The following is a 72089-nucleotide window of genomic DNA, read 5'->3' as shown; positions in this document are numbered from 1 at the left end:
AGTAAGAGCTAGAACGGTGAATCTTCTATACTGTGATATAACATGGGAGTGACACCCCATCCCCTTTGTCATAGTCTAATGGTTAGAAGCAAGTAAGTCACAGCTCCTGCCCATACTCAAAGGGAGAGGATTACACAAGGATATGAACCCCAGAGGGCAGGGCTCACTGGGGGTTAATCTTAGGGTCTGTCTACCACAGCTGCTAAAATCAACTTTTCATATTTCAGGTATCTTTTTATATGTCAAAAGTAGACATAACTTAGTAGGTGAACGTGTAATATGGAGCAATGCTTTTAACAGAACAAAACAGATAAGGTAAAGAGAAAAAACTTCGAAGGTGCTTTTTGTAAACTCAGAACATGGTAATATAATTCAAATTTACATTTTAAAAATTAAATAATAATTAAGTCAACTGAAAAAGTATGTTAGTTAACTGATTTCTTGAAATGTTTACGTGTTTGCAATTTTTCTTTCTTTTTAAGATTTATTTATTTTTAGAGAAGGGGGAAGGGCAGCAGGAGAGGGAGAAAGAATCTTGAGCAGACTCCCCGCTGAGTATGCAGCCTGGTGGGGGTGCGTGAGACAGAGGGAGGGTGCCTCGATCCCCCAACTCTGATGCTGAGATCATGACCTGACCTGAGCTGAAACTAAGAGTCCGCCGTCTAACAGACTGAGCCACCCAGGTGCAGCCTTGCTCGCAATTTTTTCACATGCTCAAACAAGGTTTAGAAATCTACAAAGCTGGGGCGCCTGGGTGGCTCAGTGGGTTAAGCCGCTGCCTTCGGCTCAGGTCATGATCTCAGGGTCCTGGGATTGAGCCCCGCATCGGGTTCTCTGCTCAGCAGGCAGCCTGCTTCCTCCTCTCTCTCTGCTTGCCTCTCTGCCTGCTTGTGATCTCTCTCTCTGTCAAATAAATAAATAAAATCTTAAAAAAATATATTAAAAAAAAGAAATCTACAAAGCTAGGGGCGCCTGGGTGGCTCAGTGGGTTAAAGCCTCTGCCTTCGGCTCAGGTCATGATCCCAGAGTCCTGGGATAGGGCAGGGAGCCTGCTTCCTCCTCTCTCTCTGCCTGCCTCTCTGCATACTTGTGATCTCTGTCAAATAAATAAATAAAATCTTAAAAAAAAAAAGAAATCTACTAAAGCTAAAAAAAAGTAGCATAAATTAAGAGAAAATATTTGCAACATATTTAAGAGAGAGAGAGAATTAATATCCAAATACATGAAAAGTTTCAACAAATCACTGCAGAAAAAGGAGACACTCCAGAAGAAAAATAGACAAAATATGAATATGCAATTCTCGAAGAATGTATATAGTAAATAAAGACGTAAGTCCTCAATTGTTCTTATAATTAAGTAAATAAATGATCAAGATAATAATGAATATAAATGTTCATTCACACAATTGGAAAGATGAAACAAAAGAAGATTTGTAATCTCAAGAGCATCCCAGGATATGAGAAAATAAGCACTCATATATTTAGTGAAAAGATAAGGTTTTTGGAAGGCCATTTACCAAAACCTATAAAACTTTAAAAAGCCTTACTATTTGACCCAGCAATTTCATTTCTGGGAAACTGTCCTAAGTGTTTCTTTAGGAAACACTCCCACTTTTTAAAAAGTAATAGACAGAATATTCATTTTAGAATTTTATAGCAGTAAAATACCAGGAATGACTTCAATGTACTACAATAAAGAACTGACTGTGATAGATTCATGTCATGAAATTCTATGTAGCCAATAAAAAGAAAGAAGTTGATTTGGGAGTACTTACCTTAAAAAAAAAGTTCTATGACATCTGGAGTGAAAAATACCTAAAGGATAATGTATCAATCATGATGTTGTGCATGTGTAAACAAGATATGCAGAGATACGAACATAAGTGTGTGAAACATATGGAAAGGGAACTGCGAGTACACACATTGGATCTCAAACACCCACACCTTTGAGTGGGCTGTAGAAGCAGGAGGGTGACCGGACAGATTCTCATGCTTTGTTTGTGAACATAGGTTGCTCGGCTCATGTGCATTGAGAGCAGAAATAAAGTGGTACCACTTTTCTCTTTACCATTCTAAATGGGGGGGAAAAAAACCCACTTCAATAATGAAAAAATAATAAATATTTAAAAAACCAACCACCTAAACGTATTTTTGTCCTTCCTTGGCAAAGTTTTTGCTGAGTCAGCTAATTTTCTGGGGTATGATAAACATAAGCAAGAAATGTAAAATTAAAAGGAATGTTCTAGTATCTACTTATTGATTGACATGTCTACCTTTCTACTAATTTTCTCTGTTCTCTTCCACTATCCGTACTCTCTGCCTTTCCTAAATTGTTCGGACTGCACTGTTGTCAGTCCCCCAATTTGTGCCTTTTTCCCCTCAGGAGGTTTATTTTTCAAAAGCCATGAGATAACAAGAGTAGGATGGCAGAGTAACAAGAATTCAGTAGCAAAAATAACTAGATCAGTAGAAGAAATATATCAAAGCACAGCTTTAGAATTTTGACACCATCTGAAAAAACTGTCTTGTCTATGTTCAGCTTCCACGTAGAGAAGATTCAGTAGCTCTGTTTTCCTAGCAAAATGATAACAAGCAAGGGGTTTGCCATATAACTCTGATGTATTTTGTCACAGCGAAGAATTTTTTAACGTGGCCTCATGTCACATTTTGCTGATAATGAGTGTTTATTGGCATAGTCGGTGCATTTTATTATGATACAAGGAACATTTTCTAAAAAGCAAACCCAACTTTTTTTTTTTTTACATTAAAAAAAAAACCCGACTAAAAAGCTTAAAAATTAAACCAAAAATTAGAAACACATGGCTTTGGGTCTTTAGATTTGATTGGGCAAATATGTATATAAATTATACTTAGACTTGAAAGTACTCATTGCCCATTTTTGCTTTATGACTACCTTAAGTCAATGTAGTGCCTTGTAAAAACGTACTGATGCTGCAGTCATTCCATAAACTCTATGAAATAAAACACATCTCTCTGGCTCAGTGAAGCTCAGAAAATCTGGGTCTTCGCTCCTATAAATGTATCATATTGCATTTACTGCCTAATAAAGTCTCAAAGAACAAGATTGCCTTTCTTTTCACAACTTGATCCTTTACAAATTTACAAATGTAATGCTTTAACCTACTTGAACTCACCTCTGGCTCCCTGAGGTGAGATGCGAGGCAAGTAAAAGTGTCTGTTCTGGGTTAACCTGGGCCTTGGCTTGCCGCAGTGGGTATCAGGAGGGGCGGGTGCCTGCTGGTGGGGTACAGCTGGCCTCCTGGCCTCCGCTAGAGGTCTGTGTAGCCCGAGTCAGTGAGGTTAAAATAAGACAACGGGAGTGGGCACTGAGAAGAAGAAAACAAGGACCTGGTACCAGAAGGTTAGGTCACAAGGAAGGGCAAGAACCATTATCAAGATGGAAGCCAACTCCCGGAAAACCAAACAGAGATAAAAACAAATAGGTGACATTCTTCAGAACTGAGGTATTCGTTCCTCCCCAGCTGTCAAGGGCTTAGAGCAAAATTTCTCCACAGAGCTTCTGTATTTGGGCTGTCTCGGCCTGAAAAGAAGTTGGGACGTTCAGGTGGCTTTGTGGAGGGTCTTATAATAATAACGAGCTCTCCCTCGAAGCCCACCCAGAACAAGGGATTACAGTTTATCTTTTGTTAAAAGGTTATGGTTTAACATGAGAAGCTCCAGAGGCAGTAAATATGTAAGGAAGGAACTCTAATAGTGCTGCAGGCAGGAACTTGAACGTGACCTTGCATAAAAATGGACATTTCTTTATCAAACAATGAAATGTTTTGTCTACAGGACTCACAATGTGCTGAACTCGGAACAGTAAAGCAGTGAGTTTGTATAAGAAGTAGAGGCAGATGGGGGCGCCTGGGTGGCTCAGTGGGTTAAAGCCTCTGCCTTCCGCTCAGGTCATGATCCCAGGGTTCTGGGATTGAGCCCCACATTGGGCTCTCTGCTCAGCTATGAGCCTGCTTCCCCCTCCCCCTTCACTCTGCCTGCCTCTCTGCCTACTTGTGATCTCTCTCTGTCAAATAAATAAATAAAATATTAAAAAAAAAAAAAAAGTAGAGGCAGATGGAGAAAGTAAAGACCAAGGAAGACAGAAGAAGGAAGAGATAGCCAGACTATACAGGAAAGCATTCCCTCTGGGATAGTGGGGGCGGGAGGTGCATTTTACCTGTCAGATAAGAGGAGCCATGCTCTGCTGCCACCTCAAAGCTTTGAAAATTATCCTCATGTGAGCCTGGATATTTTCTCAACTCCCTGGATGTTTGACATCGAAACCACTCACTTAGGAAAATGGAAATTAAACTTGTTCCCTAAATCATTCAAAGAATCGCTCCAATGTCACCACAAAAATTCAACACATATATCATCTAGACAATTTCAAATCAAAGCATTTGTATCTAAAATAATTACCTAGCTTTCCATTCTCCTCTGCTAGTTGATGCACACTAGAAAAAGTACAAATGGTTTTTTAGAGTGTGAAATGCACATACTCGATTCGTCTTGAAGTTTTAACTGGGCAGATGCGCCCATCCATGGTGGTGACAAGCCATCTCTAACTACTTTTCTACCTCCTCAGAGAAAAAGCAGTGCATGATCACCATCCAAATGCTGACAATAGAATCTGTCTGTTTCACTCAGCTTCAAAACAAACCACCAAAAGCACTCAATGACCACTGGCCACTTTGTGCATGTTTCCTCCATCTTTTAACAATTCAAAACCTTACGGAAAGCACATAATTTTCATCAAAATGGTTGTAGTTCTGGCTGTCTCTGGATGAATGAGGGGCCCTCAGGAAATAACTTTTTCATAAGGTCTCCAATTACTAACATTTTAATCCAGGTGAAAAATCAAGTTACACGAGTCTTTCGGTAACTCTAAAGAATGAAAGGAGGTCAGCCCGAAGGTGGTATGTGGAGGTGATGAGGGGCAGATAAGGAAATATTAAAAGGCCATATTTTCCAAAGAATGTTCTCAGGGAAACACACCCCCCTCCCTTTTCTGTCTCTACTCCATTCCCTGTAATGTAAGAGAAGAATCTCTTTCTTTCTTCCTCCCTCCTTCCCTCCTTCCCTCTTTCTTTCTCTCTCTCTTTCTCCACATATGGAGAACTGTCTCCACCATTCCATGGGTTGGTGTCTTAGTCTCACAGGGCATTGGGCTGAAATAACCATCTTTGATTAGCATATGGAGAACAAAATCCACCCTTGGTTTTGGAGCTAAAATGCCCATTGGTCTTTGTTTTACACAGCTGAGACACCATGTGTGTGGGTGTCTAAGATTTTGAACATAAGAGAAAAACTTTCCAGTGAAAAATCTGTTTGCAATAGTGATGTGCAAAATAACTTGTCTGCTTGATCCAGAAAGCAGTTGTTCTGGAAGGTAAGACTATAAACTCATTCTGGAAGATAAGACTGTAGAACTGCAAATAGCTTACTGATCAAGCCTGGCAACTTGTTCAACAAGATTCCTTTCAAAACCCTAGCCTTGCTTTGCACTTCTCAGAGCCATTCTGGCACAGCCTGCCCCTTCTCCCCTGGCGACCTCTACTCTGACCTTGCAACACTCCCTTCAATATCACCAGCTCAGGGGCTAATCCCTTTCCCAATTTCCCCACTTTGAGGCACCCTTGGGACCGTGTCAAGGTGGTGTTCACTCTTAATAATAGATCTAATAAACTACTCTTAGTCTGATCAGCTGCTTTTTCTGGTGGTTTTTAAAGATGTAATGGCCAGCACATTTTTTAGTTTCTGCATCAGGTTTCATGATGGGCCATTCTGGAACTAAGTCCTGGCTTTTAAACTTCAATTTATATCCTCTTCAAAATCCTTAAACTAAGCCTTACCTTACCCCAGGTGAATGGCTCAACGGACTTGGGATGGGGAGGCAGCTTGGCTTTCACTTTTGGTGGGACTGGGGCAAGAGGGGAGGGGACATGCTGTCTGAGATGACCTTACCCTGTTTGAAGATGTAACAGCTCTGGGAGAGGAAGAATCTTCATGGATGAATGGTCATTAATCAGCAGCATAGAGAGGTTCATTGTCATTCTGCTGCTCTGGCTGGTTCTATGTGTTTCTATGCCCAGTAATATGGTGGCCCCAGTGTAGATAGTGCACGTGGGTGTCTTTGAGCGGAGTCATTGTCACACTGTCCCCTCTATCACTGATGATCCACTGAAAGAGAATCGTTTTTATCAGTCTCCTAGCTCTAAAACATTTTGGTGTATTTTCTCCCTGTCCTTCTCTCTCTTATCAACTTTGTGTTCCTTTGTAAGGAGACACGGGAACCACTGAGAAAATGACAATAAAATGGAAGTGTTCTGAAAATTAAACACACTTTTAAAATATGTGGCCCATAGACAGTAACTGGTAATCTTTCTTTCCTATTTTACACAATGGATTGTGTTGGTAATAATAATAATTTATAATTAAGAATTTATAATTAAGAATTTATATTTATATAATTTATTATTTATAATTAAGAATGAAATGCGATTTCATTAATTTACCAATTTGAAGACTATAAGAAAAGGTTCACAAGCATTTGTACTTCAAAACCAAAAACTAACCGACTTCTGTGTCATCGAAATGCACACTAGTGCAAATTTACAAACAATTGCTTTAAAATTCTAGTTCAGATCAATAAAGAAGAAAATTTTGATGCCAGAGTGATACTTTGTTTTGACTTTTTTGTTGTTGCCCTTTAATAAATGTTCTTCAATTCGGTTTCTTAAAAATAGATATTTCATTGTTGATGTGGTTAGTCTCTATTCAAGGTGTGAAATTAGTATGTGCCAACATGAAAGGGGGATAGTTCTCTTAATAACATTTTCCATGACATGTCTTAAACATTATGGCTATTTGGGGGAGATCCAAAAGAGCAGAGTGAGAAATATTCATAGCATATGAGTGTAATAAAAAATGTAATCATGAACAAACAATACATTAAATTGGTAGGACATAGTTTACATTAGATCACAGGAATGAATATCAAAAATATAGTCAATATTTTTGAAAAAACAACCAGCAGTGAAAAATTTATTTATAATACAAACCAGACACTCCAAAACAATTTGTGGTTTACTTAATTCTTACCGTTCATCCCATATTCTTTTGAATAAGCTGAGGGAAGGCACCCGAGTAACTACCTCAGCTGTTTTTAATTTTGATATTAAATTTTCAGTGAGATGAAAACTCTAGTCTATATAACAAAAAGAGATGGCATGTCATTTTTAGAAATTAGGATTTTTCCCCCTCAATGTAGATTCCTATTAAAAAGAAATGTATTACAATAAATTACTATATTTCCAAATTGTCTCATTATTTCTAGGCAAACAATAATTGCATATAAATTCTGAATAAAGGAATATCACATTGCATCTTATGTGTTCTGCAATATACACTCATAGAAAATCATTACAGTAACAAAACCAGCTGCAAGTAATAGAAAGCAAATGATTTACAATGTTACTATGAGAAACTACTTTATTTCATATTATCATAAAAAGAGCAGAACTGAATATTTGCATGACAAACAGAAGAATCCAGGAAATTCCAAAAGCAACTTGTTTTTTTTTTTTAAATAGGTATTAATGCTGGAAGGTGATTTGAAAGCCTTCTACTCTAGAGAATATTAGCAATTACAATTTGCAGTCATTATTAGGCCAACAATTGAAAGAAAAAAAATCTACAAACATTAATAGAAATAGAAAGAACTACTTGGAGTAATATATGCTTCTATCATACAACATCTATGTTCCAAGAGCTTACACTTAGTGATTTTGAACACTTTTATTTCATTTAAGCTAAGAAGTAGAATGTATTGGTTCCTAAATGAAGCTTGACTCTGAAATTTGAACCACACTGAAAGTCTTCAGTGTCTATGTTTTAGTATGTTTTGTATGTCAACAATTGTATCTGTCTCCCAACAGCCCAGTCCTGGTGACTTGGCCCCGCCCACGTCCCTAATGCAGAGGAAACCCCGTGCAGCCCGCAGGTCCCCAGCTTTCTGCTTCCACCCTCACCACGCACAGATGATGGAGCCTGGGCTGCTGTGATGTGGCCTGCCTCAAGAAAAGTTGCAAGCTGGAAACCCGGCCACTGAGAATCCCAGACATCCCCTGTTCCAGCTCTGATCTCCGGAACACCAAGCCCAGAACTGGTTCCTAGGCTTCAACATCCATATCTCTATTCCCTATCTCCAATTTTCCTCCACATTTATCAATGTAGTAAAGCCATCCTAAGCAAATTAACTGGTAGGAATCTCAGATTTGCACAGCCCAATTATATACATAGTATAAACGATATACATAGTATAAAATGAAGCATACTAATTATATATATCCCATAGATAGCTTATAAATAATATAATAATTGGTGTATATTATGTGATTGCATATTTTATATTTTAATATAGTATAGTGTAATGTTTATAATATATATTTGTATATAGTTATAATAATATATGATATTAAATACATTAGTAATCACATATCTATTACTATATATTACATACATAAAACTGTAGGCTTATATAATAAATATATATATATGCCCAAGACTCAAATATATATGCCAAAGTCCGAGTCCCAAGTTCTTTGTCAGAGCTATCAAATTAGAGTTATCTTTAGTGATCACGGTTTTTAGAGAGTCAGTTGATTCAAGTTATTTAGCAAACTTTGTGGTCAGAGCAGTGAATTAATATAAAATATATTTTAAGCATAATTTAAAAAATACATCAAATTCGTACAGGAAACTGGTTTATGGTTTCATTACTCACCGTCATGTCACAGTGATGTTATGCTACAAAACACCAGATGCTACAACAGGGGAGGCAACCCTCTGAACCTTGGTGTTCTTCTAGGACGTTTTTGCTTTAGAAACTTGAACAGTAATGGTACCCAATGGATGAAAGATATAGGCGATTAACTATACCAGTTGCTGCTAATCAACCAAGGAAGACGACTGAAAATTGACCCAGGCAGTATGTAGGTGTAGAATGGCCAAGACAAAAATCTGATTAGAGCATATTCAAGAGAAAATGGGAGAAAAAGAGAGCAAGTATAGACAAGTCTTTCAGGAAATTCTTCTCTGAAAAGAAACAGAAAAGTGTGGTGGTAGGTGAAGGGGATGCAGGGTCAAATGAATCATTGTTTTAATGGGAGAAGTATTCGTTACTATATATGTAGATGAGATTTGGTCCAGCAGGGAAGAAACCAATTGAGGAAGCAGAGAGAGAAGGGATAACGGCAGATACAAAATCTTAAGAACACAAGAAGGGATGAGTTCAATTCCTGGTGCTCAGGAACCGTCCTCAGATGAAAGCACAGATGGACGATCACTGTTACAGGACAGGAGAGGGAAAAGTGTATGGAGCATCTTCATGGACGATATTTCCATTAATGCACCCCAAATTTACATTAGCTTTGCAAGAAGCTCTGCCGCGCTATCAATTTCAGTGGCTGTTAGGATCAACAGTGGCCTTCCATCTTTTCCCTGTTTGCAGCCGAGAGATTGTCCAGTTCATCCGCAGGTGATTTTTTTAAGACCAAGTTCTTTAGAGATAGCACTTCAGGATAATACATTTGTAATACATTTTATATATATTAATACATCTTAATATTTAGTTCTAATGTACAACCATAGCTGATAGAAAAGGAGATCCAACACTGTCTCATAACATCATGGAGTGGCCCCTCATATCCATGGGCAATTCCCTCGCTTTTCTTCCAATGTATTATACCTTCTAGCAAGTGTAGGATTTCAGGCCACATACTCAGGTGATAGGCAAGATCGGTGACTCCATGTCCTCACTAAACTTAATCTCTATCTGGATTCTCCCATTTCTGCTTCTGTCAAAATTCATCCAGAAAACATCCTGACTGGATATGCTCAGTCATTTCAGGTTTTCCACTCAGCAAGGGAAGAATTTCTGCCTCTCTAGTTTCCTCCCTGGGACAGAACTGAAATTCTTTTTTTTTTTTTTTTAAGATTTTATTTATTTATTTGACAGAGAGACACAGAGAGAGGGAACACAAGCAGGGGGAGTGGGAGAGGGAGAAGCAGGCTTCCTGATGAGCGGGGAGTCCGATGTGGGGCTCCATCCTAGGACCCTGGGATTGTGACCTGAGCTGAAGGCAGCCACTTAATGACTGAGCCACTGAGGCACCCCAGAACTGAAATTCTTAGGGCTGAACAGAAGTGGAGGTCCCAGGGGAAAAGCCAGGGTGTGTCCATAGCTGTAGGCACCTACTCCCACTAGCCTATCTTTGTGTACAGACATACGTGTAGGTCCCATCCTGGTTGGTCCCTGGTCCTTGATCCTGGAGTACACTCCAGATCTTCCAGATCCAGACTTGGAGCATCATTGAGGTCTACCAGTTGTTTCTTAGTAATTTTCACACTTTTCTGGGGAAGATAAAATTCTCAGAGTTTTTCTGGTTCTTCATTTTAAACAGGGGCCTCATAGGGTTGCCTCCAATCTTCTCTGCCTAGAGTCTCACTGCCCTGCTAATCTACTACCACTGTCACTGCTCCAAGTCAGCATGGTGCAAGGCCCTGGGGGCAGTGGGGAGGGTGTGCTCTTGGACCTTGCTCATCTTCAAAGACCCTCCCAGAAAACAAGATACAACTAATGGCTTCTGGTGTGCTCAAATTGGTCTGGAGGCTCAACCAACAATTGTCCAGTTTCCATGCCAACAAGGGGAAAAGGGAAAAGTCTTGGAGATATTCTAAAAAATATGCGACAAACTTGATCTTCTCTCCCAGTCTCCTTCCCCCTCCCCGCTATCAGTGACGCTTTTCGTCAATTGTCTTCCTTCCAAAATTCTTCATTTACTGCATGAACTTTGGTTTTTATACCTCTTCCCCTCCTGGCTACTTTGAAATAGCAAAGTTGAGAATGGATTCTGGAGCAGCAGTGAGTTTGGCTCTGCCTCGTATTGCCTGAAACTGGAAGGAAAGTCACAAGGGGACTGGGTACTACTGGGAATGAAAAACACATCAGTTATTATCAACATATTATCAGCCTTACAGCCACATGAGCTTGTGAAAGTGTGTTTTTCCAAGAAGGCACTAGGCTTTTCATTTCACCATAAATTTGAATTTAATCTGTCAATACAATGTAATCTATCTTTTCTGCAATGGTCAGCCAGTTTTGATCTATCACATATATTTATTCACTCAGCTATCAAGTTCTTATTTATTCATTGCCTTATAAAGTTGATTGGATTTAACATAGTTTGAATGACGGCAAACTACAATTTTCTTGCTTTTAAATCTGTTCAGGTCTTAATCATTTTAAGCAACTGTTGATGCTAGCAGAATGTGTGACTGTTAAGAGACATTTAATAGACATTTAGATATTTATTAGATATATATTAGATATTAGATATATATTATATTATATATTTTATATATATTATATATATATTATATTAGATATATTAGATATATTAGATATATATTAAATATATATATAGAGAATAGATATTTAATAGACATCCACCTAAAATTATGACAAAAATCTTATAAAATTCTCAATTAAAAAATCTTAACTGCATAAAATTCTTATGATAAAATCTTGTATTTATAAAATTCTTATATTTATAAAAAGTTTAATGAAATGCTTTTACATACAGTATTGTGTTTTACTCAGCAGCAAATGTCCAATAAATGTAATTGGTAGGTTGAGGTGGTGTGTGGGTTTTATACTCCTGAATGAGAACCCAGTATTTGTCCACAAGAGACTACATACTAGCATTTTGTATTTTGATTATTAAAGTGCAAGAATTTGGTAATGTAAACAGTGATTTTTTTTCTCAATGTGTTCACTAATACATTTCAATGCCTCTGCATTTGGATGTCCAGCTGCTGCTTGACAGAAGATGATCTGAGTTGCAAGATAGATCAATTGTCTTTTGCTTTTCTGTGATTTCACTAAAGCAGCGCTAGGCTCTGGGATTGTGTCAAGGATATTATGATAATGCTTAAAGCCAACTGAAGTACGAGAGTTGTTCAAAGGATATGAAGGATTTGGTCCCCAAGTTTCTTGCCTCGTCCTGATGAGAGCAATGCCTCAAGAGGAGAGTTCACCATACAGACTCTCTTCATTCTTCGTGATGGGTTAGGAAAACACAGTGGAAATGTTTGTGTGGACTGTAGTGTTACCTCTTGGAAATGAAACAAGTCAAGATGTTAAAGAATTCAGCGTAAGGTGAGCAATCAGTGAATGTTAGCTATTGTTTTTATTAAAAGAGAGAACTTGCTTAAAATAAGAGGAGTACATGAGAGTCAGAAAACACTGATTAGTTGCTGAACGTTTGTTACTAAGTGCAGCAAACGATGGCATACCTTTTTTTAAAAAAAATCATTGTTTTCATAATTCAATGTGGAAATCTGGTATATTAAAATGTTATCTGATCTATGATCTATTCAGTTTCTAATTCAGGTACTTGTAGAGATGGAAGCTGTGCGATTTAGGGAGTCCTTGTTTTTCTGTAACTCAGAAATCAGATTAATTCCTATGAAGATGTTCAAATGATAGTTTAGCAAATCATTATTAAATTTCAAATGAAGGTTTGAATAATATTAAGGTGTTATTTTATTTCTATTTTTGTTTGGAAAAAATATCTAACAACATTGGGTTTGGCTTAAGACAAAAGTAATTCAGGGTCTCCCCTCACTGCTATTGCCTGCTGGGCACCTGCTGCAACCCCAGATCCTTAATTACATGGTGAAGAACAGCCCAGAACAACTGTGCTGTCCAGTCTCTGCCTTCAGAAATGAAGAAAGCAGTTGCACAGAGAAGTGGAGTTGTACCATCAACCAACCCAACAGCAACAAACATCTTTTGAGCCCTTCCTATGTACCAGGCCCTCCCTGAGCTGTACCCAACCCTTCATTTAATCCTCCCAACAATCCATTTTGTAGGCAAACGAACCTAAATTTAGAGAGTTGAGATGATTTGCCCAAAGTTACACAGGTAGTTAGTGCCCAAGGGATGACATCTATCCTGGGCTAGGCACTCAGGGAAAGTTGAGTGATGTCTGTACCCAGGGAACTTTGGAGAAAACCCTTGTCTTAGAAAATGTTGCCAGCCCTTGATTCTTGAAGTGCCTAATGCACAAGACTTCATGAAGTCGATTTGTCTGTTCTTTTCTAATGTCCAAGGGCATATAGAAAAGGAAAACAAAACCCCTCAAAATTACAAAGATGATTTGGCAAAACTTTAACTTAGAAATTCACATGATGCACTTCATACTTGGATGGCAGTGGTCTTTTTTTTTTTTAAACTTCAATTTTTTTAAGACCTCAGGTTATAAGAGCACAGTTATAGGCACAAATTACACAATGTAAATACTTTGTCCTCCTGCATAAGCTTGGTAAGCAACCAACCATAAAACACAGTGGCTCATGGATGTCAGACTATTGGGAAGATGTTCTGGGTAATCTGACGTCCAAGTCTGGTGATAAAAGAAATTTACAGCCACTATTTTATTAAGGAAGAATTTAAGTTGCTCAAGGTCATATAAACCATTAGCTGTTTGAGTCAAGCAACTTCTCTCAGAGTTCAATGTTGCTTCCATTATACTATTTAACTTCCTGGAGGCAGGTGTTTCTTTAGGTCTGCATTGCCAAGCTAAGTCCTATACTTAATTTTGTATCATAAATGATGATTCCGATAATTAGAAAGTGATTATAATACAGTCTTATAACAGGTCTTCTCTATATCCTAACCTGTAAGTGCTCTGAAGGTGACCTAATTTGGGCTGGGTAAAAGATAAGCACCCAGTTCCAAGCCAAAACTATCTTCATTATCAGATATTCAGATGAACTAAAACATTGTTTTGGCTGGTTGAAAACCACTTGGTAGAAATGATATAAAATCTTCTGAACAAGAAGAGTTGGATCTATCCCTCAAAATGCAATCCCCCACGCCACCCAGCCAGGCTTTGTGTAATACACACACATACACCATATATAGATAGATAGATAGATAGATAGATAGATAGATAGATAATATCTTAAATACTTCTAAAGCCCTTTGCTTTGTTTAGCATAGATTAAACAAGTAGAAAAGGAGAGACTACTAGATTATTAGATCTGATGTAGGGGGAAAATAAACATAACCACCAAATGTTTTGCCAACTGCCCACTAGTTAAATGTGCTCCAAATGAACATATATATTAGTTCCAGAAATATTACAATTCTAATCCCTTATTATTTGTTTAAAAATCCTTCATCTTGGATTTTAACTGAAAATGAAAAAATGCTAGCATGTTTACAAAGTATAAAGGTGATAAGTTGATGTAACTGTGGTAAACATTACTTACATATTATATTACTTATATATATATATATATATATATATATATATATTCTGAATAATGGCACATTATTCAGAATTCCCCCATCTCTGTTAACCTCTACATATGTCTGCCTATACAGGTTGCAATGTTCTAGGAGATTTCAGAAAGGCTCATGATGATGAGACAACTGAAACGTGAAATATCTAAGTTGCACAAAATTTTCTTCCATAATGATAATCTTTGCTCTTCAGTACTTTCATATATATGTAAATTTATTTGATTTTATATCTAAATATAACTATATAAATTAATACCTATGAGATATACTTTAAAATATATTGTAAATTATACATATTATATGTTAATAGTGCATATAGTATAAAGAGATAGCAAATAGTATATATGTTGTTATAAGTTAATGGATATTATGTGGCATATATAAAATGCTTAATTTATAATACATATTACATTGTATGTCATATCTATTACATAATACATATTATATGTCATACACATTATATATAAATAGTACATATTTATATATATGCAATAATATACATTATATAATAGACAAATATATATAATACATATAAAGGACTTTGAGAATTCTTTTTTTTTTTTAAAGATTTTATTATTTATTTGACAGAGAGAGAGATCACAAGTAGGCAGAGAGGCAGGCAGAGAGAGAGAGGGGGAAGCAGACTCCCCACCAAGCGGAGAGCCGGATGTGGGGCTCGATCCCAGGACCCTGGGATCATGACCTGAGCTGAAGGCAGAGGATTTAACCCACTGAGCCACCCAGGTGCCCCAGGACTTTGAGAATTCTGAAGATAGAAGAGAACCCAGTGGCACAGAAAGATGATGACTTGTCAGGATTACAACTCCTCAGTTGCAGACCCAGGAATAGAGCATAGATCTGATGCTCAGACCCGTGGGTTTTCCACTACCTACATTCACAGATTCCTAATAATTTCATTGCCAGTTGTAAAAAAAAAAAAAGGCAGGATTATGAAAAAAAATTCCCTGCACATGTGCATAGGAGACACGTACAGGTATCTCTGAAGCATTATGATAGTGAAAAATTGCAAACAATTTAAACATCCTTTGGAAAGTAAAAGAGCAAATAGGGCTTATTCGTCTGGTCCAATACCATGGAACAGTTAAAGTAAATCGATTCATGCTCTGTGCATTAACATAAATTTTGTTGAGGGCACAAAAATTGCACAAATAATAGTATGAGAGCATGAGGAGGAAATTATAAGGCAGCCACACAAAATATTCTGATGTGCAAATACTTATTCTCTTCCATAAATTTCTACCCTCCTCAGTTAGCATGTCTTCATAGCTTGAAAAAGTTACAACTAATATGAATAGCAATTATGTTTATTACAAGTGAAAAGTTTAAGTCTTTCCAAAACCACTTATACTTATGGGCAATTTCTTCCAAATCTTGAGCTGTTAGTGTCAATTTCCTCATGCAAAGTCCATTAATAAAAGTTGTATTTACTGGGGCACCTGGGTGGCTCAGTGGGTTAAGCCTCTGCCTTCAGCTCAGGTCATGATCTCAGGGTCCTGGGATCGAGTCCCACATCGGGCTCTCTGCTCAGCAGGGGGCCTGCCTCCCCCTCTCTCTCTGCCTGCCTCTCTGCCTGCTTGTGATCTCTCTCTCTGTGAAATAAATAAATGAAAAATTAAAAAAAAAAGTTGTATTTACTTCCTTTCTGTGATGATCATTTTCACTTGGGAGAGAGAACTCTCAAGACTTTTGGAAGATTTTTTTCTCTTGAATTAGAAGATCCTTTATTAATAAGTTACATAGAAAGGGAAACTGCTTTAGTATATTGACCAAATTCAATTAAACAAAATGCCATTTTCTTCTTCATGTTGTAGATGTACTACTTAGAATTTTTAAATATTATAGAATGCTTTAGTGGTTCCTATTGTAGTCTCTTATTTTACAGTGAAGAAACAAGGTCCAAGGGAGGAAAATTACTTCCCTAAAGAGATGTAGCTAGTAATAGGCAGACTTGGGATTAAAACCCAGGCTGCTGACTGGAGTTCTTTATATTATACATCACACTGCTTCTCACGTACCACAAACAGTGTCCATACATTGCACGATCCCAGAAGACAAATCAATCAATTCATTGATGAAAGCAAAATGATCATCAAAACCCCCCAATTACTAGCTTATTGTGATTGTAGTTCCAAATCAACATGCCAAATACCCTTTTTTTTTTTTTGACTGGTTATGTGAAAATTAATCTATCCATGTATGTATCTTTATCATAACTCTGGAGTTTTGCCATAGGTATGTTAAGTTTTGTATATATTTGGGTTGAAATGTGTGTGTGTGTGTGTGTGTGTGTGTGTGTGTGTGTGTATTTGAAGTCTAAAGATCATGATGATGTTTCGGGAAAGCTTCTTGTTGCTCTTATGTCTCTGAACCTCCAACTGGAAAATAATTAGTATCTGTTATGTAACGTACATGGGAGTGACCTAGTGGGTTATTTAAACACTAAGAACACTGTAATTGTCCTACAATTGGTTCACAAGGTGCAATTTTAGAGATGCTGATGTCCAAAGGGAGAAATCTTTCACAATGCTTGGAACAAGTCTCCTTATGGGATTTGACTTAAAGGTGCATCACTTAGTAAATATTTTCAACTGGTGAAATCTTCCACAATTGGAGAATAAATGTTGACTATTTTTACTTTCTGGTCAAATTGTTCTTACTCATTGCAATAGGCATTATAAGAGTCTAAAATTAGAAATTTCAGCATTTTACTCCTTTAAGATGTGTTATCTTTCCAAGCCCTGGTATTTGGTTTCCCAATACCAAACATCTCTGTGTATGTCATTAGGCATACGATATGGGCAGGTTAAAATAAGTGACTCTCTTCAACTCCGGTATGTTGCCTTTATGTATGCAATCCTTCTCCCTCTTTTAAACTACTGTCCCTGTATATCTTAAAATTAGTAAGTAGGATTTTTAAAACTGTAAGACAATAAACATTTTGTAGAGCCACTTTCATCCCAGATCTGATCTGCCATTATTTCTCTCTGAACCAACCACGTTTCATCCAACTGACATGTTTTTACTCTTAATAAACAATCAAAAAAAGAAAAAAAACACGTTTTTATAGGAAATGACTTCACTTTTATAATGTAATTCTGGCTTCTATTTAGCTCATTTTTGTTGCTGTTGTTTATTTTCTTCCCTGGGGCAAAAATATGCTATTTTCTTATTCTGGCTTACAAACATTAGGTCAAAACTTCTGATCTTGCCAGAGAGTAATTCTAAAGAATTTTGGCTCCAGCTAAGTTTCGGAGAAAACTCAAAAGAAATGTAGGTGCTACAGGAGATGTTATTAATTCTAGTTGTTTAGCTCTTGCCTTGAGTACTCCCTGAATTGTGTTGGAGGAGTATGTTATTATGTTGCTGTGAACTGTTGCTGCCAACTTCCACCCTAGAGATAACTATATTTCAGAGATGAGTGAAATGATACTTGTATACAAGTTTATAATCGTTAACAAAGCTTACCAAACAATTTAAGCTCTTTAGAAACACACATCCACTATTATAATTAATTGTGTATTGTTTATCAAATTATAACCTTCCTAGAGACAGGAAGACTTTTAAAAATGCAATTTGTGAAAATTCTAAACTGAAATTTGTTTTCATGATGTTTATTTTGTTTTTGTAAGTTTCAGGCATCAAATCATTTCTCTCTGGAGATGCTGGTTGAAATTCCACCATTGACTACTCAGTACACTCTTTAAAAATCCCAAAGAATATTCTTCTTTAAAGTTGACAACTGCCCACTCTGGGATCCAGATGCTATATTCACAATATGATGATGGTTTTGTTTTATTTTCCACACATGGCCTTTTCATGCACTGTGTCTCAGAGATGGAAAATTCTGCTTTTTTTTTTTTTTCTAATTTTGATAGTATGCTCTCCCTAGAATGACCTAAAACCAGGTCTTTTCATTCTAGATGAAGTCTAGCTCAGGATTATTTATGATTTATCTGTAGTTCGTTTCCCTGAAGATTCTGGTGGTAAATTAATCCAGTGTCTCTTTTTGGAGCACCTACTTCATGCAGAACTCACACCAGCCACTGTGTGCAAGCAGCACTAAAAAACTGGGAGTTTCCAACATGAAAGGAAACCTATAGACACTAGCAAGTATCAGTGGGTCCCTGAAAGAATATGCTAGAATCTGGGTGCTCTTTGAGGTTTGTGTTGTTGGCATTTAGTGTTAGTAAAGTACTTTCCTTCCACAAGACTAAAATAATATAGACGGTATCCCCTCCCCCACAGAGGTTCTTCAATGACTGATCTTCTGACACAAATATATTGGGGACTCGCATACCTCCACTCAAAAAATTTTTAATGAACAGGCCCTTATTTGTCAGTTTTTTTTTTTTTTTTTTTTGACAGACAGAGATCACAAGTAGGCAGAGAGGCAGGGAGAGAGAGAGAGAGGAGGAAGCAGGCTCCCCGCTGAGCAGAGAGCTCAATTTGGGGCTTGATTCCAGGACCCTGAGATCATGACCCAAGCCGAAGGCAGAGGCTTTAACCCACTGAGCCACCCAGGCACCCTTATTTGTCAGTTTTTAGGGCTGCAGCTAGTAGCTTTTAAGCATGGGACACTGAGGAACATGGAGAACGTAATGTCTTTAAATGAAAAAGTTTTGAAACTTGCCTAAAGATAATAAACACCCTATCTTATTTTTATGGCCATTGTTAGTTGGAAAAGTATATGCATATCTATCAAATTGTTTTACTCTCCAAGTTCATCCTATAAAGGGAGAAGAGGCATTAAGTCATTCAAGAAACTGAGTACCTACTGAACGCTAGGGACTGTGAAGGGATGATCCAAGAAGCACAAGGCAGTCCAAAGGATTTAGAATTTCGTTGGGAAGATAAGACATGAGAAGAAATAAATTCAAAAAAGTAGTCATATAGGGGCGCTTGGGTGGCTCAGTGGGTTAAAGCCTCTGCCTTCAGCTCAGGTCACCATCTCAGAGTCCTGGGATCGAGCCCCGCATCAGGCTCTCTGCTCAGTGGGGAGCCTGCTTCCTCCTCTTTCTGCCTGCCTTTCTGCCTACTTGTGATCTCTGTCAAAAAAATAAATAAAATCTTAAAAAAAAAAAGTTTAAAAGCATGAGGAGGCCTGTATAGGTTAAAAAAAAAAAAGTAGTCATATAAATGTCTCTTGTAATTGAGAAACAGAAGGGCAAAAGGAGACTCAGTGCCACACGATGCTAAGAAATGTACATTACCCTCCAAACTATCTTAGTCACAATAAAATAAAAAGCTATCTACAGTCCAATAGCCATTTTATCTACAATGCATGGACAAGAGATGGAGGTTTCCAGAATCTCAGTTTCTTGCCTCAGGAAGCGAAGTGCCCATCACAGGCTACATATGGAATTTCCAGCAGAGGCAGGACACCCCAGCAAGTCTCCTGACTCATCAGCTATTACCCATACTTTCCCCACTAGATCTGGTTAGTCCAGGAAAAGCTCGGGATTAACACATCTCCATTTCCTTCTCTTAAAAAACCTCCTCCTGGGGCACCTGGGTGGCTCAGTGGGTTAAGCCGCTGCCTTCGGCTCGGGTCATGATCTCAGGGTCCTGGGATCGAATCCCACATCGGGCTCTCTGCAGCGGGGAGCCTGCTTCCCTCTCTCTCTCTGCCTGCCTCTCTGTCTGCTTGTGATCTCTGTCTGTCAGATAAATAAATAAAAAATCTTAAAAAAAAAAAAACACCTCCTCCTTTCCAACAGCACTGGTGTCCATCAGGTTGTACCCTCAGGTGCAGGTAAGGCAACAGGCTGCAGCCCTTGGTGAAGGAGAATCATCTCTGGTTTTGGCTTCGGAAGCTGGATGGTCCACGAGAGGCCCAGGAGCCCAGTGGAGAGTGAGTGCTCAGAGGGTGTCCTCGACACAGTCTTCTTGGCCTCGAAGAAACTGAGTGTCGGGAAGGGAAATGACGTGTCCAAGGTCAAACAGACTGATGATGGCGGCAGACATGGGGTAGGAACCAGGTCTTTTGATTCTAGCCCAGCGTCTCTCCCGATCTTTTTAAATTCCTGTGTTTTTTTTTTTGGGCTCTTTTATCTGCTTGCCTTTCTTCTTCCATTGTGGGTGGGGGATGTGTTTCCAGCGAAATTAGCGAACAGTGGGTAAGGAGTTGGGGAAAAGCGTGTTTTCGGTCCGGGAAGAAGGCTGACGCACCCCGCCACCATTTATCTAACGCCCGCTCCGTATCAGGCTCCAGGCATCAGGGTACAGCCAAACCGTGTCAGTTTCCGAAGACTGAAATCGGGTCTCTCCCTAGACCGGGCAGGCCCGGGCCTTGCTTGGCACCACTCAGGAGCACTCCGCCGCTCCCCCTGGAGCCCCCCGGCTGGCCTGTGCAGGCCCCACGTCCCCGGGGCCCAGCGCCGTGCCAGGGCCCAGCAGCGCCCGCGAAACCTAGGAGGGGCACCCAGCCCTAGGAGGGGAGCTGGCGCAGCGCGCCCCCCGGTCGTCACGGCAACCAGGGAGGCGCTGACCCCTGACCCTGCGGCCCCGCCCCGTCGCGTTCCCGAGATCAACATGGAGAAGGCCAACCCGGAAGTGCCGCCGCCGCCGCCGCCGCCGCCGCCCGCCGGGTGTTAGGAGCAACCGGCCGGCGAGGCCGAGCCCGGTGCCCGCCGCCCTGCAGCCCGCGGCCCGCCGGCGCTGGGGCAGCCGTGTCCCCTGGCCCCCGTCCCGCTCCACGGCCAGGCGACCCACCCCCGCCCCCGCCCGAGAGGAGGAGCCGAGGCGAGGGGGAGGAGGGGGAGGAGGAGGAGGAGGGAGAGGGAGAGGTTTGCGAGAGGGAGCCAGGCCGCGCGAGCCGCCGGCGGTTCGTATTACCGGGGTCGGAAGGAGGAGCCGGGCCGGGCCCGCCGACAGGCGCGGGCGGGCGGGAGGCGCGGAGGAGGCGGGGCGGCCCGGCCGCAAGGAGACAGGCGTGGGGCCGGAGGGCTGCGGGTTTGGGCGGGAGAGCTCTAGGCGGCGGGGCCGGGGGCGCCCTCCCTCCCCCGCAGCCCTCCGCGGGGCTCTGGTGGCCAGGCCTCACCTGCCCGCAGGCCCAGGAGCCGCCCGCCGCCGCCCAGGGCCCGTCCCCGCGGCCGGCGGCGCGTGAAGGTGCGGACGCCAGGCGCGGGGGTCCGCGCGGAGGCCTGGGCAGCGTGGCCAGGGGATGCTGGGCCCCTGGGCTTCTGCAGCGGAGAGGGCACCCCAGAGCAGCCGCGCCCCCGGGCTGCCCCAGCGAGGCGCTTGACAGTGAACCCTGGGGAAGTTGGGCAGCTGTGAGTTTGCCTGTCGCCGTTAAGTGCCCTTAGGATGCAGTGATTAAGGAATTAGGCTCTCCCTCCGGGAGGGGCACTGCCTGCGCTTGAGAACTCAGTGCAGAGAAAAAGGACAGAATGATGCTGTCCGAGCAAGCCCAAAAGTGGTTTCCTACCCACGTGCAGGTCACAGTGCTCCAAGCCAAAGATCTTAAGCCAAAAGGCAAAAGTGGCACCAATGACACATACACTATAATTCAGCTGGGCAAGGAAAAGTACTCCACCTCTGTAGCTGAGAAAACCCTTGAGCCAGTGTGGAAGGAGGAGGCCTCTTTTGAGCTACCTGGATTGCTAATGCAGGGGAATCCAGAGAAATACATTCTTTTCCTCATAGTTATGCACAGGTCCCTGGTGGGTCTGGATAAGTTTTTAGGGCAGGTGGCAATCAATCTCAATGACATCTTTGAGGACAAACAAAGAAGGAAAACAGAGTAAGTTATGTAATTTATTTTGAATTGGGGGAGATTAACTCTATCTTATTTATGGATATTGTGTTCTTGGAAATTATTTGTATAGCTGGGGCATTGGTTTTTGCATTGAAATATGACCTAGTTTTAAGCACCCTATCTGCACAAATCTGAAGTGAAAATAGCCCTTGTGAAGAAATATTTCTCAAATGGAGGTGTTGATGATCCATTACTCTCTTATTTTTGTTTAAGGTAAACATCTTAAATAATTGAATATTTTGCACTGAATTTTAAGTAAACTGACATTGTTTCACTACTTAAAAGAGGACTGGGTCACATTGTTGATCACCCAAAACTTAACATGTGTTCAAATTGTTGTGATCATTAAACATTTCAATTTTCCAGGAAATGGAACATCAGAAAATTAAATCTACCAGTGTAAGGTCTCATATTGAACTCTGAAGCTGTCAAAAGATAAATTACCAAATTTAGAGCTCAGTTTTTCATTGCAGCTTTATAAACACAAGTTGGCCTTTATTTTAGCTTAACCATCTTTCAGGGTCAGTACATCTCGATGGAGTCTAGTGCTGTTAAAAGAAAAATTTTAAAATGGGTACAAACAATCTTAACCTTGAATAACATTTTTCTGTGAATTTACAACGTATTGGAGTTAGTATATTCAGAATTAGTTTTGTAAAGCCCGTGTGTTTAGACTATGTTCAGTGCTCTCAGATTGGAGACAGTGATTCAGTTCTTGTGATGAAGTGATTTTAATGACATCTTCACTGCAAACATGACCTTTAACCTACGACTTTAAAGCTTAGGATAGATATATTCTCATTTAAAAAAGGATAATATAAATTAGCCCTTAGATATTATGTCTTAAGTTGAAAAATAATACGTTTTTAGAGATTGGTATACTCACCCTTCCTTAAACCTATAATTATTCTGATCTGAGAGAACCTTAAGATTAACGGAATTAATGAGAGAAAAATAGAGGTTGAATTTATAAGAGGACAAGAAGTTTCCAGAGCAGCTTTGGTGTTTCTTTCGATCATAATTGAAGTTTATTTGTCTTTTAAAAACTTTTGATAATGGTAACTTTCTTGAAGTTCATGTTAATTTCTTATATTTTAGAACAAGTGTCACTTAATATTTTCTGTACGCCTTCCTTTGATTAGAGTTTTTAGTAGATTTTTTTAAAAAATCAGGACTTCATGTAAGATTTAATACATGAAGGGTAAAAGGGTAGAGAGATAAGTACTAGGAATGCAGGAGGGAAAATGGTAAATATTTAATTAGGAGATAACAATATTTTAAGAAAAAGGAGAGAAAAGTTTCAAAAAATGTAAAGTTAAATGTATTCCAATGATTTTTGATAACAGTTTGTTACCTCCAAAATGGCATTGTTTCTGAGGGGTTTTTCATCAAACTGAAACTGAAAAGTGGATAATCACTAAATAATTTGCTTCAAATCACCAATTTTGGATGACACTTATTCTCTAATATTTAAAGTGTTTTGAATGTAAACTTTTAAGTATATTGTGACTGCAAGTTTTATCTGTGTTTTTTGATACTTTTTATGTTAATGACTTATTACAGGCCTTCTCTAAAATCTAAATTCCGAGTGAAAGTAGGCCCAACTGTGAATCCAGAGATTCAGAGGATGAAATGAGGTTTTAAAATTCCGTCTTGTTGTACTCCTTATCTTTGGCAGCATCCGAATAACAGTATATTTGGCCGTAAGCAATTCTCCTGTTGTGGTCTCCCTAAAGAAAATCTCTATTGGCTACTATATAAAATTGATTAGAACTTTCAGGGGGAAAATGCTTTAAAATGTTCTCAACAGGGCTTGTGATGTTACTGCATGCAAAGTGATTTTCAGATGTTACCAAATCCCATTTTCGTTGTGGATAAATGAGGACCACATATTTGATGAGATGTCTTTATTGGTAATATTTCTAGTTTTTTAATATATTTAATAGCTTCCTTTTCCAGCACAGCTGTGCATGTGGCACAGTATGAGATGAACTTGAGCCACCGGTGTATTGCAAGAAAGATATTTAATATTCTGCACAGTGCTGAGCCTTGTCGGCATATCCCCAAGTGCTTTTTAGAAAACTGGTATGAGTGATGAAGGCTACCAGCTGATTTAGAAGTCCCATGAAACTGCTGGGTGTGACACTTTATACTCTTGACACTGAAGACAAGTATTTACAGCTTGTCTTCCAATTGTGTCTTGATAGGCAAAGAAGTGTGATGGCTAAAACTATTACTTTACTTATTTTTATAATTTGAAATTAAATGCCTTTCTTTCTTTCTTTTTCTTTTCTTTTCTTTTCTTTTCTTTTTTTTTCTTTTTCCTTTTAAGGCAAGGGGAAGGGCCTGAGCCAGAACATTTTGCATGGGGCATGGAAAGAGAACTTCTGTATCTCCCACTTTTATGAATGTCTGGGTTGGTTCTGGCATGAGATTTAAGGAAATAATACAATGTTTAATAATAGAATGGTAAAATCATTCATGCTGTTTTGTAATATCTATTGATTTTTTTTTACAATAGGAATGGGTGATGTTGTGTTTTGGGTTTTTTGTTTTTTTTTTTAAATGCTCATGAAAAGTAATAACAATCAGAGTCCCTAGAGTTAGGTATGACTCAAACACATGCAGATTTTAGGACTCTTCTCTGAGTCTCTGCAGTGCACCTGTGTCCTGGCCTCTGGCACCCTTCCTGCCAATCTTGTCCCGTTCCTGACCACACGGCACCAATTGCTTGGGAATAGTTCCCACATGTGTGGTGGTTTTTGAACATGGACCTGTGCCCACTAAAAATTGAACAGAGGCCATATACAGTTTAAAAACAGCACTCCAGAGGTGAAAAAAATCAGCATTAATCCACTAAACCCCAAATGCTGTGTCTTCATTCTATCTTTTTGAAGCCTGGGAAAATAAGTGCTATCTCCGGAATGGTTCTTGACGACCTCATTAAGACTTCCCCATTATATCACTTTCAAAACAAAGCAGCTAAAGTAGTTTGTCATGCCTAAATTTTAAGTTTTATATATTTGTTAAAATTCTTTGCAGGTTTTTTTTTGTTTTGTTTTTGTCTTGAAGTGTGGGGGAGGATGGAAAAGATACTGTATTTAGAGTTTGTATTCAAATACTGACTTGCTTGATTCTTTAAAGCTTACTTGAGTTGTGTTCCCTACCATAAAACAAAACGACACAACACACACACAGAGTTGTAGCCTGGTTGTGTTAGGAGTATAGTTTTAGCAAAAAATATTCAATAAATATTTATCGAGCACAAGGCAAACTGCCTTCAGTGAGCTTACCCTTTGGCAGTAGAAAACCTGCATTGCCTTCCTCCTTGGTTGTCACTGCCTCCTGATTGAACACAGAGTCCTGTAACACATGGCCAGCCCTGCCTTTAACCTTATTAACATATGTGGTTCATCAAATAGTAAAGAACTTCTATTTTCATGCAGATGTTATTCATCAACTTGGAAATTTTCCTTACTGACTTTAATCTGACATTGGGATGTTACTTAGCCTTTGTGCCTCAAGTCCCTCATCTATGAAAAATGGATGTTAAAAGTAGATGATTGATTTGGTCTTATTTCTGAAATTCAATGAGTTTTGATTACTCCTCCTTCCATCTATTGGGTTATTGGTTTATTTTTTTCTCAGATTTGCTTTGATTTGTTATATACATGGAAGAGGACATGCTTGGGTTTTTTGTTTTTGGTACACTTCTTCCACAGTGTAGTCATTAGTTTGCGTAAAGCTTAGATGTTACAGAGTATTACCCATGTACTGTCCATCAGAAGCATTTCTCTCCCATTGAAAACGGCTTTATTTTCCAGAACTGGGAATTAATAACTGGGGGTATAACCTTGCTTTACGAGTGCTAAATTTATCTTGTTCAAGGTTCTCTACTCCACAGAGTTTATTTCTGTCATTTCTCATTTCTAGTCCCTGTGTCTTCAGATTTCACTGTTTGCTTCAAGGGCTTTTTTCATTTTAGGGTCTTGGGATAATGCTTCCTACTAGAAAATATTTTATTTTTAAAAAAACTGCTTGTTTTGATGCACCTAGATCTTAATTGACTGAATTGCTTCAAATTAATGAGGAAAATATTTCTCTTGTGTGTTACTTGCCGAGATGGAAGTGGTATGGATGTTGTGTGCCAATTTTCCCTCCTGCCTGGAAAGACCCATGAACTAGTCTTCCACCTGATGGATAGTAAACATAAGCTTCTGGCATATCTTCCTGGTAACAAGGAGAGAAAGTACTAATATAAAATTAGATCAGAGTTCCTTTGTAGCTAGGAAAATTTGTTACACTCTATTAGAGCCGTATTTAAGTAATAACCTGTCTGCAAGTTATGCTTCATTGTTAAGTAATGTGAAAACACGGTAGTAACTCTTTCCTAGGCTTGATTTTGCCTTTTTTTTTTTTTTTTTTGGCTGTTTCCCTGTGGAATAACCACTTGTATCACTGACCCCACCAGAGGCTTTCTCATGGATAAGAATACTATGAACAAAACCAAAATAAATTTGGCTTATATAGTAGCCTCCTTATACCCACAGGGATACGTCCCAAGACCCCCATGGGGGCAGAAGCCGTGGCTAGCACCCAATCCTAAATATACTGTGTTTTCCCCTGTATGTACATACCTATAAGAAAGTTTAATTTATAAGTTAGGCACAACAAGAGATCGGTAGTACAATAGAGCGGTTATACACTGTAATAAAAATAATGCGGATGTGGTCTCTCTCCCTTATTGTCCTCTACTCACCATTCGTGGGGTGACATGAGCTGATAAAATGCCTCTGTATTGAGACGAAGTGGGGTGAATAACGTAGGCTTTGGGACATAGCATTAGGCTACTACTGACCTTCTGAGGCTGTGTCAGACTGAGGATCTTCTTGTTCCAGAACACAGTTGACTGCTGGTAACTGAAGCCAGGGAAAGCGAAACCATGGATAAGGGGGGACTATTGTAATATCATTCAATGGGCAGTGCGATTCAGCAAACTGAATGAAAGCGCAAGATTTGGCTCCAATTAAAATAATTTTTCTTTGGTGGTGTTACAGTAGCAATAGTAAGCGAAGCAAATAGATTCTAACAGGAAGCATTTAAGCTTGCTTTTTCAAAAACTTCACAGGATTTGTGACTATTTGTCACTTCCTACATTTTACTCATTTTTCATATTTTATTCAGGAGAAGGCTTTGACCCACTTTATATGAATCTAAATTACATCTTATGTAATTTTCACAGTTAGCAAACTATAATGCAGTGGTCTCCGATGTTAACAAGATTCTTTCAATAGATTTTACAAGAAGAAAAATGGGCTAAATATTTAATTATTAAAAATGTGGTCATTATTGTATGATGTTAGGGAATAGTGTGTTGATGAATTCTTTCCTGGCCTTTTACTTCAGTGTCTTTTAACAGGAACAAATGTTCTTAGGCCACTAGCAACACTTAGTCAGATGGATACATAATAGCTCTTGTGCTTAGTTTGCCTTGATGTGGAATAGCTTAACCTAAGAAGCTCTTTGTATATACCAAGCTTATATCCTTTCTTCCTTACGTGTTACAACGCAGTTTTTTTTTTTCCTTCTCTTTAAGGTGGTTTAGATTAGAATCCAAACAAGGAAAAAGAGCCAAAAACAGGGGTGAGATCAAAGTCAATATTCAATTCATGAGGAACAATATGACAGCAAGTATGTTTGACTTATCAATGAAGGACAAAACAAGATCTCCTTTTGCAAAATTAAAAGATAAGATGAAAGGTAGAAAAAATGATGGGACATTTTCGGATACATCTTCTGCAATCATTCCAAGTTCTCACATACCCGATGCCAGTACTGAATTTTCAAGTGGTGAAATACAGATGAAATCCAAACCAAAAAAGCCTTTCCTTTTGGGTCCTCAGCGACTCTCTTCAGCACATTCAATGTCTGATTTAACTGGGACACACATATCTTCTGAGAAACTGAAGTCCGGTACCATTGGTCAGACGCATCTTCTCGGGCGGCAGATAGATGCCTTTGGAGCAGTTCCAGAAAGCGGTAAGTGACACTATCTAATTGTATCCTTAGTGATCCGAACTACCATTTTAATTTTTAAAGTCAAACTTATGAAGTTAGAAAATGAAAATTGCAATTTCTTGGTAGTTTCTAAGTTAAGTTGTCAACTCTTTATTCAGTGCCGAGTACACTCAAAATTGGTAAGTTTATTAAAGGCAGAATTTGTCTGTATTCAGCATTGTGTTTATATTATTAAATGATAACAAAAATGAGTCCCAGTTGCTTTTCATGGCCTGGTGTCTTTTTTTGACTACTGTTTCTTTGGTCTTGAAAGCCTGAAGCATAAATAAATATTCCATTTAATCAGAAAGTTCCTATTAAAAAAAATACTGTATGTTCAGAAGTAGCAAAGTATGTTTAATGCTAATGATGAAAAAAGTCTTTGGGAATTTATAGCACCATTGTGCCCACCAGAACCTCTAGTTTTGACATTATAGTTTGTGTATGTGATTGTTTTTTTCTGAGCTGAGTCAATTACTGATTGTCTAGCAATATGCTAATTATTATTAGCCTACCTCCTTGAGACTGCTATGCTTTACCATTTTAAGATTGTTTTCCTTGATTATTTTAAAGGTTAATATCTTTAAATAGCTAATTGCTCTCATTCTAAAAGCAGCAGTGTGCACACAGAATGTGTCAACTAGTGTGATGTAATGTGTCAGTGATTATGTACTAACTACAAAATTGTTTTGCAGGAAGTCTCAAATCTCCACACAGAAGAACATTAAGCTTTGATACTTCTAAAATGAACCAACCTGACAGCAGTGTGGATGAAGGTGAATCGTCTTTCGGAAGACAAAATGACCCATTTACAAATGTGACTGCTTCATTACCCCAAAAATTTGCAACACTGCCAAGGAAGAAAAATCCATTTGAAGAAAGCAGTGAATCATGGGACAGCGGCATGAATTTATTTTCAAAATCAGTTGAAGTAAGAAAAGAAAATAAAAGAGAGAAAAGGGAGAAAGTTAGCCTGTTTGAGAGAGTGACTGGAAAAAAAGATAGCCGAAGATCCGATAAACTTAGCAATGGGGGATCTGATAGCCCTTGTGACTTGAAATCACCTAACGCATTTAGTGAAAATCGTCAGGACTATTTTGATTATGAGTCAACTAATCCGTTTACAACAAAATTCAGGGCTTCAAATATAATGCCATCTTCAAGGTAAGCCTAACATGGGGGAAGTTGTGCTATTTTGAAAAATACTGTACTTGAAAGTATCAAATATCCCTTTTAAATACTTGAATGTTTTAAATTCCTTTTATTTGATTTGAACAAAATTCTTATCTTATTTTTATAATTAATTAAGGAACCAGGCAACATTGCATACATCTTTGGAATTGAACTTTTTATCTTACAAGGATAAAAAATTATTAATCCCGACCCTAGTCTTTCTCTACTTAAGTGAGCCAGAAACGTACTGAAACTTAACGAAGAGAACCGCGTAGCTTTTGGTGACACATGGTAAGAGTGAATCACCACTGGGTGTTAATTCAGGCCAGAAATTAGGTGATAAGTTATATTTCTAGATATTGTTTTCCAGGGATTAGTTCCGGGGCTCTCTGGAGAGGATTAGTGGACCAATAGCAGCCCATGGGCTGTTCTTTAAGAAATACTGGCTTAGGTTAAGTATTAATGGTTTTCATCACAGGTGTTAACTACCCTTTTCAAATGTCTATTTAGAAGTAGCTTTTATTTGTGAATGTTTACTGGAATTTTGTGACCCTTGTGGGTACTATAAATTTATCAAAGAGTTTTCTATATGATGACTTGTGGTCACAGGAATAATCACTATCATGATAAAGATTCGATTTTCTCAAAACCGTAGTTCGCAGCTACACGTATAATGGTACTTTTCTTCTTCCTTAGTGCAAGTTGGAACTATATACCTTTGAATGAGATTATGGATTTTGCAGACGTGAACGGTGGAATAGCTGATTAAAGAAAACCTAATCAAAGAATAAGATGAATTTATTGGAGTCCTAAGCAGGATAGAATGTTTGCCGTTGAGTGTAGACGTTTTTCCTTAAGGCAGTACTGTATAAATACTGACCTGAGTGGGAATCTTGGCTCAGTAGCTCTGGGACCTCTGTGAACCTCATCATCTCCATCTTTGAAACAAGGAAAGGAATACCTGCGTGGTAGGATTGGGTGATGATAAATTATAAATCAAGTACATGGTATAAAGCCAGTGAATGGTGGCTGTTACTATGTTTTATATACTATCATATCATCTTTTATTCAAAAACTGTTTTGTCCCACCATTCACAAAAGAATATAGTATTAACAAGCATCCTGTTAGACCGTGCTCTCCCACCTGTCTTCTGATTTTCTAAAGATGGGTTAAAGTATGCATTTAACATTTTCAAGAGAAACGTGTATTTCTTTCATTTTCTTTTAGCAGTAAATATTTGCTATGGCTTTAAAAAGTATTGTTCAGTTTTCTTTATAAACTGTATACCAAAAAATGCATTTTTATCGTGTAGTATTAATGTTTTAATCGAAGAGTCCATAGTTTTGTTATGCTACTCACATATTTTACGTTGGTGTTTTGTATAGCGTAGTCTACATATTGTCTTAAGTCCTAAATTACAGAGGTAAATAGAAATGTATTTTTCTCCCTTTGCTAAACTTTTTTTTTTTGAAGAAGAAGATAATTAAAAATAACTGTCTGCGATAACTTGGAGATTGGGTAAGTTAAATAGTTTTAAAGTCAAAGAAAAGCAAGAAAAATGGGAACTGGTAAGAAAATAATTTTTTACATCATGGAGGCATGTGGAAAAATAAGTATCCTCAAATCTTTAATTGCCCTCTACTTGGGCTGTTCACATGGATTGCTGCGGGCTTTAAAAGTGAGTTTGGCATCTTGCCAGATGTAGGCTTTGTTTGGGTGACTTCAGGACAAATGCTGATTCTTTCAAAACTAGAGCTATTTCTTGATAAATGCATAAAATGCTTGCAAATGTGTAAAAAACAAGATTTTTAAATTTTAAGTCTTTCTCTTCTTCCTGTTCTTTGGGATGCCAGGTATGAGGACAACATTGTACTCTTTCCCTGTGTGTTGCAAACCATGTTCGAGGTAAATACATTTGCAATTAAAGTGTCTCTCTAATTTACAGTGTAAAAAAGAAGGATTGACTCTAAGTAGATCAGGGAAGAGAGTGCAGTTCAGAGTTCTGGAAAGCAGCTTGATCTTGAGTGGAATTTGGGAGGATACAGTCGAGGGAGTTTCGTCTGTCCGTGACTGTGACCGTGTGTTCCTGTTTCTCCTGCTGACATCAGCCCTCAGTGAGAGGAGACATTTTAGATTTCCCAGGTTCACATCTCAACCACATGCACTTTGGAAGCTACAGACTGCTGTCACTAGGACATGGGCTGCGGATTATTTTTTCCAGTAGTGCTGTTTTGAGTCTCCCGGACTCTTGTGATTGACGTCTTTGAGAGGGCTGCTGGAGTGAAGGCGGACCACGAGGCTGGGGACCCGGCAGGCGTTCTCTGAGTGAGCAGCTCACCTGGGATCAGAGGTGCAGGTGAACCGTGCTGCTGCCCTGTGAGTGCATAGGGTGTGATTGAAACGGGAGAATTTTCTTTATTCCAGAAAACTTGAAAGCACTGAGGAATGCTTTCTTAGAAGTCAGAGTTATTATTTCTTGGTAAAGAAAAAGTAAAATCCACCTGACGAAATCACCTTGTAAACCGCAAAAAATACCACCTTGTGCTTCCATTCTTGGAATAGGTCTGATAATAGTCTTGCGTAAAACCAATAGAAGAAATGAAATCAGTTCTTTGTAAGGTTACTCCAACAAGGAATAGGAAAATGGGGTTCTTTGAAGCCCTTTGCTGCCCTGTGTTTACTGATTCACAGCTGCTTTCCTCTTACCTGCCCCTCTTCTTTGAAGCCTTGCCTGCTCTCATAGGAAGAGGTAGTTGATCCTTGTGGGACAGCCTTTTCTCATGTAAGTCTTACTTTCTATGGGCATCCCATTGTTCACTAATGGACCAGTCACTGGCCTCCCTTCCACCACCAGGAACAGCTTGAGGGCCTTTCATTCATCTTTCTGACCTTTATCTCCAGCCTGATGCTTGGTAGGTAGTAGGGGTTAGAGCAAATCACTTTTGAAATCAGTGAACACAGAATAGCAGACCCATTTCCTAAAATGTGCTTTTGTTCCTTTAGGCTCCTCTTCCAGCCCAGTGTGGGTTGGAAAGACCTTCTGGCACACCAAAAACAGACCCACAAAGGCAAATAGGTGCATTTTTATGTAAAACTAAGCATTATTCAGCATCTCAGTGTCAAAGGGCTCTTGAAATTTAATATTCAGACCCTATGCAGCACGTTTCTGGAGTTTCTTAAGAACTCTGTGTTAAGTAGGTTATCAGCTGTCATAAACAACCCCAGATCTCGGTGGCTGATCACAGTCAAAGCGTGTCACTTGCTGTCACCACCTGATTCACGATGGCGGGGAGGAGGGAAGTGGCGTTTTGCTCCTGCGGTCATTCAACTGCACAGCGTTATTCAGGAGGCAGGCTCCTTCCTTCTTGTGGTGCCACCATTTACCACCCAGCCGGCAGGGTCGTGCAGCAGGGGCGGAGAGCCAAGGGTCCCGTGTGGCACGTCTCTGTGTCAGGCCTGGCTGCCGTGTGCATCACCTCTACAGGTGTCCCCTTGGCCAGAATCCGTCACGTCCCAACCCCAGGGCAGCCAGTGAGGAAAGCCGGTTCTGTTGCGCCGCGGACCCAGAAGAAGCTGAGTTGGGTGCGGTGTGGGCGCGGTATTGTGTGTGGTCTGCGCGGTTCTGAGAAGTCTGGATGCTGTCCAGCAGCGGGCATGCCGCGCGACCCGTACTGCACATGCGCTGCAAAGTGTAGTTGGAATTCTTGGCGTTTTCAGGAAGATGTTTCATCAGTTTATGGCTGGTACAGAGTTTGTGTTTTCAAACGGCAGCTACTCTTGCTTTTTAATTATAATCGCAGGTAGTTTGGCGTCGTCAGGATCAACTGCGGGGTTGTGTGGCTAACCCCACACAACTTGTAAAGTAAGGCTTGTTTGCATCAGCGGTTAGATAATTTTCCAAGAACAAAAAAACCCGAGTGTGTGTTATGCCATTTTTAATCATTTGCTCACAGCCATGTCTAATTTAACACCAGGCTGGTCTTCCAGTGGAAAGTGGACATGGTATCTATGTTCAGCAAACAGGATGTCCTTTTTTTAAAAAAAAAAAAAAACACAGACACAGCTAGAGCCTTAGCTGGGGACAGGTGACGAAGTTCTTACTTACTGGAGTGAGTGAGCAAGAAATCTACCACGTCCAGGTCTGGTCCATGAAAATGTCCTGTGCAGTCGTCTCTATTGCCTGTCCTTCTCAGTACCTTAGGCCAGATGTTGGCAAACCATATTTTTGTAAATAACGTTTCAGCTTCGTACAGCCCAGCCACTGGTTTGTCTACTTTTGTGCCATAGCAGTGGAGTTGAGTCCTTGTAACAGAGACTGTGTGGCCTGCAAAGTTTACTGAGATAGTTTGCTGAGCCCCAGGCTGACTGAATGGAGATCTTCATAAAAGGCAGAGCCATAAGACACAGGTAGCCTGGGTCCCTGAATGTGGAAGGCCACCTCACCAAGCATAAATGATTAAACTTTATCTGAATGAGACATTATGAGAGTATTAAGCGAACTGCAGTTTTTGCATTTTATTTATCACAACACTTAGCATTATTACTACTTAGTATTAAGGGCACGGGAGCCATGGTAACTTTAGTCTGTTGGAAAAGCCTAGTTCAAGAAAGTTTAAGAACCTCTGATTTGTAACACCAAATCCAAACTCTTCTAACTTTCAAGACTTACTGTATTTTAGGCTTTATTTGATTCACCAACTTTTCTTTTACTGTTCCTTATCTCTCTGTTCTAGGTAAGTTAATTTCCTTACCTCTCTCCTCTGAGGCCCTTGTAAGCCTTACTGTGCCCATTCCTTGGCTCAGTCCTGTAATGTCCTCTTAACTCATCTGAGTGTGCTCAACCTATCCTTTAGGCTAAGAACTCTTTAATTCATTCTTGGTTAATAACATGGTGTTTCCTTTTGGATTTCTGCTGATACAGAACATAATTGCTCTAGGATATCTATTGTGTCTGGGTCTTAGTCTTCCTTACTAAGCTATCTAAGCTTCTTATAGCTATGCTGAATCTTCTTTTGTGGGTGCCCCATACCACCCAAATGAGTGCATGTCCTCGTTTGTGCTGATCGTCAGCGGCTCCTGGGGATTTCTCTTCAACTACAATTTGTTGGGTCCTATCTCAGACTAAATTAGAGTCTTTAGGGTGAATGGGCCCTGAAATGAATGAAAGTCAACATTTCTAAAACTTCCCATGGATTCTCAGTCAGGTTTAAAAATTACCGATCTAACTTATATCCTTTATTTTATAAGACTTCAGTAAGTTCTGATGAATAGAAATCTGGAGTTGTTTTGGTGAACTCATGGTTGAATAGATGACTTAGTCACTGGGCCCTAAGTAAGGTGGAGGTCAGCCAGACTAAAACAGGGACATGGAGAGGAGTATGAGATTTGGCTGAATAGCTAAGAAACATGTAAATTATGGTAGGCATTGAAGACCAGGCAGAAATGTCTGAGTGTTTAATACTTGTGGCATCTGTGGATGAATAGTTTCTCAGAGTTCAGGTAAAACCTAGACATCCGTAGTGATGAACAACACTTAGAAAATATGCTTGTGTTTATACGCTCCCTATCATAACTTGAAAAGAAGATCTGTGATGTGTTCTTCCGAGGCTCCATGAGAAGGTTTAGGATTGAAGAACTGCCCCCAGTCAAGAGAATTCACTGTGTATGTCTCATTCTGAAATGTTTAAAAAAAAACTCTCTCTCTCTCTCTCTATATATATATATTTTTTTTTTTCACCAAAAATATTAGCATACTCTGTATGAAGAACTGATGTTTGATTTTAGAAAGGAGGCTCACTGGAGAACAAGAACTTATGGGAGGTATTTTTACCAGAGAATTTTGATTGGTGAATATTCTGTATGTGACTCATACGAAGAACATGCTTTCCTTTCATTATTTCCTGTCTTGTTGTTGTTGTGAATACAATGTAGCAAACTCCTAGTTCTGTGTTAACTTAATGGTATGTCTTATAATATCATTCCTGGTGTTATTGATTTTATTAGGGCATACATACATATATTTACATTTATAGTATTTACTGTGATAAAACCTCCTTGTTGCTTAGCTGGTGAAACAGTTATTTTTTAGGACAGTACAGAAATAGTGTCTAAGATCAAGAACTCCTGTCTATCATTAATATTTTATAATTTTGCATGACAGTATGCCTTTTACTTTGGGGATCAGGTTGACCTACTTCTCTTTTTCCCTTCGTCCTTTCTTTCTTTCCTTAACTCATCAATTCCTGTCTATGGTTGTATCGTATCTTTCTTAGAAACTACAAAAAAATCAGTTACCCAGAATGTATATTTAAATGTGTTTCTAATTTTTACAAATCACCATAGGCATATAAGCATGTAGTCATTATTATGAAGTTATATAACATGTCCATGAAAAAAAGAGACTGTTTACTATAGGCCTACATTTTGATTTTAAAAAGTTAGAGTAAACAAATGTTCCAAAAGAAATGATCCTATTCATAGTTTTAAAACTTTCATTTTTATAGTGGTCCTTATGGGTCTTTTCTTTTTTTCCCTTGTGTGAGTTTAAAGCTCAGTCTCTGGTATAATAAATATAATAAACCTTAACATGTATAAGGTTTATTTTAATAACAGTATTTATTTTTTGTTCATATTTGTCTAATAGTAAAGATAATTTTGCCTCTCATTCATGACAGGCCATAAATCTTTTACACAGCTGAAAATGTGTGGCCTCATTTACAAGACAGAAAACAAAAACTTTTGAGATGATTTTTAGAGCCATTAATCCATTAGTGCCCAGGGATTTGCAGAATGTATCCAATGAAACAGTGACTAGGAACATGAAATATGCAATATGATTAGTTCCCTTAACACTAACTAGAACTTTTATGCTAAACTCCCCAGATATTACTTGAAACTTTTTTACCCTTTGTCATCCTAATACTCATTATAATAGCTCTCATTAATTGGTACATCTCCCAATGGGTTAATTTGCAGATACCAACCATGCCATCCTTTTGCTAACTCACTAATGCAAATTGATATTTATAGACTTCAAAATTGAAAACAAAAAAAGCTCTGTAACAAAAAAAGACAAAACTTTGCTGACTTGTTATTATTATTATTATTTTGAGTTGAGAGACTGAGATACAGAGAGATTTTGTGAAAGAAGAAAACCAGCCAAAAAAATCCACAAAAACTACTGTAGGCTAATAAACTGATGTGAAAATTTCTCAATTTACAGCACTTGACAGGTGCTAAAAGAAAAGCATCTTTAATTTTAATGTGTTGTTAGGACCTCTTTAGAGAGACTGTACAAGTTATTAACAAGGTCCTCTGAGACAGGAGACGGGTAATTAACAAGACCTATGGAGATATAGTTTAGGTAATTAACGAGCTCTTAGGCACTGGACACAGGATAACACGACGAGTCCAATAGTTAAAGAGAACAGGTTGTTATGATATGATCAAATACAAGATATAGTATGTAAGTCCTCCTGAGGTTTCTGATAGGAAAGTACTAAGATTATATTCTAGTGACCCCAGTGCAAATCAATATGTAGATTTTAACTTTTAAGGTAGAATTTGAGAGGATTATTTCTTTGTCAAACCAACAAGCTTATTACATGTAGATTAATAATCTTCATTAATTGCCATGAATGAACATGTATGTTTCGAGAATAATACATTGGAAAGACATAAAATTATATGATTCCAAATTATTTTAGATATCTGTTGTTCTGCTTCTTTTTCACTGGTGGCCTGTTGGCTAAAACTGTCTATTCTAAACCAGCCATACTTTCCTTAGCCCCTTTAAAGTCATTGGGATCTAGGCCAGAGAGGAGGCTCTTCTTCACCAGCATAGTTTTTACGTGATATGCACAGCTTCTGTCCTGCTTTTATGGTACTCTCTAGTTGAGACTTGATATTCCCAATTTCAGACATTTGGCATAGTTATTTCCTCCATAAATTTGAAATTGTTGTGTGTGAATCGAGTTTTGTTTCAGAAAACTCCAACAGTCAGTAGACCTTTATTATCATAAATATGTTATATTTTGAAGATTAAGAACAAAAAGAAAGCCCTTGCAGGTCTCCTGATTCATTCCTTTGCCTCCTCCATGTGACTACGCCAGTCCTTCTAGATGATTTTTCTCTGAATTTCAGGTCTGATAATCAAATGACACTTTCATTTGTGTTATTTTTGGATTATTTACTATATAAGAAAGTCAGAGGTTAGTAGAGTATAAATTCCTGCTCTTAGACTTCATAGAAATGGGCATGTAAATATTAGGTCTCCATTCCATGCTAAGGACTGGACATTGTAGAGGCAGTGGGGAACCATGAAGATTTTTAAGTTAGGCTGTGATATGATCAGAGTAACGTCTTAGCCCTGTAGCATGGGAGAGTCTGGTGGGGACAGGAATGGGAAGGGGGAGGACTTGGGGCAGGAAAGCTGGTCAGAAAGTTAGCAGGGCTGTGAAGGTGAGCGTTGATGGAGGTTACTTGGCAGTGAGGATGGAACAGAAGGGAACATCTTGGAGATGTGTTTCTTTTGTATGTGGAGGTCGGGATGGTGGGGGATCGGTAAAGGAGAAGAAACAATGAGTGTTCTGATGATGTGTCTTTAATCAGTGTCTTAAATTTGATGAAATCACATTGTAAATGGACAGACGGTCCCCCCACTCACAATGGTTCAACTTAACAAATTTTCAGTTTTACGATGGTGATAAAGTGATATGCATTCGGTAGAAACCATACTTCAGAATTTTGAATTTTGATCTTTTCCCAGGGCTGGAATATGCCCTAGGATTCTCCCTGGTGAGACTGGGCAGCCGTAGCAACCACAGCTTGCAGTCAGCCCCGCGATCGAGAGGGCAGACAGCTTAAAACTGTTCTCCACTCATCCAGCCATCTTGTTTTCCACTTTCAGTACAGTATTGATGAACTACATGTGATATCCACCACTGTATTATAAAATAGGCTTTGCGTTTGGTGATTTTGCCCAATTGTAGCCTAATGTAAGTGTTCTGAGCACATTTAAAATAGGCGGGGCTAGCAATGATGTTTGGTAGATTAGAGCTATTAAATGCATTTTCATTTTACAGTATTTTCAGTTTACAGTGGGTTTATTGAGATGTAACCCCCATTGTGAGTCAGAGGAGATTTATATTAGCAACAATGTCAAGTCTGTTATCTTTGAATCAAAGTTGGCATTTTCATCTTGTTGGGAGAGGTTTGAGTTTTTCTTTCTTTCTTTCTTTTTTTTTTAATGAGTTCCTGTCTTATTTATTTTAGAACTTTGTTTTACAGATAGAAATTATATATTTTGAGTTGTTGAAGACAAGCAAGTTAGAATCAGCACACTAAATACAGTTCTTGAGCATTTGTTTTTAAATACTGAAACACACTTGGCTTCTTTGAACATAACAGTGCAAATTTCAGTAATTGCTTATGGATTTAATGCATTTAAAGTGTGCTCACCTTAGAATTGTAATTACTACATGTATTTCTCTCCAGCAGTTTTGGCTTTACTAAATCTTGTCCCTGTTGGACCCCTTTTGTTAGTTTCTCACAAGAGAATAACTTCTGTTTCTTTTATATTTAGTCCTACTTCTGTGAACTCTACTTTTCCAGGCCCTGCTTCTGTGTTTAGAACCCTTCCTTTTGGACCACTGTGACCACATCACCTGCAGTTACTTTTTGCCATAACAATAAAGCTTTAACTTTTGAAATACATGTACTGTTTCTATATTTTAATCGGTGGTAGTAGTGGTACCTGTGGAGGGGGTATTCTAAATAGCAGTGGCAATAGAAAATAAAGCAACTAATTTGATTATGAAATGATTTTCTTTTGACACATTTAGCTAGTTTCTAAGAATATTGGGATGCAGACATTTGACATTTGTCTCCTCGAACTTGTATTTTAAGGATAAATTATTGCTCTTTGATTCAAGGTGTTAAATATATTCTAGTATTAATATATAACAACTGTAATATAAATATTAAAGTGTGATCTATAAATATGTATTATATTAAATATAATGTATCTTCTTACGTCAGGTAACAATGTTTTTTATGTATTTGTTTTAACCTTAGAAATCTTTTTGACAAAAGTGCTAATACCACTTAAATAGCAGTTACATGAATCAGCTCAGCCTAGAGTAAAGCTTAATTCAAGTTGCCAGTTTTTAAAAATTGTTTTAACAGACATGTATGTGGAGCCCTGCCGGGGCTTGGGGGTGGTGGCTTGAAGACAGAATTCATAGAGGACTGAAGTCCTAGTAACTACGCAAGCTAGGGATAGGAACGTGTAAGCAGTGACCCATATTCCAGGCAGAAGGAATTGTGTCAGAGAGAATTTACTGTAGAAAAGGTAAAGGAACACTTTGCTAGAAATTCAGAAATGCTTCTTCAAGGAAGAGGCCTTTGAGCTTGTTCTTGACCATCAAAGATGATTTTGTAAGTTGGAGAATGAGTGGATAGACAGTTATTTCAGTAAATAACCAGAAAGCTTGTTTAAAAAAATGGCAAGATGCATTTTGAAGGATTATTTTATAAATAATGACTAAGTACTCTTGTATCATTAGCTCTTCACTCACTGTTTGGTAATTCTACCATTTCTTTCTTCATTGGAGTCGTGGAGCTGTACTCCGTGCCTGGTAGGTTCCTGAGGAAGTGTGTTTGCTACTTTAGGCTACCAAGGAGCCAATTAGTGAATGCCCTGCAGTGGGCCTCTGCCTTGGGTATAATGACCTCTTTGTTAGGATCCTGGAGTGGGATTGGGGGTGTTCAGGTTCGTCACATATTTTGTTGACTAGAGGTCTACAGTATATTTTGTTTCATACAGATCTTTTCATTTTTAAAAAATTAAATGCCCCAAATAAATGAAAAATGAGAATCATACTGAACATAATTTAATACTTGATCCAGAAAATATATTTGATTACCTTCTTCCCCTCAAAGATGTTATAATACAATGTGAAAATATAAATATAGTAATAGTAGAATGTTCTAAAGGAAGTAAAGGATAGGTATTGAGTTCAAATTTTGGACTCAGGTCTGGATTTGAGTCTGAATAGCCAGCTGTATGACCTTATTTAACCTTTCTAAGCCTTGTTTTTTTTTGTTTTTGTTTTTTTTTTTCCAGCTGTAAAATGGGATAACAACCTTGGTGACCTTGGTAACCTTGATGTTCTAGGAGGGAGTAAATAGTGTCATGCACATAGAGCACTGAGGGTGGTTTGCCACAGGGTGAGCCTGGAAATGGTAGCTCTCACTCTGACCTTATTGCACCGTGTCTCCAGAATATGTAATAATTGCTTTAAATAAGCTAAATTATTTCCGAGTAATAATGTATTCTCAACTTGAAGTAGAATTTAGGAGCTCATGTTTCTCACTGACCGGTAGAGGACATATATATTTGGCAGAAAATAATAAACCTGGTACTTTTTCTAGTTTCTTTCAAGATGTATGCTCAGTAATAATCTTTGATAAACTAAACACATTGAGATTAAGTAAAATATTCCCTGTATTAAGTAGAAAATTTGTTTCATTGCTTTACGAGGGAAAGGTATTATAATCAATATTTCTGTAAAATCCTGTGTTAAATTCTTGCCTAGTGCTAATAAGGACAGTGCAGGGTAGACAGCTAAGTTTTGGCTTTTCCTTAAGTCATGATGAAACTTTTCTAAACTCACGTGGCTGAGCTTAGATTAAATTGTTTAAGAAGACAGTTCAAACTATCATCAATAAGAAGGATAAATGCTACTTATGGAAAACTCCTTAAGAACATTCCAGAGTCGTCTTTGGGAAAAGGGTCTCTGCCTTAGGAAATTCACACAGGCACCAGTGTATCCTTCTAACCAAGATTTGAAGGTAGGGTCTTTCTTTGTTAGGGAGAGTGCCTTCTTTTCTCTCAAGTTTTCACTAAGAATATAAGATCCTGTTTGAGGTAATTCTGAACTCAAGGTTCTTTAGTATGCCCGAAATAATATTCATTTCATTTTTAATATTCTGTCATTCCTGTTTTAAAAAATATTCCTCACTTAAGAGAAAATATACTTATAACCAGAATTTAAATGTAAGATATTTTTGTATTGCCATCAGTTTCTCTTATGGAATAATAGGGATGGGCAGGGTCTTAAAATGTCACCTTTTGTGCCTTTTACCTTTAGACTACAAGGAGGCAATATGTATTAGGGTAACATTCTAAAAAATGATATTAGTTTTAGAACTTGATGATAAGGTATGGACATTGCTCTCCTGTCTTGTATAAGAATTGTTAATAGAGATGCATCAGGCGATGTATCTGTCTTTAGATCACAGGCAGGTAGATACGAAATATGTAAATAATTGTCCTCATTGGTGATGATGTTAGTAAATGCTCAGGGAGCTACAAATGACAGGAGATTAAATGGGTGAGGTCAGGCAGTCTGGGCATCGCGGAAAAGGTAGAATTGCAGAGTTTCAAAAGATGGATCTATGAAGAGAGAGAGGAAAGTGCTTTTATGAATGGAGATTAAAATGAGATTAGGCAGTGCATTAGAAATGTGTGTTTTAAGTGGCTATCAGGGACCCAGCCTACCTGAAATTGTTAAGGTCGGAGGTAGCAGTGGAGACTGTACCTTGTTAAGGGGAATGTAGCATATCAGAATGAAGAATTTGCACCTAAGTCTATAGTAAGTGTAAAGATAGTTTGGCCTATGAGTGATGTGATGGAAAACCAATTTTGAGGACACCCAGAGAATAGTGATATGGGTAATACATATATAATATGGGCCCTGAATATGGAGAGACACTCAAGAAATCAAAGAAAGATGCCAGTGAGACCTTGTTTCTAAGTGTGATTTTTAGATTCAGAGTAAAAACTGTTTGCAGTGAAAAGTAATTTTATTTACATAGCTTGTAGGAACAGGACAATGGGGAAGTTATTGTGGCAGCAGAAATTTGCAGATGTGACAAGGTACACTCAAAAAAATCAGTGGGTGCCTGTGTTTAAAATGTTCTTAGTTTTTGTTTTTGTTTTTTTTTTTTTAAATAAAGAACCATTCAGAAAAAGCTGGCTGAGGCATATGGTATAATGTGTAATTTCCAATAAAATTATTAATATTCATCAACTTCTGGAGGCGTTAGAGAGTGTATTTTTATAGGAAACAATATATTCTTTTCCAGGAAAATTTTATAATTTCTTAGCTCCGTGAAACCGGCTCTTGATCACCAAGAATGGTTTTTAAGGCTGGGGTTCTCAGATGAGGGTGTTGAGTGGCCAGAAATCTCCCAGTCACCCCAGCAGCTCTGCCTCCAAGGAGTATGCATGGAGTCTGGGGTTCGTGTCACCTATCAGAGGGGCCCTGGTTGGTCTGGCTGCCGTGGGAGCCCCTCATTGAAGACTCAGCAGAGATGACAGGCTGGGGAAGAGGATGCTTTCCGGCCAGTGGCTTTGTTGCAGGCTGTTCTGGAACATCGGAGGCCTTCCTGGTGACAAGAGGACACTATGGCTTCATCTCCAGAACTTGGCTTTGCCCCAGGTTCCAGCTTGGAGTGCCTTGGTCCAGGATGTTGTGGGCTTTCCGGCCTTCTTCACCTTGGCCAAAGGGACCCAGGGCCAACTTGCCTTGCCCACCCCTCATGGAGGAGTTCCCTGTGCCCAGGTTGTCCTCAGCCCTCAGCTTTTTACAGGAAAGGGCTGATCAGGGTACTTGGGTTGGCCTTGATCACACAAGCCATAGGGCTTATGTTTGGAAACTTAGGAATTAAATTTAAAATAATTATTTCATTTCTTCACCAGGAGAAAATGGTAACTTAAACTGGATTGAATATGATACTCTTGATGAAATATGTCTTAACTTCATAGATCTCTTTAAGTCATCAAGTTTTAGGACTTCTTTAGTGACCTATTCATTACTCTTCATGATTGAAAAGCAGCTTGTTCTTAATTTGCTGTCCATGATCTCTCGTGTCACTGACCACAATTTTTAATTGTCTCGCCTATGAGATCTCATGAAAGACATCCTGTGAGAATATTAATAAGTAAATTACAGTTAATCCCCATAGACATTTATGTATTAGGTTTTGTTTTGCTGTTCAGGTATTCAGTGTGTGTGCCCAGTCCCAGGAGAGATAATGTAATATTTTAATCTATAATATCATTAATTTGATTTGTGCTAACTTTTTTTCTTTCCCTAAAAAGAAGGAAGAAGCAATATTGAATTGTACCTTGACTCTTAAGCCCTTTTGCATGTGTAATAAAACTGAAATATGTTATGGGTTGTGTTTGTTAGTGGGATCTCTCTTTGGACACCTTATTTTTTAGGGCTTTTAGAAAGAGGATCATTAAAGAACATTTCTTTAAACTCCTTTCCCATTGAGCTTTTGTGGAATAAATGTTTTCAGGATTTACTGGAAAAATCTCAAAATTCATCTGTATTGCGGTGAAATCCCTAAACTGATAGGCCTGGGTGGTAAAGTGCATGAACTGGCCAGTTGAACTGATTTTATTGTAGGTCACCAGTTTGAAACGTACTTCAATTCATATTAGCAGTTGTAAGTATCAGAATAATTCTTCCTATCTTAAAAAGAACTGAAAAACATTCCATTAATATACTGTCTGGTCTAGATATCGTCAATCTTTGTTACTCAGCGAAAACAATTTCCTCTGCTCTTTGAGAACGTGATATCTTGTTGTTAAAACTTATATTGACCTACCATCGATTTGCTCAGTCAACTATTAGCCCAGTTCTTAGAGATTTTTATTAAGCACTGGCTATTGACTCATTCAATATATATTTGTTAAGCATCTGCCATACTTAGGTCAGATGCCGGGACTGAAAAGATTAACGAAATATCATTTTTTTTTTCAAGTAATTTATAGCAGAAGGGGTGAGGAACCCAGGAACGAAGATAGAGGCACAAAAGGCAAACTTTAAATAAAATTTATTTTTAGAGCCATTTTACGTCATAGCAAATTGAGTAGAAAGTACAGAGAGTTCCTATAAGTGTCCCACCGCCAACACATGCATAGCCTCTGCCATTATCAACACTCCCACAAGGGTGGCACATTTGTAACAGTTGATGGACTTAAAATGACACATCATAATTATACAAAGTCCATGGTTTACATTATTCTGTGGGTTTGGACAAATGTATAATGACATGTGTCCACCTGTACAGTATCATACAGAGTATTTTTACTGCCCTCAAAGTCCCATGTGCACCTGTTGATCATTCCCTTCCCCCAGACCCTGAAAACCACTGATCTTTTTATTGTCTCCATAGTGTCTGCCTTTTCCAGAATGTCGTATAGTTGGGCTCATACAGTCTGTGTTATCAGATTGGCTTCTTTCACGTAGTAATATGTATCTGAAGTTCCTCCTTATCTTTATAGCTCATCTCCAGCACTGACTGACATTCCATTGTTGGTATGTACTCCAGTTTATCCGTTCACCTGCTGAAGAACGTCTTGGTTGCTTCCAAGTTTTGGCAGTTATGAATAAACCTCTGTGTAGGTTTTTGGGTGGACATAATTTTCAAAACCTTTGGGTAAATACTATGGAGTGCCGTTGTCATTGTGCATGGATTGTATTCTAAGAGTTTATGTTTAGTGGGGAGCGTGGGTGGCACAGTCAGTTAAGTGTCCAACTCTTGGTTTGGGCTCAGGTCATGATCTCGAGGTCGAGATTGAGCCCCACATCGGGCTTCTCACTCAGCACAGAGTCTGCTTAAGACTTTCTCTTTCTCCCTCTCCCTTTGCACACACACTCTCTTTCTCTCGAACAAATAAATAAATAAATCTTTAAAAAAAAAAAAAAAAGTAGGTTAGGTCTGTAAGAAACTGCAAACTACCTTCCAAAGTGGCCGTACCATTTCCCAGTTCCACCAGCAGTGAGCAAGAGCTCCACATCTTCATCGGCATTTGGTGTTGTCAGTGTTCCGGATTTTGGCCATTTTAATGGGTGTGGTAATGGTACCTTGTTATTATTTTAATATGCATTTCCCTGACGACATATGATGTGGGGCATCTCTTCCCATGTTTATTGTCATCTGTGTCACTTCCTTTGTGAAGTTGTCTGTTGAGATTTGGGGCCCATTTTTCCATGGGGTCGCTTGTTTTCTTATTGGTGAGTTTTAAGAGTTGTTTGTATATTTTGGATAACAGTCCATTATCAGATGGCTTTCGTAAACATTGTCTCCCAGTCTGTGGCTTGTATTTCATTCTCTTACTGCCTTTCACAGAGCAGAAATTTTTCATGAAATTCAGCTTATCAGTTTGTTCTCTCATGGATCATGCCTTTGGTTTTCTATCTACAAAGTTATAACCATCCCCAAGGTCATCTGGAGTTCCTCCTGTGTTATCTTCTAGGAGTTTCATGCTTTATGTTTTACACTTAAGCCTATAGTCAATCTTGAGTTAATTTTTTATGAAGGATAGAAGTAAGGTCTGTGTCTAGGTTTACTTACCTTACATTAGAAGAGCACTTTGTCATAAAAAAACATTTCATATTCATTTCTTTTAACATTCTTTCGATCCTAACTTTTTGAAATAGTGGCATCTCTTATTTCTTGATTAAAAATTTAAATTTTGGAGCAAGTAGGTTTTGTCTGGGTACTAGGTGATGAGCAGTAAGTTTGGAAAGAAAATTTGAGTCAAAGCCAATTGGTTTTGAAAGCCAGGCTAAGAAATTGGTTATTCAGGAGGAAGTTGAAGGCCAGGAATTTTTTGACAGATGAGTGCAAGGTTAGACTTGAGCTTCACAGTGTCCTGCCCAGCTCTGTTGCTTAGGCTGGATCGGACAAGGAAGGACTGGCAGAGACTGGTAAGAAGTAGTCTGGGCTGCGGGTGATGTGGTCTTGTGATCAGAAAGGTAGCAGTGACCCTGGGTAGCAAGGAAACGTGAGAGATCCATGTCCAGAAGCTGAATGGGGAGAATCTGGCAGCTTACTGATGAGACAAAAGCTTTCAACCTGAATGAAGGCAGGAGTCCAGTTCATCCCTGAAGGCTTTACCTTGGGCGACCAGGAGACTTGGTTATTCCAGAAATTGGAAAATCAGACCGAACTGATATCAAAGTCAAGGTGATGGTTAGTCTGGGACATGCTAACTTTGAGGTATAGGTAGGATATCCAGTCTGAGACTTTAAACAATTTGTAAAGGTGGTATTCAAAGGTATTCCACAACCGTAGTGGAAAACAGAAGATTGAGCAGTCACTGGTCCGTATCGCTTTGGCAGGGGAGGTGGGGGGAAGAATACGAAATGACCAAGGTTGAATACAAAGAGATCTGAAAGCAGAACCTTAAGAAATACCCAGTGTCTCTCTTGCAGGGGTGAGAAGACAAAGAGGACAAGGAAAAGGAGTAATTGGAAACGTAGGAGAAAATCTCAGCTACCAGATATCACAGAAGAGAGTCTCAAAAAGAGAGACAATCATTGGAATCAGATGCAGCTGAGAGATTAAAGAGAATGAGGCTGTTGCCTTTGATAAAAATAGTTGGTTGGTGACCTTTATAAAAGCAGCAGTGAGTGTTGGTGGTGGGGGATGTGTTGCAGATTACAGAAGGTGCGTGAGTAACAAAGTCAGCAGGGGTTACTCAGGAGGGATTAGAAATTGGCAAAATAAAAAATGGGGCAGCGTAGGAGGGGTAACAGGTTGTCAGTGTGCTCTTGGGGGAGAAGTGTGTAAACACAGTGGATGAGGGAACAATTGGGATGGTAGTGGGTCCACAAAAGAGGTCCCTCAGAGGGAGCAAGTGGCGGAATCAGAAGACGAAATGGATCAAATGCGATTTTGATTGAATGGACCTGACCATGATTAGCCATATTCCCACCTTGGTTACTTTTCCTTTGGAAATGTGTTTAGAGAAATTCAGTTTGGGGAAATGTGTTATAAATTGTACAGTAGTATATAAATATGAGGTGGTATTATTCCAATTCAAGTCACTTTAAGCAATTACGCCATTTCAAAACCGCAAGAGCAGTCTTTAAGTATGTAATTCGAAATTGAAAATAATTCTGAACATAAAGTGCTCTAGCTCTGTGAATATGGAACGTGTTGTTAAATGAAGCCTGGGAACTTTTTTGTGGCCGGCATGTAAATGTGAATTATCAGTTACAAAGTAGAAGACGGTGTGTATCCTGGGAAGAAAGAAAAGAGTGCTAAAATAAGCAGTTGGAGAGCAAAAGCCAGAAGTCAAAGGGGAAGGGAGGTGTAGATAATTCATACGAGTAATTGTGGGATATTGTTTTCCTTTGGTCCTCTCTTCTTTCTTTTCAGTAGATAAATAGGACAGACCCTTGGTCTTAACTGCTTTTTATTACGAAGTTAATAGCTTATGGTATTTATTGCATATTCCTGTATCAGTTACAGAGTCCCAGCCGGAACCAGATGACATACTCAAAATGGATAACTCAAGAACGTTTAGTAAGAGGCCATTTACAGAGGGGTGCCTGGGATTAAGGGAAGGAGGATGGAAGGTGTAGCCCCAGGAGCCAGCAGTGTCTAGAAGGGACTGCTGTGTTCGGTGCGAAGGGACCTAAGCTACTGCTTAAAACTGTAGCACAGTGGGGAGGGCCTGAGGCAGCAATGAGTGGGGGCTGGAGCGGGGGTGTTGGGGGTAATACATGCCCTGCCCCCTGCCGCCCATTGCCGTCCCCACTGTCTTGCAGGTGCCTCCCAGGGCCAGAGAGTAACTGGAAGCCCCTGGGGAAGGTGACCCAGAGGACTGCACTCTCCAGACATCATCCTCCTGGGGTATGGGCAGGGGCAGGGGCAGGGGACGGAGCAGCAAGGGCAAACGAGACGGCGGGCACGGTTCTTTCCAAACCTGTTGCTTTGCAGCCTGTGTTCTGCCTCTTTTAAGATCGTCTTGGACTTTTCTTAGTCACTTCTGATTGGGAGAAACCTCGGGAAATTATCCTGCATTCCCTGAAGCGAATCCTGTCTCTGAGCTCAGGGCAGGACTGAGGGTTTAGAACACGTGAGGGCAGGAAGCCCAGCCCCTGGCTAAGGAGCTTGGACTGTGGAATCCGGCTGCCTTTCTTGGCATCCCATCTCTGCCCCTTGATAACTGTGTTACCTTGAGTAAGCTTCTTAACTTCTCTGTGCCTCTTTCTGCTGCCAGAAATGGGAACAAAAACTGCATGTTACGAGGATTAAGTGAGTTAGCATGTGAGGTGCTCTGAAAGGGGTCTGTCAGCACAGTTACAGTCGGTAAAATACCAGTTGTCGCAAGGCTTACTGTCAGTCTTTGCCCCTGCTTCACTGTCACTGCGTTATTTTTCCTTTTCCTCTTTTCCGATTCTTTAAAAGTTTTCCGTTACGTTAGAGTTCTCTGCTCGCAACTACATTTATCACCAGAAGCAGCCCCGGGTCTCTAGTGTCCACTCTCACAGTTAAACAAGAGCAATAGGATAGTGTCCTTTGCAGATGATCTTAGAAGTTCTTCTGTATAGTTCAAAGTTATACTTCTTTCCCCTACACATAAGGAATTGAATTGTGTCTGAAAAGGTTACTTCTCTGCTACACTGCCCTTCCTTCTTCGCCCCTTCCAGCCAGGTGAGTCACCTCCGGGATTTTGCGAATAGCTTGAAATTCCCTTATTAAACACAAAATGGGCCAAGGTATACGCCAAAAAATGCATTTAGCTTTATAATTTCATCAGTAATGGGGCTTGGAAAGAGATATTATGGAAGATGTAATAATATTTGTTTTTAAATGCCTTCAGAAGAGCTTCAAGTGTGGTTAAGTGACTTCTCACTGAAAGATCGAAGGTCCAAGAGCCAGGAATTTGCACAGTTTACAATGTCTAATGCTAACAAATCGTTACTCAGCTTTGTTCTTCGGTGGGGCTTTTGGGTTTTTTTCTTGACAAGGACTTTATACGTTTCCACTCTCAATAGTCTCTACTCTTTCCTAGGTACTCTTGCTCTCAAAGAGTATATTTGGTAGAGAAAAGGAAGGACAAAGAAGAAAATGAATGCAGCCGCTGCCTTAGTGATTCGTGCAGTGGTTAGTTTTATCACTTTGTAAAGGTTGGTTGGCCTTTGTGGCCTCTCTCTGGAAGGCTGGTCCATAGCAGCTATTTTCGGGCAGTTTCAAGTTCTCACCAATTATTTCCTTACTCGGTATTTTAACTTCACCAGAAACCAATAAGTGACATTATAGAAGAGACACTAATGATTTCTTGAAATATATTTGAACCGTATTCATTTAAACTTGTAAAATGGAGTTTACTTGGGAAAGTCTTTAAAATTTGGGAAATAATCAGGAGGTAAAAAATAAACTTTGACATAAAAACTTGAGGATGTTCAGGTAAAACACCTTCTTAGCTTAAAATATTGTGGAAAATACAAATTTAAAATATTTTCATCAGCTTAAAATTTGCCTTAAAGTTCTTTGTCACCCCCAAACTCCTTCCAGTTTTGACTTGGAAAATTAATTTTCTTTAATCATGAAGTTGAAATTTGTGTAGACTTCTTCGGTAGGAGCACGTCTCTCTTCCACCTGATTAAAACGCCATTTCCCTTAGCCCGTCAGCAACTCATTGAGCAGTCAGACCGCCTTGTTCCGTACCTTGTCCGACAGGAGGACAGCCGTCCAAAGAGAAAGATAACGCAAATTGGTGCCACACTTCGATAAATAGAGACATTTTATTTTTCACCAAGCTAATTCAGTCCAGTTCAGTTAACTCTTTTTCCCCCCTTAAGGACAGATCAAAAAAGGCAGCCATGAATGACTGAGTGTGTCATGTGTTTGACACGTCAGTGTGTGAAAATAAAGCCGACCACAAGGGAGGGGCCGTGCCTTTGGATTGCAGACAATGCCCCAGGCGAGAGCCCTGTCCCTCAGCTCTGCTCCGCACGCTGCTGGCAGCCATGGGGGGGCTCCCCTTCCCGGAGGCGACCTTTGTGATTTCAGCATTTTTAAGAATCACAGACATTTTTCCAGCTGCCACTCACTCTCACTTTGGCTCCACAGGCCAAAGCTCCTGGGTATTACATAGTGATAGTTTTGTGATTCACGTAAAATCTGTGTCCTCCATGTCTGTTTTTGAAAAAACTCTTTATTACAATAAATACAATGACGGCAATTCCGTTTCTCAGTTCAGTGCTTTTGTCCTGAGACATAGGATGACATTTGTACAGTCATAATATTGCTCGTGATACTCATAAACTCATTGTTGTGGTCAACCGTAATGCTATGGGTTATGCTACCAGACACGAACTGTCTAAATAGCATTTATGAAAGATAGAAATTGTCAAAATCTTGCCTGCGTCTCTAAGGGATCAAGTCCGAGAGCCCCATTTTTTGCATCAAGAGCCCTCAGGGCTGCTTCTTCCGCACAGCCTTGTGTTCTGGTCTCTTCCATGTCCTACAATGGCCCTGCTGTCTCGCAGCCCCAGGCCACACATCCATCTTCAGAGCACGCACACTTGCTCTCTCTCTCTCTCTCTGCCAAACCTATGTAATTTTAAATTCTTCTTTTTCCTTGACTTTGGCCTTTCTTTGACTTGGCCCTCCAAGACTAACCTGACGTTGACTGCCTTGGACTGCAAATCAGGGAGGACGGGGACCCCATGTGTTAGCAGCCGCTCCCGCAGCTCTCCAGGCCTGTGTGTGCCCTATGATCATGGCTTTTGGATTTTATTTTTGTTAATTTCTTTTAAGCCACTCTTTGGTCAGGCTCTTGAGGGTTTTGCTGGCCCACTGATGCTAGTCTGGAACCATCCAGAACACCATAAAGACTGTGGATGAGAAGGTGGATCAGATGCAATAACCTGTCGCTGGGGTGTTCATTTGTGGGTAACTAAAATATGTTTCAATCTTCTCCACCGTGTCACCCAGCTCTACTGAAGTACTCAAAATTTTTTTTTAAAAGATTTTATTTGTTTATTTGACAGAGATCACAAGTAGGCAGAGAGGCAGGCAGAGAGAGAGAGAGAGAGAGAGAGAGAGAGAGAGAGAAAGCAGGCTCCCTGCTGAGCAGAGAGCCCGATGTGGGGCTCGATCCCAGGACCTTGGGATCATGACCTGAGCCGAAGGCAGAGGCTTTAACCCTCTGAGCCACCCAGGCGCCCCTGAAGTACTCAAATTTATCCACAGGAGTTCTGCTAGAAAAGGTCAGTCAATTGGGGAAGCTCATACTAGGAATCTTAGTCACACAAATGAAATGTTGGACGTATGAGGCCTTCTCTCATGCCAGAAACACAAGTGTGCCCCCATGGGTTTTAGCTTGGGACATGTGCCTGTAGGAATAGAGTTTGTCCAGATGTTACAGCCAGTGTTCAGACTTTCCGTGTGTACCACCAGAAGTCGTAGGAGGGAATTTCTTCAGAGGATCCCAATTATTTGGCTGATAAAACACAGATAATGAAAAAAATGTCTATTTTACAGTTAAGTATTTTTGGAGGTTGGAGGGGGATAAAAAGGTTCCTAGGACAGTAAGGCTTTGTAGAGGCTCTAATGTCCAGTACTCTTAAGTGCTGCGTAAAAGTTAAACTTGAATAGCAATGATGAAATGTTGACTCATCAGATGGCTTTGAAGTTGAGCCTCTTTTTGGTTGCAGTCCCTTCCTAATGGACACGTTTCAAAGAAGAAAGTGATTACGGCATTCAGCTGTGATGTTCTCTTACTCTCCACCTGGAAGAAATCCGTCTTGTTTTGGTCCATTTGGGTATTGAAATTTTGAAGACCACTCACTTAGAAATCGCATTAATGACAGAAATAGTTCATACAACTCTGAACTCATTCTCCTTGATAGGATAATGTTTAAAAGTTAATATTTCTAATGCCTATATAATTTTTTTTAAAAGATGGCTTTAACTCTGGCATTCTACAGTCTTTCCGACTAAAATTTATTGAATTCTCCACAGTTTATATCAGAAGGGCCTCAGGTGAGTGTGTGTGTATAAAGTGAATAGTAAGTGATAAAATCACTCAAGTTTAAAGATTTTTAGAAACTATACAGTTAGAGGTACAGTTCTTCGGTTCTGATAATAACTGAAGGGTTTTCCTTTAAGGTTTAAAATTGTAGGTGCTTTACAATGTTGAGTAAATATTGTTTTTCTCCTGCATCCTGGGTTAAGTTTCATTCATCCACGTCATTGAGGATGTTGCAGTGTTGGTTAGAAAGGTTCTGTTTTATGTTTCCTCAACCACGTGGACTGTGCAATACACTTTTAACATTTGTGTTTGTCTTTTGTTCCTTAGTTTTCATATGAATCCGACAAGTAATGAGGAGCTCAGGAAAATCCCGGTAAGTTATAGAGGGGTTAGTGTATTACGGGAAAAGAAGCCACAAGCCTGCCTTCTGTCTGGTACACATTTTTAAAAAGACCTTCATCCCGAAGCCCCCAGTTACCTTTGGATTATAGTTTAATGTGGCGATCTGGAGAGAAGGAAGAAAAGCAAAATTCCAGCTTTGTCTTTAATATATGATTAGGGTGTGACTTTATGATCTGTAGAAATTCAAGCAAATATGATCGTTCTCACTGAAGCCAATTTAGAATCCACATATTTTGTTTACAGATTGTTTTAAAATGGATGTGAAAGCTGTATGTCAAGGTCAACATTATAGTTAGGAAATAAGAGCACATGGAGAAAATGAACAAGTTTTGTTGTTGTTGTGGCAAAAATCAAAGAAAGAATAAAACTGCCTTATTAACAATAAGGAAAGCATCCTGGCAAGGGGTCTAGTTAACTGGGAGAGGCTTTGAAGGGACCTTTAGGACACCTACTTTCTTAGTCCAAACAAAACCAAAATATATTAACAGGCTTGGAAGCGACCAGCCGGATTAACTCACAGATTTTGCAAGGACCGTTCAGATATCTTAACTTCATTTTGTTATTATTTGAAGTCCAGATTTGACTCTCTGTTCCAAGTTCCGCTGCATCTTCAGTCAATTAATTCTAAATGCACCAGACCTAGAGAGTAAGTTACTTTACAAAAATATGGGCGCATGTTCTTGGTAGAAAACTGAATTCTCACTGAATAACAGAAATAGAGTCTTTATTCCAAAAGGCTGGTGGTTGCTGTTTGAACCATCTGTCCTTAATGTGTGTGATCCAGATGTATAATAAGAATTTTTTAAAGCAGTAACATATCACAATTTTCTGTGATGTGATATGCCTAGAAGACAATGTGGCGTGGTGTATAAACCATTCTAAATGTAGTCATTTGTACTTAGAATTGTAGAAAACATTGTAGAAGCCGAGGATTTTGTACTGCGTTTTTGCTGTTTTATGTAAATGATTTATAAGTTTTGATGTTTCATAAATACTCAAGTCTTTAGAATATGGCAGTCTGGTGAGAAATGTCAGAATATATGAAGCCAGCCTTTGATCAGATAGTAAAATGAATTCTATCAGGCAGTTACTTAATCTCAAACAAAATGCAACATCAAAAAATCGATCGAATGTGCAGCTATTGTTTATTAAGTAACCTTAATTACAATTTCTCTGTGCTTGTAAATGTACTTTTCCCAATCTTGTAATTTATTGCTGTAAAAGCATCCTTAGAATTCTTTAAAGAAATAAAATGTGAAAATTGTTTTAGTTAAAGGATTTAAAGGTGATAAAAGAATCCTTGATGTGTGATTATTTTTCTCCAGAATACTTACTATTCTAAATGACAGTGAAAGGATTACTAGGTGTTGTTAATTTACTGCAGGATACAATTAAGAGGAGACAGCTCATCCTTCTAGCGAGCGTTCTTGAGGGAAAGTATTTGAACGATTTTTGTGTTGAAGATTATAAGATGTTTGAAGTAATTTACATTAAGTTCTCCAATAATAGCCATCCACCAAGTTATTTTTTCCCCCTTCTGGACGTAGTATTTTGTAATTAAGTTTGTATGTCTTCCATGCTGTTGCCAACACCTGTCTGTGAAAGCGCAGTGTTTAAACAGGACCAGTAGCCAGTTGAAAGGGCAGTGCGAGCTCTTTAAGGCCTAATTAAGAACTGAAAGGGAGATGAAGGCAGTAGGACAAAAGATGTGAAAGTAGCTGAGATGATATTCCCAGAGCAAAGTTCCTCATTAGAACAATAATGAGATGATCAGAGAATGCCAAGCCTTCCTCTTATCTCTCTCTCTCTCCTCGAGCTGCCTTGGATGTCAGTTAGTGCCCCACCAATATTTGGTTACCAGGACAACCTTTCTTTAAATCTCCAGTTATTTTGAGTCCTGATAATTTGCTTTTGTTGAAATTTAAATATTGCAAAAAATATACATTTCCTAGTTTAAAAGGCGAGGCTCTCTGTGAAGTAAAAATAGATCACTAGGAATTCTCCAAAGTCTTTTGTACAAGTCTGCTATTTAAAATTCCGATTGGGAAACTTCATGTAATAATTCTGCTGATCTCTCACCCACTCCCTATTTGCTGATATCTGCATATGGAAATTTTGAACAGAGGTTGGGTGGGAATGACAAAAGGATTGGTTGTGAAAGGGGAAGAGAAAAGACAAATTTACATTAAATTGCAATATAAGAAGACATCTTAAGAACACATGTGCTATCTGTGTGGAGCTGCGGGAGTAAATATTAAGTAGTCCGGAGTCCCACTGTGGGTTACGCGAGTCTCTACCAGTTCAGATGTTTCTCAATTTTAGAAGTTTTTCCAAGGACAGTATTAGACTATCTTTTGGAAAGACAACCAATTTTTGTATTTGCCTGAGAGTTTTCCTTTTCAAGCAAAAGAATTTTTGTGACCAGAAAATTATTTAATATCCTATTATATTGATTAATATTAATCCTTATTATTTTGGGGGGAACTATGTCAACAACAAAAGGAGACACAGATCTATACATATGTATTGAGTATATCAGTCAGTTTGAGAATCTTATGTCTGAAATTAGAAGGGTTAAATGCTTTTCAAATATGGGATAAAACCTGGAACTAAGCACAAAACTGTTTTTAATTATTTTATATTCTTTTCCAGAATATAGTTTATAGTACATGTGTTTCTAAGATGTTTTCCTGCCTAGAAACTTGATGCAGAAATTTAGGGGAAAATTATCATATAAAAGGATAAATGGAAAATATATTGAAAAGGTCAGAAATGTATTTCCAGGAAATCTGTCTGTACATAAGTATTAGATGGTGATGGTGGCAGGGGGATAAGCCAAATAATGGCTTTTCTACCCTAGATTATGACTTTAAAGCATTGAACAGTATCTTGGGATGATGATTAATTATTTTGAGAGATTAAATTGTTAGATTGATTCATATCATGGCATTAATGTAAAACTATCTATGTCAGAATAAGAATTTTTCAACATGTCTTTCATCATTGTCTTTAGAGAAATGTTTAAAAAAAACTTTTAATCACATTATCTGGTAGGCTGATGTGGTTAAATATAACAATATAAATGATTTTCTAACTGAATATCATCACTTAATTAGTTTGGAGAAATGAGTTCATATATGTATAATTTGATTAAGATTAGAGAGATGCTGTTATTTTGTTAAACCAAGAAAATATATCAAACAGTCAGCTAGTCAGTAATGAAACCCATTTAGTTGATTTCATTAACCCATGCAATTCGCACAAGAATGTCTATTTTTCGGTATATGTTTTATTAGATAAATGAAATCACGTTAGTTGGATGTTATTACTTTTCTAAAATGCAGTTCATAAAACAAATTACTTTATAGACTAGGAAATTTTAGAGTTGAAAGGAACCATGGAGAACATCTCATTTATCAGATAAGGGAAGTGAGGCCTAGGCCGGTATCGCTCTCAAATCTAGGCAGAATTACTTGGGTTACAGTAAGAAAGTTAGCTTATTTTTAATAAATTTAAAAATTATGCTTACCTCAATACTGTGTCTTACGTTTTCTATAGAAATCTGCTTAATATAGTAAATGTTTAGTAAGAGTGTCGTTAGGAAATTGTAAGGTTGATATCTCTAAACTGCTCATGACCAATTTAAAAAATTAGTAAATACATGAGAGAGAGAGAGAGTGTGTGTGTGTGTGTGTGTGTGTGTGTCGTGTGTGTCGTGTGTATACTCTTATTACAAAAGATTGAGAGAAGAAAAGTAAACCAACACTTGTCTCCAGAGTTGTGGTAAAGCAATATTTTTAAATGTCTTTTAGGGACAAAGGTAATATATAGCTGCTAAAGTTTTATCTGTCCCCAGTTTCTTATGCTAAAGTAAGTTTTAAATACAGTCTTACAGAATTGAAGCTCACTCTCCATTGGCATCCCCTCTGTTCATTCTGTTAATCTAGTGGAGGCTCTTATTCACTTGTCTTGAACATTTCAGCAGCTTTACAATGAATCTCAGCCCCTCCAAATGCTCCTCCCCACTGCTGCCATTTTAATTTTCCTAGAACTTCACTTCAGTCGTATCCTGCCCCTGTCTAGAAACCTTCAGTGGCTTCCCGTTTTCCCTTGCAAGAATCCAGCATCCTTGACAGTCTGTCGGAAACTCCCATCTCAGCCTCTCCATGCCCTGCCCTGAACCTTGTTTTCTGGCGCCTGTCCTCCCCTGATCACCTGTTGTCCAGCCCCCTGTGCCTTCAACCTGGTTTCCTCCTTTAAACAAGCAGAGCCCACTGCTTGCCTGTTACCATTTCTGCTTGGCCGAGTCTCTGAAGGCCTGGCGTGAGCCCTCTCTTCTCTATAAAACGCGACAGATTCCATGAGGTTGGAGCGGTTTTCGATCCTGAATTTTTCCTGTTTTGCTTGAGAAGGGAGTGACTCTGGGAACAGAAGCATCCAACTGCCACCTGCTCTTCAGGTGTTTCTCTGGATGGCACAGTCGGGGAGTCTGGAGTGGGAGAGGCTAAAAGTTACACTTTCGCTTTCCTAATGAGCGCGAGGCATACATCAAATTTAAGTAGATCCTGAAAAGGAGTAAAGACAAATTTAATCTAATGAAATAAAAAAAGGGAAAAAGGCCTTTTCGCATTTACCTTCCAGTCGCTGTTCTCCATCCTCCGCAGAATAGATTAGAAACAGGTAGTCCTCAAGAACAAGGCCTGTTTCCTCAGTGTTAGTTTATTTTCCTTAAAGCTGAATGGAAATGTTTTGAAAGAAAGTGATAAAAACCATTTCTAAGCTGTTGAGTTTTAAGGCTAGAACTATGTATAAAAAGGCATAAAGGTTGCTGCTTTATATTTGGGTGTTTATATGACGAGAAATCTAAATCCTAGACACTGTAGATGATATTCCAGTGCTATTTTGATGAAATTTCCGACAAATAATTTTCTTTTACTATTTGAGTGCCTTGTAGTAAAAATGAATTAAATTGGTGTCTTTTTCTGTTTGTTTATATTATTTAAAATTATATTCTATAAAAGGAATACCGATAGAATAAGGTTAGCAAAATAAGTAAGTAAGTGAAAGGCAGGGACGCAGATACACTGATCTTCAGTGTTCCTTTACATGATTGTAGCTGAATTCTGAGTTTCCCAATAACCAAGGCAAAAAGGGAAATAAGTTATGTGGGGATGAGCACTAGGAGGAGGAAATAGACTGGTTCCTCAGGGGGAAAAAGCTCCGTTTGCCTCTAAATTAAAACAGAAGTTACCCCCATGGGGCTTCTCCCAAGGCTGCTCATTGATTTAATGCTGGAGGCCTTGAACAGTTCATAGCAAAGCAGAGAAGCACATACTGCGGCTGCCTGAAGCCCCCTTCAATAAAAAGCCGAAGTCGTAACATTAAACCACGGTTTGTTGGAAGCGATTCCAAGAGGACGAAGCCATTGTCCAAAGGAATAGTTTCCAGTAGCTTCTTAAGAGTTTTTCCAAGTAGGGGCGCCCGGGTGGCTCAGTGGGTTAAAGCCTCTGCCTTCGGCTCAGGTCATGGTCTCAGGGTCCTGGGATGGAGCCCCACATCGAGCCCCGCATCGGGCTCTCTGCTCAGCGGGGAGCCTGCTTCCCTTCCTCTCTCTGCCTGCCTCTCTGCCTACTTGTGATTTCTCTCTCTGTCAAATAAATCTTAAAAAAAAAAGAAAAAAAAGTTTTTCCAAGTAAACTCTTAGAGATCTTTAGTTTTAATTTATTTTAGTTATATCTGGTATAGAACATTTTATCTCTTAATCCTAAATTATATGGTCAATTCCGTATATTAGGACATTGTCCACAGTGTTTTAAAAAAACGATTCTAGCAGGATTTAGAATTACAGTCAATGGTTTGGTGCATCTGCCCTAGTTCTTGCCTCAGGACTCAGTAGCTGCAGTATGAACGGTCACATTGGTTCTAACCACGGACACAGAAAAAACTTGGTCAGGGTTTGAAAAATCAAAAGTTGTTCAAAATAATTCTGAATTTGTCCCCCATGTTCTGTCTCCTAAAGTGACCCATCTTTTCTGTTCCAGGACAGCAACCCTTTTGATGCCACTGCAGGGTATCGTGGTCTGACCTACGAGGAGGTCCTCCAGGAGCTAGTGAAGCACAAAGAGCTCCTTCGGAGGAAAGACACCCACATCCGGGAACTCGAGGACTACATCGACAACCTCCTCGTGAGGGTCATGGAGGAGACACCCAGTATCCTCAGAGTGCCGTACGAACCGTCCCGGAAAGCTGGCAAATTTGCCAACAGTTAATCAGCCAGGAGTACTGCGTTTGTGATTGGGGCAAAAAGGAAAGAAGAAAGAGAAAAAGAAGAAAATCTTGGTACTGCAAGAAACTACATTATCAGGCTTCATTAGATACTCTACTCCGTTGCGAAAAATTACTTTACCTGTAAATATTAGCAGGGACCATCAAGAGTGACCTTTGAAGTGAGCTAAATAATTTAAACATTTAAAGTGAAAATGGGCCAGATTCTCAATGAATAAGCAGTTCCTTAGGATTTTTCATTGAGGTGCTGGCACCGGCCTCCTAACCTGACGTAGGCCTAGGGATCACATCAGAAGTATGCGACTTCTTATTCCTCAGGACTAGAGCTCATAAAGCAGAATCGATGCTGGGGCTGGTTTCTTAGAAGTCAATTTGTAGACTGACTTAGCTGCAGGAATACTGCTCATTATAAACACTAAAAAAAGTTCACATTTTATATGCATATATATGTACATGAATAATATGTTCATATATCTTTGTATATAAAATACATGCATATACCTCACATATACATGTGTTTTTAGAACATTTAAAAACAGCTGATTGCCTCTAAAATTAGGATACCAGTTTCTTAATTTGGAAATCCGTGTGTGCTCTACCGATGCAAAAACAAATCATCATTGCTACTAGTATAGTTTGTTGTAGGGAAGCTGCTTCAGATCACTCTTGACTTTGCAAATCTTGGTTTCACAGTGAGAGCCGCTCCTATATATTATTCCAGCATCAGATGTTTGCTCTTTTTCTAAAAAGAATGATTCCAAGTTTTTTTGTCTTTTCTTTTTAAGCATGACATATTTAAGGAAAATTTACTAGCATCACAATAGTACAAATTTCTTGAGTTAATCTTTTAACATTTGCATTTCGTTCAAGTAGAAGGGGAGCTAATGTAGTCTGTTCTGTTGAGATTCCGAATGCCTTTAAATCACTAGCAAAGACATTATTAGGAAGTTAGATCTGAAAAGAATTCTGAGGGGGGATAAAAGTAGGTGATCGTCTGATGCCTGATAACCCAGAGCAATGGGCAAATTCTAGGAATAAAGAATTCGGTGTGGTTTCAAGTTACGTAAATAATAGAACAGATGGTTGCATTTGGGTCTTGAACCAAAATAAGAGTCACTAAAGGAGGAGTGAGTGCCACTAGCATGGCACTGTACACACTGTACACACTGTTCTACATGGACCCTTAAGAATTGGTTTATTGCAAAATTCTATGTCAGCTCTTTTAAATCTCCCCCAAAATATCGATTACTTCCGTGAATTATCTTCATAGATTTGTACAAAATAAGCCTGAAATGTAAAGTGGAAAACAATGGTATGAAAATATTACTAGTCATCTGCTTGTTTTTTCCCTTAAAAATCTGAAGTACGTTTACTATGAAACACTGAATCTGTGTTTCTGGTTTTAAAAGAAAAAACTTCACCTATATGTGGAGACCTGTATTCTCCAGGCTTTTAATGAACTGCACTGTTGTCGAATACTTCTCTCCACAAAGATTTTGTTGAAAATTCGGTACAAAGCAGATAGAATAGTTTTGCTCATTTTAATATTCTGAGTCAGATATCTTGGCCAAGTATATATTCGTGAGCTAAAATTGCTCATTTGTATTTTCCGAGTTTCCTTAGTTTTCCTATGGGAACATATGTTTTGAAATTCTAGGAAGTTTTCCTAAACACAAAAAAATTAAATAATTTTTTTAAATGGAGAAATGGAGAAGGAAAAGTAGCTTTTACCAACTTTTTTTTTTTCCACTTCTGAATTTCTGTACTAAACCTCAAAATCTGGTTTAGAATTCTATTTTCTCCTTGAGGTCTTAGTACTTATTATTTTTTAACACAGTGCCATTTTAGTTAGCGTTTTATTCAATATTACGAAATTTTTAGCATTTTTTTCTGTTAGTATAACTGAACCTCTTCTTATACTTTTTAAAATACTAAAATCCATGTGTTTTCAGTATTACGCCAGATTATCTGCAGATATTTTAATATGCTTTGGCCAAATTTATTCTTTATAAAATGAACCAAGATGCCAGTTTTGTATTGGGGATCTGTTTTATGTAAATAGAATTCGTTAAAAAGTATTGTTCAAATACTACTATTCTTTTTATGAGGAAGTTCATATCTAAGGAGAGGTTCTCTGCCAGGTTGGAACTGTTTAGGATTAAATTTACCAGACGTGAATGATCTGGTTATAGCCGAATCAATGTTTTTATCTTTCAACCCGAAACAAGAATTGTGCTGAAGACGAATCCGCACTTGTCACTGCCTGAAAATGTGCTGTCCCAATGTTTATGAACTTCCGCTCGTGACCTGGAGTCAGACTTATTATGTGTTTTCATAATTTGGTCAATATGAAACACTAAAAAAGTAAAAATGAATTCCCAAGCAAACGTGTCAGTGTTTCCTGTGTTTGGGCAGAAGAGCAAACAGAGTAGTTTTAGTTTCTAGTATTGTGGAGAAAAAAGGCCAAGAAGTTCACCTTCAGTTAATTTCTCCAAAATGTAACTTTTAAGTATTCTAATGGTATATTTTGTTAGTAGTTTACACATAGAAATAAAAGATACGCACTCGTTAAATAATGCACAGCACAGTAGACTTACAGACAGATTCTGCTTTTAGGCGTAAACAATGCATGCTAAAGAATATTCCCACCATAAGAGAATTTTTTTTAAATCACAGAACCGATATTTGTCCTAAACCTATCTTGAGCTAACATATTTCTGTTACTGACTAAAGTATTTCTGCTGTTATTTTCAAAGCAGTATTGTTTTCCAACCGATTCCCCTTCCAGTTCTAAAATTTGGCTTTGATAGTATTGAACCTCCTGTCTTACCACTTAGGCTTCAAACTGCATTTACCGAATCCCAGGGTTATAGCTTAGAATTGTACATAAAGTGACGTGTCACCCATTCATGAAAAACGTTCAAGTATTGCTTTTTGCTGCTACATTGTGCATAGAACCTCGTTTTGCTACCCACCCCCCACCATGAACGTAGTAGTATCCATAGATTATGCATAACTACATCTATGGCTTTTGGCAGTAAATGAAGATTTTGTTGTAATTTTCCAGCTGTGAAAATGTTGCCTTGTATTTAAAAGGATTTCATGAATGGAAACCTAAGTAAAACTCAGCTCATTAGTGACAGACTTGCTTTCCTCACATCCTTCCTTCACCTACTTCTCCATCCTCGCATCCCCCTCCGCCCCCCTCCTTCCACCCCCATAAGGGTGCTTATTCTTTAGCAAGGAGAATCTTAAAAAACTGCTGTCTTTAATGTATCTAGTAATTGTTACACTAGAGCTTTTATTTTCCCCTGTAGCTTTTTAGGAGAAGCAGCCTACTTTGGATTTGTAATTCAAGCTGAAACTTTTTGATGTCCATGTACTCATATGTCTTATAGATATGGTGGGTGTCTGTGTGTCTGTGTGTGTGTGTGTGTGTGTGTGTAAGTGAAGTATAAAGCATGTTCATTCACTCGATCTCTTTGAAGTAAGAGGTAAAGGACCACAGTGCCGCTGGTTCACAGAGATGTAAGGGTCTGTCAGCACACATCGAAAGCCCCCATTTTCACAGATTTATAACTTTAATAATCCAGATGCAATCACTGGAAGTATTTAATATGCAATAGGTAGCACCTTAACTAATTAATCTGCATATGAAGGGTTTTCTGATGTATTTAATAAGAAGTGTAGAAGCTTTCAAGCATTAAACTAGAGTTGACGTTTTATTTCATTTATTTTCTGTGTCGAAAATTTCCACTCTTACAGTGGAATTGAGGTCTGTAAAAAACGATACGTTGGACCTATTAATCTTTGAAGCTTCCAGGCAGTTTGTATTTTGAGGTACAAAAAAAAAATGCTGCAGATCTAGAAATGTATATATTTAGCAGGTACTTGAAAGACACAAGCATTATTTATAACTGAGGAGTATTACATCCTATTAAGTAAAATGCTCTGGTAACTTGTATACATTTTTACAGGTACAAACCCAAAAGTCTGTAAGCATTGCATAATGTGACAGTTGTATAATTTATGTAATCTGATGCATGAATCAGAATTTTTATATAATATATAATTATCAATTTATTATAGTTGATTAAAGTGTTTAATCTTAATTCAGTTGTTGTACGTTCTTAACGCAGAGAAGACTGTACGATGCACACATTCGTACATGAGTCCTGCTTGTCTTTGAACAATACTTAGGTTGCCTCTTGGTTGGTTTATCACAGCAAACGTATTGTGAGACCTACAAACTCAATTCACGGTGAAAGTAGTTCTGAAAAGTCAGAGTGGTTTCCAAGCACCCGAGACTGGACATTCTTTGACAGGTGTGGATGCCCTCCTTCAGAGGGCTGGAGCTCGTGGTTTGGGTAGAAAATGACCTTTGAGTATTTCGATGGAGGCTAAGGCTGAGCCCGAGTGCTTCCTATTTATGCACTATTTCCTTTATTCCTCGCAGCAACCCTGTAAGCTAAGGACCATTTAGGGGTTCAGAGGAAATGTAAGACAACGAATGAAAAATCTATTGGTGAAACTCAAGAATTAAGTTGACAAACCCACAGCATTTCTCACCACTTCTCATTGTCCATTTTAGTCAGAAGTGACTCGTCGAACACCCCACCCACCCTCCCAGCTCAGCAGTCCAGGCAGGGGTGCACCTGTCTGTCCCATGTTGGCTGCGGGAGGCAGGCATGGAAGGGACCAGGAGCACAGCAGCATGGCTGTGCATGGACGGCAGTGTCTCAGGCCGTAGTGTTACCGCAGACTGGGAGACGCGATCCGGATGCAATAGATTTTTGGACACAAATCATACACATTTGGAGCAAGGGCTTTCTCAGCGGGCCAGAAAGTCTTCCTGTTTTGAACTGCTATCCGTTTTGGGGGGCCCATTTAACACATCCCTGTACTTACCCCAGTTTATCGTTAGATTGTTCCCCTTTCTGCCTCTCCCCAGGTTTGTAATTCCTTAGTCTACTGAGACAAAGATATTTTGGGTAATTTGAGAATAGGGACATATTAAAGTGGCCATTTACAACAAGGATTTGTTGTAACGCGATGCCTATCTCAGAAATGTCAGTTTTTCAAGGTAATAGCCTTGTGACCTGGATGCCTAGCATTCTGCATTTTTTTCCCCAAATAATTTTACATGGTAACACAAATGTCATGCTTTCACATTTTTACTTAGAAGCAACTTTTTTTCTTTAAGATTTTATTTATTTATTTATTTATTTATTTATTTTGACAGAAATCACAAGTAGAGAAGCAGGCAGAGAGAGAAGAGGAAGCAGGCTCCCTTCTGAGCAAGGAGCCCAATTCGGGGCTCGATCCCAGGACCCTGGGATCATGACCTGAGCCAAAGGCAGAGGCTTCAACCCACTGAGCCACCCAGGCGCCCCTAGAAGCAACATTTTTAGAAACATTCATAATTACATGAACTAGAAAGTCTTGATTCTATTATTTTACTCTTCACACCCTAAAATTCGTTTGACGTTCCACGGTTTCATCATTGTGTAGGCATACCCAAAAGCCAGAATTGATGCTGGGAAACAGAATCACATTTCTCTATCAGAGGTTTTCAGGGATAATGTGTTGTGGCCAAATGGGAGCTGTGGTCCAGTTTGTTACTAACATTAATACCAAAGTTTGCAAACGAGTTTTTTTTTCTAACGAATTAGAACAGAATCAAGATTATACCATTAGAGCATTACTTGCATTCTGTTAGTCTCTGGCAAGGGACAGGGAGTGCAGGAGACCAAGTCTACAGGTCCTTTGCAGTTCCCAGCCAACCTTCTTATTTGTGCAACAGCCTTAGTGCAGGGATTGCAAACTCCAGAGTCAACAGAGCCAGGTAAGTACCATGGATAACCAGGCAGGCCAGGTATAGCAGAGGAGGACTTAACGGGGCGGGGTGGGAGGGTGTGCAATCTGGAGAGGGGACAGCAGCTGTTTAGCTCAGGCTCATGGGGCCGCATGGAAATGAAGTTAAGTCCAGGGTTGCCAAACCTGATTTTCCTAGAGAAAATGAAAATACAGATTTCTATATGAACTATGATTTCCAAGTGTTGGCAATTAATTCACTTTTCTTAAAGCTAAGGGCTGCCAGTGTGCGACATCTTGAGTCACTATCTAATTTACCATCTAGCCATCGTCAGAGCAATTCAGACTATGGATGTTTTAGTTCCCCCACAAATGAATCCCAGTTTAATCATAAACTGTGTTGGCCAAGGGGTGTGTGGGCTATGTGTGGGTTGTAAGAGTCCCAGCTCAGGACCGTGGCAGGGATTGAGAAGGAATCAATGGGTATGAAGTTTCCCTTCTGCTTAGATGACTACATTCTAGAGCTTTGCTGTACAAACTAGTGTCTGTAGCTAACAGCACTGTTTTGTACACTTAAAAAGTTAAGAGGCTGGGTCTCTTTACATTTTCTTACTACGCAAAAGAACAAAGACTTTCCCTGATTAGCCTGTCCCCGAGCCTCACCTGCCATTGCTTTTAAGAAGGAAATGGTGCAGGTAAATCCACGTTACAGTAGAAGGGCCTCTGCTCTTAGGTTCAAAGCATTTTAGAATGCTAGCTCGGGATCTGTTACATGCCCTCCTTGTGGCAATTATGATTTTTCAATATATATGATGGTCTTGCTTTTGGCAAAAATTGTATTAAAACCCTTAGTGTCCCCCCCAAAAACAGGGCTGTGGGGTGGCTCAGTCACTTAAATGTCCGACTTTGGCTCAGCTCCTGATCTCAAGGTCCTGGGATCAAGCCATGTCAGGCACCCTGCTCAGTGGGGAGTCTGCTTCTCTCTCTCTCTCTCTGCCCCTCTCCCTATTCATGCTCTCTCTCTCTCTTTCAAATAAATTAAAGAAAAAAAAAAAAAAACAGACATGGGACACCTGGGTGGCTCAGTTGGTTAGGCGTCTGCCTTCAACTCAGGTCATGTTCCCAGGGTCCTAGGATCGAGCCTCGTGTTAGGCTTTGCTCAGCTGGGAGCCTGCTTCTCCCTCTACCTGCCGTTCTCACTGTACTTTCTCTCTCTCTGTGTCAAATAAACAAAATCTTAAAAAAAAAACTATAAAACTATAAAAAAAACTATTAAAAAACAAAACTATATGGCATTTAAAATTATCTTTAAAACTCAACCAACAACCCCCAGGAAAACAAACAAAACCCAGAAACCAAAAAGCTCACTGTCCCAAAGATCAGTTACACACCTAATATTGTGCTGTGTGAAGGTCAAAGGCATATGACAATTGCCAGTAGTACTTAATTTGTATTGAGTTGGTGTGTTATCATGTGGTTTTTTTTTAGGATCTAAAATACATATATATTTCAGTGAAAATATAAGGGCTGTCAATTCCATAGTTTGCTTGATTTTATACAGTAGTCCTTTAAATCTCTACTATAATAAAAAAGAATAATAAAATTAAAAATTCTACCATATTTGACTCCGGCCAGATGAGGAAAGGTGAATAGTGTGGATCCCTGGTTCTTACAATGTTGTCCCTAAAGCTGCAATGTCACTGTCACCTGGGAATTTGTTAGAACGCATGTCCTCAGGCCCTTTTCCAGACCAGACTAAATCAGGGTCTGGGGGTAGGACCCAGACTGTTCTTTTAATAAGCCCTCCAGGCATTCCAAATGGGCTTTCAAATTTGAGAACCATTGAATGGGGGAGAGTTTTTTTCTTTGTTTGTTTGTTTTTATTAGTTTGGTTTTTGGTTTATTTTTGTTTTTGGTTTTTTGTGGGTTTTTTTGTGAAATGAACATTTTGTATTTTAACTTCAAGTACAATGAAATGTCATATAATAGAATGTCATAAGATAAGCATAGTACATTATGCAAAGTAGATACATAATAAATACTGTGGATTTATTGATGCCATATTTTGGTTTGTGCAGTAAGATTTGGGATTCTGATTGAGACTATGGGTCTCCCTGCAAAAATGCCAGAGTGTCTTTCTTTTGTGGTGACGTGGCTATTCCACATTTGGTTAAGGAGGGCAACAGTCTCCTCGTCACAGAGGCCTTTATCTGAAGTCAAAGATATGAGATAGAGAAGAACTAGAGAATACAGCAGCATTATGGAATGTAGTAGAATAAAGTCTGACTATGTATATGAAATCAGGTAATGAACCTTAATAGGACAAATGCAGGCAGTTTATGACTGTAGGTGGGAAGATCTATTTAACGGGCACCAATAGTTACGGAAGCTTGTATTGTTTTCACAGTCAAAACTGGGTTGAGTTCTCATTTCCAGGGGAATCTAGAATGAAATTTAAAAGTCTTACAAAATCCTGCATCAGTTACTAGAAATGCCAACGAGTTAGAAAACACCATTATGCCTTAGGTTTAAGTAACATCATCGAAAATAAGGGTGGTAGGACAGAGAGAATCCAGCAGGAGAGCATTTTATTGGTTTTTAATTCCTCAGTGGAATAAGGGCTAGAACAGTAACTACATAAAATGGATTCAGAGCCATCTGAACACTGGCAAAAGTTGTAGGGTTGCAGTTTTTTGTTGTTGTTTTTGTTTGTTTTCTCCGTGGAGACATCAGTGCCAAACACCTGCTTAGCCGATTGTGGATGGGGAACCAAAAGCTCAGGACATTAAAGTCACAACCAGTTCAGAATCCTCAACTTGAACTTGTAGTTTGAACCTCCTTCAGCAAAACTCTGCTCAAGTTCGTCCAAAGACTACCAGAATTGGCTCATGCATTTCCTTTCCTTTCCTAGTTATGAGGGAGGTATTAATGAGGGGAAGGTGGCTGAGGAAACCACGGAAGGTGGGTACAGGAGGTGAGGGGGGAGACCAGGCCTGCAGGTGAGCTAGCTGCCAGCCTCAGATTAATTTAGATTCTAATCTCAGACCGTACAAGATGACCACCTGTTCTAAGAAAAAATTCATTTGTCATAAACAGTTGACTGATCCAAGAGTGGCATTTAATGTTTTTATGTTTACATTTAAAGATTTTTTTATTAATGTACTGTTATTGAACATCTTTCATGATTTATAAGCTGTAAAATATTTTAATCCTTGACTCATTTGTTTACCAAGCTATTCACTTAATGCTATATAATATGTAGCACTTGCGACCATCTGTTGGGAATATTTGAATAATACGCGTGCTGTGAAGATCTGTGCAGCTAGTAAAGCACAAAACACATGAAATATTCAGGAAGAGTTTGTGAAGACAATCCGTGTATTTTAATTAAAAAAAAAAAAAGTGGACTGAAATCTAGCAGTAAGTCTTTCCAAAAATGCAGCTCACTTCTTATACTAAGCAAATTGCTCTGCTGAGTGGCATTAAGATGTCATTTTAACTTTAAGTGAATAGATTTTAAATGAAAACATTGGAATTCATACTAATTGGAATTGCGCTTATATGAGCTCTTCATTAGGCGCGAGGAAGGCTTGCAGAAAGACGAGGGATCCATGGTAAGCGCACTGCTTTGTGCAGCGGGGCCCGGAGCGGGACCCATGCCTGGACGAAGGGCTTGCGGGGAGCATTGGGTTTAATTGGGTGGGCTTGGAAACACGGGGCCGGCAGGGGGGCGCCCTAGGTCGTGCAGGATCCTTTGGTTCCGTTGCAGGTTGAGGCTCTTTCTTTCTTTTCTCTGGATGGCGGAGGACGGGAGTGGGCGGGGTCAGGTTGGCACCATGGGCGGGGCCCCCAGAGCAAGGGACCTTGTGTGAAAAATTAAAAACAGAGGTGTCCTAAGTCACGCAGCTGCATGGAGACCTCTGGCCTCTTAGACCACCCACCTTTCCTTTTAGCCAGAAGGGATTCCGAAGGGGACTTGCCCATTCCTGGGAGGCTCGACGTGACTTTGGGGTCACACCACTAGAGGAGCTAGGGCAGAGACACCTATCAGGAATGTGCCAGAATGTGCCTTCTAAGAATGTGCCAGAATAGTATATACATGAGACAAAATTTAGCCCCATCCAGACCTAGGGAATGTCCAGCTAATGGTAGTAAGTCTTCAACCTGGGATTCACCTGCCTGCGGTGCCTTCTCTGACTGCGTTCGACTCTTGTGTTTTGTGGCCAAAACCAGACTCCCTTGGAATTAAACCTATTTTTAGTGCCTATTATTTAGTGGCCTCACAATGACAGGAGTGACCTCACTCACGGGTGCCCCTCAGACTCCCAAAGTACGTCTCCTGTCAAAAGCCTGACTAAGACCACAGCAATGGACCACACCTCAATTTTCGATTCGCTATTGCAAATAGCTCTCTGTTTTAGGATACCAGCAGAATGCTTCAACCTTTTGTCTGATCCTTGCTCTCTCAGCGTTTTTACAGATTCCCTAGGTATTTATTATTAGGCACATAAAATAGTTTGGGATTCTCTCATCCGTTGGTTCCCACAAATGGGCCACTTTATACAGGCCTCTCCGTTGTCTCCCCACTGAGTTCTTCCTATATCTGTAGGGAATCGTCAAGTTGAACAAACTTTCCCAAAGTTACCCTTCAGATTGGCAATTACTAGTGTTCGGCATTTCCTAGTAACTACATGAATTTCAATATGCATTTTTAAATGGTAAACTTACTCCAATCTTTATTATTTTTATATCCTTATTTCTTTGTCCCAACTCAGTTTGTTTCATCATTTTTGAATTGTACGTATCTTTGCAAATCCCCTCAGCTCTTCTGTGGAATGAGTTATCATGAACACATTTATGTCATTTGAGTACATTTCTTCCAATCCCGCTGGTTTCACTCCACACAAATTGCCACATCTGATCTCTCCTGACCTTCCAGCAAACCCCCCAACCTACACATTTATTCATCCTTGTCTTTGAGTCTAATAGTTATTTTTTAAAATAGTATAAAAATACACCAAGAGTTCCCGGTGAGGAGTTGAGCCTCTAGTCATTGGAGCCCCGGCATTGACAGCGAGTACGGTGCCTGGTATATAGGCTGGTACTCAATAAATACTTGTTGAACGAGTGATCAAATTATTTTTACCAAGATCCATATTATTATTACAAATATGTATTATAAAGAGGGATTTTGTCTTATAAGAGAGCCCTCTTTGAAATGAATGAGAATAAGGGTGTGGGATAGGTGGATGGAATTGGGTCTAGAGGAGGAATGACAGCTACCGAAACATTGCTTAGGGGAACCCGGGAGCAGGCAGAAATAAATTCATCTCAAATTATAGGCAACCTATCAAAATTTAATAAGCACGCTTAATCAACTTCTTCACTCCATATTTTAGCAAGGGCTTGCCGTGTCCTGCTGCAGGTGTCTGTTCACTTGTCTGCATGTCCTGCGTGTCTGTGTGCAAGCCCAACAGAATGGAAGAGCTGCTCACCTTTGCTTCTCCACCACTCATGGGCCACGCATCGCGCTCCAGGCCCTCACTGGATGCGGGCTGCAGAAAGGAGGGGGAGGGAGGAGTTCCGTAGCTCGTTCTTTGAAATACGATATAAGGTCTTACTTTTTGTGTCCTACGTGGTTTGGATTGCAGCATGCTGAGATTTTAATTATCTGCACTTTAAAATATTGCAACCATGGTTATTAGAAAGACACTCCTTGTCCTTGATGAAGGGAGGAGCTCCCATTCTAATATGGTTTCTATTTGTAATTAACAAGAAAGAAAGAAACCTTGAGTGGTCCCTAATTGAAATGGGGAGTACTTCGATCCACTCTTGCTTAGGAGTCTTATGGAGATTCTAGAAATAAAAACAGTTTATTTATAATTACATCATGATGCAAAAACATGTCTTCTGGATGAGGACACTAAGCTAGGTGGGCATTTCTGACAGAAGTGCTTTATTTAATGCACCTATCTTTCATTGCATAGTTAGGATAAACGAGTCGAGAATAAAACCTCGGTGCAACAAGGTAAATAGATTTCCCCTCTCGTGTTAACTGATCAATAAACAGTTACTGCTATGTCATGGACATGGGCAAAGCCTCCCACCCATCCGCTGATTGGACTCTAGAGCCCCCCCATCCTTCCTTCCACTCAACAAATTAAATACCTGCTGTGTGTGAAGTACTATCTTAAACACGAATGATACAGAGTTGAACAAGATGACGAACAAAAATAGAGCCATAAGAATTAGTGATGTCTACCAAGGTCTTAGGAATTTCATGATCTCTCTTCCCCACCCTATGTTTTAAGAGATATTCTTTTTTTTTTTTTTTTTTTTTGAGTCTTTTAAGGTCTACTCGAGTTGGAGTAACCAGTTAGGTGTTATCTTCTTATGAGTGTAGACATTTATGTCATCTGGTGATGCTGGGACTAGCCAACAGCTAATGACAGATGTATCCAGGATGACAAAGAAGTAATGATGAGCTCATGTGCAATTCTTCCATGACTCTCTTAGTTAATTCTCAAGTTTAATTTTGACGAAACTTAGTTGAAACCTGAGAGATGTTTCCAAACAAGATTGAAGAAAAAAAGGAAACACTGAAATGTCTCCAGTATAGAGACAATTCTTGAATGATTAAGGGTAATGATGTAAATGGACTATTGTGAGCCTTTTCTTTCATTTTTTTTTAAATTTGTTTATTTGTTTGAGAGAGACGGAGAACAGGGGAGGCGGTGAGAGAGGCAGAGGGAGAGAGGCAAGTAGACTCCCCATTGAGTGCAGAGCACCATGTGGGGCTCGATCCTATCACGCTGAGACCATGACCTGAGCCAAAATCAAGACCCGGATCCTTAACTGACTGAATTACCCAGGTGTCCCAACTGTTATCCTTTTCTGCACTGCAGAAAACTCATTCTCCTATGACCCTATTGTTTAGAAATAGAAGATGAAGAAAGTATATTTTATTTGAGAAAACTTCATTAATGGGTGCCTAGGTGGCTCAGTTGGTTAAGCATCCAAATCTCAATTTTAGCTCAGGTTATGATCTCAGGGTTGTGAGATCCAGCCCTGCATCAGGCCACAGTGGGTGAGGAACCTGCTTAAGATTCTCTCTCTGTCTCACTCTGTCCTTCCCTGTCTCCCACCCCATACTCTCTCTCTCTTAAAAAAAGAAATAAATAAATAAAGAAGAAAGGAAAAGAAAAAAAAAAGAAAAGGAAAGAAAAGGAAAGAAAAAAAACTTAATCAACATTAGGATACATAATTTCTTTGGTTTGGAGAAAAATAAGAATCAAACTGCTGAATGGATTAAGAGTTGTATACGAAAGGA

The 72089-nt window shown here is 39.1% G+C and overlaps 1 protein-coding gene across 2 annotated transcripts; it reads left to right on the top strand.

Moving 5' to 3' along the window:
• The first annotated feature begins 21213 nt into the window (after nucleotides 1-21213).
• On the top strand, nucleotides 21214-63057 carry RAB11FIP2 (RAB11 family interacting protein 2). Of its 2 annotated transcripts, XR_007122650.1 has the most exons (6): nucleotides 21214-22157; nucleotides 27769-28211; nucleotides 28925-29393; nucleotides 52189-52269; nucleotides 52586-52631; nucleotides 58702-58791. XR_007122650.1 is itself a non-coding variant. In XM_047702097.1 (5 exons), the coding sequence occupies exons 1-5, from the start codon at nucleotides 21805-21807 to the stop codon at nucleotides 58927-58929; spliced, it is 1539 nt and encodes a 512-aa protein (XP_047558053.1). In that variant the 5' UTR covers nucleotides 21214-21804; the 3' UTR covers nucleotides 58930-63057. The 2 variants fall into 2 exon arrangements, 1 of the variants encoding a protein (XP_047558053.1); XM_047702097.1 differs by lacking the exon at nucleotides 52189-52269 and having other exon boundaries at nucleotides 58702-63057.
• The last annotated feature ends 9032 nt before the right edge of the window (nucleotides 63058-72089 follow it).

The sequence above is a fragment of the Lutra lutra genome, chromosome 14, assembly GCF_902655055.1.
Source record: "Lutra lutra chromosome 14, mLutLut1.2, whole genome shotgun sequence".
NCBI lineage: Eukaryota > Metazoa > Chordata > Mammalia > Carnivora > Mustelidae > Lutra > Lutra lutra.
This window is presented reverse-complemented; position numbering and strand designations above follow the sequence as displayed.

Bases quoted from the DNA above. Each gene is read 5' to 3' on its own strand.
- RAB11FIP2 (XM_047702097.1), top strand. From the start codon at position 21,805: ATGATGCTGTCCGAGCAAGCCCAAAAGTGGTTTCCTACCCACGTGCAG. The intron at 22,158-27,768 runs GTAAGTTATGTA...CTTCTCTTTAAG, and splicing joins AAACAAAGAAGGAAAACAGA to GTGGTTTAGATTAGAATCCA. The intron at 52,632-58,701 runs GTAAGTTATAGA...TTTCTGTTCCAG, and splicing joins AGGAGCTCAGGAAAATCCCG to GACAGCAACCCTTTTGATGC.